Below are 72,089 nucleotides of genomic sequence, written 5' to 3' on the forward strand. Positions count from 1 at the left end.
TATCAATCTAATTGCAAAAAACACTCTCAATGGTCTAGCTTTAAATGAGTCTGGAAAATTATATTGTTTATAATTCTTTGTCAAAACATGGAGGATTTCCAAAGACAGAATGCTGCATATAGAAATAATTAATTTCAAATCTTTAAACAAGCAGATTCAACTACATGTAAAGCATTTTGTGTTTGTAAATCATGGCTCTGCAAGTTTTATTTACTGTTAAGTAAATATGTGTTACATGGCCATGTGCTTGACACTTCTTAACTTAACCAGAGCACCAATTGCAAATTAGGCCCAGAAAAACACACCGTGCAAGCTCCGACCAAAAGGGATGGTAATTTTGTGGTGTCTCGACTCATTGGTCGGCGAAATTTGACCCTCCCCCACTTTTTCAAACTAAATAAATTACATTTTTATTGTTAAAATACAAGGCCCATCTGTGTTGCCTGTCAATACGCTAAAAAAAACTTTTTTATTTTATCAATGTTCACTTCCTCATAGCAGTATGGGTAAATCATTGCGAAACACCAGTAAAGAAAGTCAGGAAGTAGAGTCTTCATAGCAAAAACGGAACTTATTTTCTTTGTGTAGTTGACACACATTTGGTTGTTAGATCAGACTTTAAGTAAAACTTTCAGATAGTTTTCAATTTCAATATATAAAATGAGTTAATGAATTGTATGTGTATTAAGATTTAATTTACTGGATCATTATTATTTAAAGAAAAAAAAAATCAGCATTACGTTTATTTCATTTTAGTTTTTTCTTTTGATAATTTTTGTAGAAAACTTTTTTGAGGTACATTTTGAGTTTTTTTTTTTTTTTTTTTTACAAATCTACCTGACAATATTCTTTTTTTCCAGTCAGCTCTTAAATTGAAGCAGGTGGTGAATTTAATTATGAGACTAAATGTTGAGGAAACACAATGCGTAATTGCAAAGCTCGGTGGCAATAGAACTTTATTTTGAAAGACTGCCTCCTTTCTGGTTTTGTGGTTAGGCAGCTAAAAGGAAGAGGTGGGGTTTCACGTTAACTCAATTCAGCTGTCACTGCTGTGTGGACTAAAGGAGTCTAAAACTTGGGGGGTATTTTTTTCAATTGTTGTCAATTTTGGTTTAATCTATTCTTTTTTGCTTTTGGATAAACAACGGAATGACAAATGGGTAAGATCTGCATTGCTCTTATGTTAATTTGGGACTCCTGATGAGTTATGCAAAAAGATAAATGACAAATTCACATGAGATGATTACAAAGGTTTTAAGATTTGATCATTTACAAAATGTTTATTTTTTTATTTGTCAAGAAATACTTTGGGAAAACCAGAATAGCAGTTGTTCACAGGACTTTGCAGTGATTTAATATTCCACACAACATTTAATGTATTAATAAAAGTATGTGGAATTTTGAATAATCCATATTTGAAACTTTCAGAATTTTAAAGATTGTCAACATTAGCATGAAACATTTCCGACTAAATGTATAGGCCTAAAGGAAGCAGCAAAACCTTTGTTTTAGTGTCAAATTGGTTTGATATTTCAAGTACCTATTGTGTTGACATTATCCAATCTCTGTAGTTTAAGAAGACATAAAAGAAAGTTTTAGTCTTCCATGAAAGTTAGAAAATGACAATACAAGTGAAGAATATTTTTGCTCAGCTTAGTGAAGCAATGGACCAACAAATAGTGTCCTTTCACATTTGAAATGGGGAAGAGACATTCATAGTCTCCCACAGGACTCTGCATCACTGGTACAAGTATAAAAACAGAAGTTAGTACTGGTTAGAAACACAATCTACCTTTTATTTCACATCAAGTTTCTTCCAGTTAATCAGAGTTAATGTAAGGAAAATAAGCATTATTTATTTTCTTAAATGACATGAATGCATATTGACATGTACGTCAAGACTTATGGTAGTTTGGGTTAAGGAAGGGTGAGTAAGTGGAAATGTTTTAAGTGAGATCATTACTAGTAAACATACTTCTGAGAAAATATCCTCCTATGACAATTTAAAAAAAAAAAGTTCCCAGTGGTGTTTTAATTATGATTATGATGTTGTTAACCACAATCCCACAACCTAAATGTCTTTTAAAAGAAGCCATGTCTCATGTTCATCTGAAGCCACTGTTTCAAAAATCCAAGGGGACCTGGGAGGTATTCCAGGAAGCATGTTTAAACTACCCTGACTTTAACCCTGAACTCCGGCTGAAATCCGCCTGAACTTGCTTGCTCTGGGTATGTCAGTTCCAAAAGACCGGATATGAGCTGGCGTAATTACGCTCGACTTGGTAACCCTGGGTTAATGCACGAGCACAGCTAGTACACAAAGAGATTCTCAATGGATCGGCGATTTCCGGAGTCACCATGGAAACGCGTGGGGAAAAAAGAGAGTGCTATACTCCAGTGAGACGGAGTTGGAGATTTTAATGACGGCGTATGAAATTTATACGCCCATCAAAAAAGTAATACGGCTGGATCAGCAAAAGAAACAGTTTCTGCTTGTAGAAAAGGAACGGACAAAGTAAACGTTAGAGTTTCTGATCTTATTTTCATTGTGACACACACATATATATAACATATCCAACTTTAATTAATTCATTTGGTAACAAGTAATTGAGTTACATTTATTCAACCTAATTTCTTACATCTATCTAACTCAATATTTTATTTACAACTCAAGTTTACATATTTATCTAACTAAAATTAATATTACTCCAATTTAATTAAAGTTTTTCCATCTTAACTTATTGTAATTCTTGAACTCTCATATGTCTAAATTTGAGCCTGCAGATATACTCATTTTTACAATAATAAAATGAATTAAACAAAACGGATTGGTATCATGAAACCACATACCATATCTCTGAGTTTATCATCATGTCACTGAACAGTAGGGGTGCTATGTAAACTCTTCATCCTCTCCCTCCATCTCACTCATGGTGCAGAAAGAATTAAACATAGTAGGACAAATAACTAAGCAAAACAAAGTAAACAGCTAAATAACTGAACACATTTGGTCAAAAACCCGCACTTGAACTTCTTTAAAAATGAAAGTAAAATAAATGTTTGATAACTACGTGTTAGTTTTAAGCTGACTTAACTAAAAAGAATTGATTTAACTGAACTAAAGCAAATAATTAAGTTAGATCAAAGTAAAAAGGTTTATCTTTCCAACATCCAAACGCGGTCTTATCACCCTCTCACGGTGGAAAAAGTATTATCTGAGCTTCTTCATCCACTAAAACATCTTCAAATGGACACTGCATGCTGCTTCACCTCTCTGTAAACAAAGTAACCTTCAACTAAACCTGCTCCAGACCAGGTTATGTTCAGAGCATGAGTTTACAGGGGCCAGGGCCAGCTGTGAGCGTCAAAAATTTTACACCGTAAATGTCTCTGTCAAAGCGTGCTTTGCTCTGATTGTAACTCCTTTTGCGATCAACCAGATCAGCAGATAAAAGCTGCTGTGTGTGCTGGTAGACAGCACACACAGCACAAAACTGCTTTTCTCCACAACAGACTAAGCTGATTCACGTTGATCTTTAAAAAGTTACATTTGCACACCCTGTGATTCACAAACACACACGATGTGTTTCACACATGCACAATACGTTTTTCTCACAAATACAAACTAAAAAGACAATGCGAATTGCAGAATGTCATTTCCAAACCCCCTCTCATTTGTGAATCTCCCCACATTTATGAGAGAAATCCCTGCGGTTAATTTTGAATATCTGACGCAGCAGGTCAACTAATGTCATCATTGGCTAATGAATCTGTCAATCAAACTCCTCAGCAAAGCAGGCGTGTTTGCTTTCAGCTAATCGAATGGCCCTATGGCATTTCTACACCTTCACACTGGTAACAGAAAAAAGCCCTGCCCATCTTTGATTCTGTACCAGTTGGTTGTTAGCGTGTTAGCTTTAGCATGGCTCATAGGTGTATTGAATTATATCACTAGAGGAGACACACCCGCTTGGGAAGCCTGGCCTGGCGGAGCGCAACGCCATCTTGGTGAGGTCGTCGGCGCCCACATGACAATGCTTTACATAGCCTTTAGTGGTATCTAAACAGTGGCGGCTACTGGTCTGTCAGAGAGGAGAAGCTCATTTTCGGCCTACATCATAAAAATGTCTATTTATTTAAAAGTAAAAAATCAAGCAATTTCGCCAAGCAAAAATCAAAAAAATAGATTGCAGCAGTTTTTATTTCGACTGAACTTGAGAAATGCGATGGGACTGAGCGCGAATAGCTTCAGTGATTCCTTATAGAACAGAATCGCTGTCAGTCAAAAGGAGATGCAGTCTTTTGACAGACCCTCCAATCATCACGCAGAAGCTCGGAGTCCGGGCCAGCCCACTCCCCATTCACCCCCAGAGACGCTGAGCGTCCGTGGGCGGTACATAATCGCAGCGTTTATCCAATGACCATCTAGTTTCGAAGTGCGGAAAAAAACGTTCAAACCAGCCCCTTTGAAGTCAATGGACGCTGGGCTTCAATAGGGAAATGCACTGTGACGCTGCGGGAATGTATGAGAAGGAAATCGAGTCAGCCGACCTGCTATGCATAACTGATTCTGAACGAACTCGTCTTTGAGATGAACGTTTTCTAACGCATTTTTAGTCAATAAAATAGTATACAATAGTACATATTTGACCATTAATTTTGTGACATTATAAGGGAAGCCGAGCTTCCCTTGCAGTCTTAAAGAGATCGCCACTGTATCTAAAGTAGCTTTTATATAAATTATATATATTCATATTTCTATATATTTATACATATTGTAAATATATATGTAAATAATTTATATATATATATACTTCTTTTGTTGTTGTTAAAAAAGAGAAACAGGCAGCCTTAAAAGCTCAAACTTTAATGAAAAATGCATTGTTGCAGGACTTCTAACAAATAAATAAATGATTACAAATAATTAAAAATTATAATTTTTAAACATTTAGAAGTTTTAGCCCTCTTTGAAATGTAATTAATTATTTAGAAAAGCCCAACAATAAGTCAATAGTAAGTCACTAATAATAATAGATGATAACAATATATAAATAAGTCAATAATAAAAATAATAATAATGAATTAATAATAAACAATAATAATAAATCAATAGTAAGTCAATAATAATAATAAATAACAGTATATAAATAAGTCAATAATACTTATAATGCATGCTACATAGTGTGTTCACATGCATGCACTGCAGCAGTGACTTGATCTAACCAAGATGGCGGTGCAAGATTCCCATGACGAATCACGCAATGTCTCCTCTAGCAATACAACTCATTGGGTGTATTGCCTTTGGTCGTCAAAAATTACTGGCGTGCGCAACTTTCCAGTGGACTTGGAAGCTAGGCAACAGTAGTTGAATGCGATGAGTTTCACTCGGGACTGTTTGGTAATATGTTATCCTTAGTAGGTATAATGCTAGTGTCATTTTAACATTCAGACACCAGTTCTGTTCGGTCTGAATCATGAGAAGGTGGAGGAGAAAAATCCTCAACTTCCACAGAAATTTCTGTGGAGACACTGGCATCACTTTTCTCTGTACGACCTCTCCATATTGAAGACTCAGCATGACTACAATACCTCAAGCTAACCTTAATGTCAATCATAGATCCAGACTACACCTCTACCGCTCAGTCCCCCCCCCCTTTTCTTTTTTTCATTTTTCAAATCTGGGATGAGAGTGGAGTCAGCCTCCAACTGTCCTGTTGGGTTTCCCCTTAGGTACCTGAACAGGCAATAATGATTTTAATCATAATGTCGATGATTTAATGTTGTTACTCTTAACTAGTGGACTTAGCATCTCCTGAACTTTATAACTTTTCTACTTTTGTGTGCCGTGCCGTGTACCTTCAGTTTCATCATCAGTGTGAAAGTTTAGAGAAAGTCTGAACACAGGGTCTGCATTTGTGAAACACAATGTGTGCATTTGCAAATTTTTATTGCACGTTTGCATAAAATTACAGTTATGAATCGGAGTGCGTGCATTTGGGACACAGACTGTGGGCATTTCTGAATTATGAGACTGTTCTGGCCTCATAGTTGGTGCTGAGCTGAGTAGCCTCGCCCTTGATCCCCGATTCGCATGGCAGAGGACGCCAGTTTAAATGTTAAGTCAGTAAGAGTGTTTGGCATGACCCAGGTATACGCAGCGCTGCGCAGATTGAAAAAAAATATTGCGAGGTGGGTGCAAGGCGCCTATCCAGGCAAGGACAGTTGGAAATTTGGAACTGCGCTGGCTGTGAGCCACTTAAAGACTACAAAATAATGCATTGTGGGAAACGGTGTCATGTCAGTACTTTTAGTTAAAGCTATGACAAGAGGAAAGTTTTATTTTTGGAAAAACACACTAATAATAACTCATTATAACAGTTTGACGGGTGTTTTTGATCCTTTTATTTGTAATGGCCTTCCACTCTTGTGTTCTTATTTGCCATTCGTCCAAAGTCCCCCCCCTCCCCCCCATATAAAATATTCTAGCTGCACCATTTTTATTCACTTTTGGTTAATAAAAATGGTGAAATAACATCAGATTAAGGCAAGAAAATCTTTATTGCTCTTTAGCTTTATGGAGATGCAGAGACAAAGTGTAAAAAAAAAAAACGTTCTAACAGATCTGAATGTAGGAATACATGATTTTTATAATTAACATAATCTGCAAATACTTTAGATAACTGATCTGCATTTGCCATGTTGATTTCTAAAATAGTTATTTTTTACATAATACTTTAAGTAGATTATCTTTGTCATGTGCTTTATTAATACCTAAGGATTCTTAATTCTGTCTGATAAAAGTTAGGAACAGGATAATGAAAAATTATGTGAAAAAACTGTTACAAGGGTGGGATTATATAAATTTGCTTCCTACCACTCCTTTTCAAGCAATATTTCTTTTTATCTCAAGTTTGATACGTCATTGTATGAATGTATAACTGATGATTGTAATGTCTTTTGTGTACTATTCTTATTTGATTGCTTGAAATGAACAATTTCAAATCAAAATCACATTTTGATTTCTGCATTTTACCCATAACCTGAAAAAGTCATAAGCTGCTTTCGCAGTGGTTATCTGGAACTATTTAGCCGTATTAAACCCCAATGCAACCCTTTAAACTGTGTCCCAAGAAAGGGGCAAAACACTGTCCCATTTTTAAAGTTAATGGAAAAACTCCACGGTGGATTCAAACCCATTCAAACAATAGTCTCATGGCTGTTAATTCCATCTGTACAGTTTCCTCAGATTTTACAGCAGATGAGAGGATGGAGATCGAGAGCATCAAAATGTATAAGAAGGACCTTCTGGATGACATCCAGGTAATGTCTGTACATTTCAGTTAGACTCCACAATAGGCTTTAGTTACATTTAATAATGAAAATAATAATACACCTAATTTTTGTTTCACTTTGTCCAGAAGCTAAAGTCAGAGATAGATAGTGTCATGGCACAAATCCTCAGCTTTGAGTCTGCAGAAGAAAAGTGAGTTTCTCCTTGAAGACATCGCCGCTGTCTGAACAATTACATTTCATTGTCCTTTGTTACCGATTATAAAAATCCCTAACACAAACAGATCTCCACACAAGAAAAAGATACAATCAATCAAAGTTTCTTTTTTTTAAGTTTTACAATTTCAGTTAATTTTTCTACAATTGTGATTTGCAGCAAAGATATGGAGAGGACGAAACAATTCTCAAATGGAAAGAAAAAATTCAACATGGATCCTAAGAAGGTGAGTGGAGAGACATAAAGCTCCATAGAATAAATGTGTTTCAAAATAAGGAAAAAAAAAGGTATTTTTCATTCTTAAAGGTTTTACAGTGCTTAAAGACCCACTCTAATGAAAATCCTGTTCTTAGTGTTTTTAACCGTCTCTTGTGACTTTTTTTCTCATTATGGAGGACATATAAAAAGAAAATCAAGCTCAAAATTGCATTTCTGAGTATTATTCTATTCGTGTGAAACAAGAGCAGATAAAAAAATACAGTTTAAAAAAGAGCGTATTTGTTACATAGAGAACACACTGAACGGGCCACAAGCTTCCTGCTTCATTCTGATGAATCCACTTGCAGACGACTAGCTCCATGCACTTCTTTGTTTTCCTAGCATCTGGCTCAAAACTGCCCAGTTGGATTGCTACAATTTTGCTTGCTATTTTTGTTCCCCTGGTAATGTTAGGTTGAGGGTATGAGTGGCTGCAAGCTAGAGAGAGAGACTGCGTAAACAGAGAGCAACAATTGGGGGAAGAGGGGCAAACCAACAATCCTGCCCACAACTATGAGGTGAATTTCTAATGAGCTGCTGCCGCTGTGCAGAAACTGTCTAATAAAAACAACACAATTTTTGACCAAAAATGGCATAATCATAATTAAAAGACCACTTTTACAGTTGATTAAAAGAGGATCAGAGCTCTGAATAGCGTATTCGTGTCACTCCAATGTGTCACTTCCGTTCAAAGTGGGGAGGCTGTCAGTCTGTGAACTGACTCTTAAGAAGGGACAGTGAAGTTTCAGTGGTTTGTCTTGTTGGTTCTAATATCTTGAAAGAGGAAATGTATGCAGATGAGGTGACAGAAAATGGATAAGCTGGTGAACCTGTGGGAAACTTACAAGAATATATATAGACTATTAAACATTTTGGGTGGCTTAATTTATAGGTACTTCTTTTGTAGCTGAAAGAGGAAGAGAAATTAGTTTCAAGGAATTGGGATTTTGAGAGGTTGCAAGCTGCATGCTATTACCAGTTGGATATGAGGTCATTGTGAAAGCAACAGCTTGCAGCCAGAGGAAAGCATTCTTTTAACAGAGTCACCAGTCCCTGTTCAGATGCATATGCAGTAACCTGAAATAAACATTGTGTGAACCTTTTGTGCAGGGCATCAGTTACTTAGTGGAGAACAAGCTGCTGGATGGAAGTCCTCAATCCATTGCTGAGTTTCTCTACAAAGGCGAGGGACTTAACAAGACTGCCATTGGAGAATTCCTTGGAGAAAGGTGAGACATAATAGACAGTTTACCTGCAGATATGAAAGTGCGGGGACAGAGGTCAGAGGAGTGAAAGGTCTGAAAGACTCACTTTGATAAAAACAGTGTTTTTGGTGTTTTTAACATGCTTGTATGGCGTTTTTTTGATGATGGAAGATAGAGAAAGTTAGTTAAAATTGCATTTCTTAATATTTTTTTTTTCAAATTTCTGTGAATCAGAAGCAGTTGAATAATGCCATTTGAAAAAGAGCTCATTTCTTCCATAGAAATTGTGCTCCATACTCTGAGCTCTCATCAACTGGGAGGGGAAGGGGGATGGGGTTGTTCTAATGAACTCCTGCCGCTCTGCAGGAACTATGTCCTAGAAAGGCAAAGGTTTTTGATTTTGCCAAAAAAAACCATAATCATACAGTAATTAAAAGACCACTGGAACCCTTTTATAATGGATCAAAAGAAGACAAGTATATGAAAAAGTAGACAGTCAAGAAACAAAACATGTGATTAAATTATTGTTATCCACATACTAAATGGCTACACATGAGGAAGACCGGCTCTCAGAGCTGCTTTTTTCTTGGGAGGGTGAAACTTTGTCCTTTTTTTTTTCTCCCATCACACAGGGAGGAACTCCATCTCCAGACCCTGAAGATGTTTGTGGAATTGCACAAGTTCTCGGATCTAAACCTGGTCCAGGCGCTCAGGTCATCACCCTTTACTCTTCAGTTGATGAAAAATACCTATCATTTTTTTAGAAATAAAAGACAAGGAAAATGAGTTTTTAGATGTGTGTGGATATTATAAAAACCTAAAATTGACCTTTTTGTTTATGAGGAACTGACAAAGAGCAATTGTATACCTGGCATGTGACACATGTTCAAGAAAGAGTTAAACACATTTTTGGCTTAGTGCAAAATGTAAAAGTCGTGTAAGTCTTGCAAATTTTGCTGCAGACTTTTTCTTTCGCAGCTTTTTTCTGATATATGAAAGACTTGGTATCAAATTATTGATTTCTCCTTCATCAATTTTCAAATGGTTAGCACTGCCGTGAATTCAAATGGACGCCATCAAAACAGCACCACCAAATCCAAGTCCCCCGTTTAATGGCGTCCATTTTAATTCACAGACAAACCGCAATTATACATTTTTCTTCGAGATCATGTTTGCAATGGTTAGCACTTCCATGTTTTGAAAAAGACGCTACCCACATGTCACTATCAAATCAAGTCCCTGATGCCCCCACTCACAAAACCAATTTCCTAAAATAAAAAAAGTAAAATTATTTTAAGAAAGCACCTCACAACTTTTTTTTGGTTTCATTTAAACACATTTAACAAATTTAATGACAATTGAACAGACATTTTATGTCTTTGCAAAAAAAGAGGGAAAAAAAGGATTTGATTTAATATTAAAAGCAATATATCAGCTTCTGAACCATCAGTTGTTGTTGCTGGGATGTTAATTTTGCTTTATATTATTTTTTTTCCTTTTGGATGTCTCATGTATTTATTCTTTTAGTATATTATAGAGTGCAAGGGGGAAAAAAGTTTCAGACGATGTTTCTTTTACATTTCTAAATAGCATTTTACATTTTAAAAATGCAATGTGAAAGCGTGGCCCATGCTTTGATTTACAGGCTGTGGCAAATACTCAAGATCCTTAGGCCTGATTCCAATTCACTTTGGAACCAATAAACTGTTTATGGAATTTATTTTGAAAACTGTTTATTATTATAATAATAATAATAATACATTTTATTTATAAGGCGCATTTCTGGGCACTCAAGGTCGCCGCACAGCATGTATACAGTATAAACTTCACTTCACTATTCTATTAAAAAGATTTTGAACACTTTAAAATAATACACCAAAAATGTTATTTAATGGTGTGCATTTCTTGTCATTGACACATTATTGGAGAAATTGAGACAAAGCAAGTCTGGGATCAGGAATTATTTTTTACCAACTTGCATGTGACATTCTATTTGACTGAAGCAGTGAGTTTCATAAATGTCATGGTTTTATAGATATGATGACAGAAAAATGAAAGCCTCTCCCACTGAGAAATTTAATTTAAAAATCTCTAAGATCTTAGTTACCTTTTTTTGCTCTTGATAAATACAAATACAAAGTTACAGAAGCAATATGCCGGGCTTAGATTTTAATTGACACTGTCACTTCTTCCCTCCTGGTTTCATGATTGAAAATAACTTTCAATAACATTGAAAAAGTTTGTTTTTATGATTTGAACTTTTCTTATGATAGAAACTGCAGTGTAAAAAGACGATCAATTCTTTTGATTCTTAACCAAAAACATCTTTTGCAGTTTCACAAACTGTCACTGTGAGGGAACTACATCATCTTATAACTGCTGGTTATTTCCACAGTTATATTACCAGTCATATCTTAGATTTTTATCAGAAAGTCTATAACACAAACTGACTTTGCCATCAGACACAAAAATTTTTGGAGGAAAAGACCAAAATGCCAAATTTAACGACTTGTAATGGTTGTAGTTTAAATCAATCAAAGCTTATTCATAGAGTTTATAACCATGGTTGTCAAAAGATGCTTCAAAAGGAAAGAAAAAGAGATCAAACTAAGCTTTTATAGTTACAATTCCTTAACCCTAAAGGGTTTATTTTGTAATCCCCATGCTGGGTAAGCAAAGGATGACAATGGCGAAGAAACTATAAATGGAAGTCGTGAGAAAAAAGATTCTAATAGAATCACAGTTAATAAAAGAGACCATTAAATGATACCAGATGGAGTCCAAGAGGACACGAAAAGTGCTGGAACATCTGTCGTAGGAGGTATTAGATTGTTAACTGCAACCATAAGAAAAGATAAATTAAAGCAGATGGACAAAGACAAGATCCTTAGAAAAGTCAGTTATTGCCTTAGTCACAACTGCTCATGCACATTTGTTCCAGAGGCATGCTAGGGCGACAGGTTGTAATGAACATTTAAACAACACATATGGCTAAAGTAGGCCCTAATGCTATGTTCACACCGGCCTCTGCAACGTGCATTCAAGCGCTTTCAAGAACACAGGGCACATGTGCAGTGTGAACGTAGTATACTTACAAATGTATCCTTAGAAATACATCAAGATGTACTTGCCACACAAATGACAACCATATATGTTCCATTTTCATGACGTCCCTTGAGGTGGCCGCAAAAGCCTCAAGGGAACTAATGCAACCACTCCTGCTACAACCTTCAACGGCCCCAGTCAAACCAAAAACCCACAGCACCCATTCAGGTCAACCACCTAAGTCATTAGGGACAGAAAAAATAAATGAATTATGTTACAGACGTAAGTCATAAGGAAGCAGAAGGGGTCAGAAAAAAGACAACTATACATTATGAAAGTACAGAAGAACATGCTAAAGATGTACAAAAGAAAAACTAAATGGGTGAGTTTGTCAAAAACTTGTCAAAACTGTTTTGTCCCATGTCCTCTTTCATATGACAGGCAGTTCCTGTGGAGTTTTCGTTTGCCAGGTGAAGCTCAGAAGATTGACCGAATGATGGAGGCCTTTGCCACACGCTACTGCGAATGCAACACTGACGTCTTTCAGTCAACCGGTTAGCTTTACTAAATCTATTTCCTCGCTTGACTGCAAGAACAAAAATGTCTACATGCCTAAGCAAGACTGGTTATTTTTGAATGATGACATAACTTCAGAGTTGTTTCTCCTTTTTGCTGCTACTTTTATTTTTTGTTTTATTTTTATTATTGCTTGATTGACAAAATGCTGTGATAAGTAAATAATTAATGAAGCTACTTGATCATCACTTGTGTTTATTTTTCTACTATAAAAAATACTCTTTGACCCTAGATACCTGCTACATCTTGTCATTTGCAATCATCATGTTGAACACCAGCCTCCACAACCCCAACGTGAAGGACAAAACACCTCTGGAGCGCTTCATATCCATGAATAGAGGCATCAACAATGGAGACAATCTTCCTGATGATTTGCTTTCAGTAAGAGCCTCCAGGAGGTTACCCTTTTTCAACCAAAGCTACCGGTAGTTTGTACCTAACAGCCTGTCCCAATGGTTCTTTGGTAAAAGCGGGTCCCACCCTGGACAATGGGAGTCTATTTTATTTGGGATGCTCCGTGTTTTTTTAAGGTTGGAAAAGTAATTGGACTGATAGCAGCAGGTTGTACACCTTTATGAGCCTATAAAGGCTCATAAAATGTGGGATTGAAACTAAGAATGGGATCTAAAACCTGCTCAGGAATTAACTTTGTGCAGGACTGTAGCACAATCTAGGGACTCTAAAAGTCATGATGTTTATTCAAATTACAAAAAGGAACCAAAATTAAATGATAACATTACTGATCTGAACGTTTCTGGAGATTGATGTTCTTAAGAACAAGAACCCAAACATTTCTATGGACTTGCACTGCCAAAAGTCTAGTGATCCAATTATTCAGTACAGTGTTTTTCTTGTTTATTGTGGAAGTTACATTCTAAAAATAACCTGTAATAGGTGAAATATGCAAAATAAGATGAGAGATGTTTTAACCCATCAGAATTCAGACCGAATTTTTATTAATATGAAAATTATGTGGGATATACAACAGACCAAGTGGACCACAAAACATTTCTGATGTTTTTCTGTTAGTGATGTCATTGTGGGTTCTTATGGGTCAAGGCTGTAAAACCCCTCACAACTTACTTCGTGCATCTTTCTCAGACAGATGTTAACATTTTCACGTTTTTCTCTCATGTTTAAACTCTCAAAGTTCAAACCTTCCTACAAAAATAAGTCCAGTTTCATAGAATGAAACCAAAAATCAAATAATTTTGTAAAGGAGACATGGCATGGAGGAGATTGATTGCCAGCCAATCAGGACGCAGAACACAATGCGTTGTATAAACAAAACAATACATGCACAATCTTGTGATGACGATATAACTTGCAGTACATGAACAAATAGCAAAACCTTTTTTGTCATTTCATTGCAACAGTTTAATTTAGATAAGAGTCAACATAAATTAAATTATACTCCAAATAACGCTAGTCGACATAGGAGGAGATCATCTAACATAAAATAGCTCCATCCGATTAGTCAACAACGTGAGCGGGTCCATCTGATTGGTCAAATGCATCAATGGATTTATTAAACACTTCAAGCTGCCACGGGATTGTTTTAGGTAACCATTTATTGCAATTTTAGCCGTCTTTTGTGATGTGCGTATTGCACAGCTTGAAATTGCGACAACGATAAATTTGCGATTTATTGTGCAGGCCTACTGTTCTATATCACCTAAAATACAGTATTTATCTTTTCTGATTGTATCAGTCCAGAGTTGATTTGGACATGCACTACTATAATCGTTAGAGTAATAGTAATTGTTTGATGCTCTTTCCCGCAGAAACTTTATGCGAGCATACGTGACGAACCATTCAAAATACCAGAAGACGATGGGAATGATCTAACTCACACCTTTTTCAACCCTGACAGAGAAGGCTGGCTTCTCAAGCTTGGTAAAATTCTTAATTTTTTCTTAACTTTATTTTTATTAGTTTTTGTTACATGAAAACAAACTACAAACCACAATCAAAACAGTGGTCATCCTAGGTGCTTCTTGTATCTATTTGTTGTAAATTGTCCATTTCTTCCACTTTTGGTGTAATTGTGCCTCTTTCAGTCTAAGTCTGTATGTTATTGTTTCCGTTGAATAAATGTTTTTAATTGTTGATGTCCACTGCTCCTTTGATGGGATCAACGTAGTGCCCCAGTACCTGGTTAATGTTTTTTTGTCTGCTAGTGACATAACTTTGAATAAGTATTTGTCACTTTGGTGAATTGAGTTTCCTGAGAAAATGTAAAAATAAAACGGTTCTGGTTCCAAAGGAATTGTATATCCCAGCACTTTGTATGTAATATTACACACCATCTTCCAAAACCCTGTTACATTCAAACAATTCCAGAATACATGAGAATGATCTACATTTACTTCTCCACATTCACGCCAACAGCTCTGATTTGTTTTTAACTGTTTGTTCTTCAGCTTCGGTGTTATGAAAAATCTTATAAGGTTATTCCAGGCGAACTCTTTCCATGTTCGAGATCCAGTGGTGGTATGGTGGTGTCTCCACATGTCTAACCAATCCTGCTCAGTTATCTTTATGTTTAATTATTTTTCCCCGTTATCTTTTACATTTAACGTTGTGTTTTTGTCATTCTCTGTTAAAGATTTATATAGTGAACTAATAATTTAGTATTGCTGTCCTTATGTACCTTTATTATTGTTTGAATGATCCCACTCTCACCTCCAGAAGAGCCACTGTGTATTGCAGTCTTACAGTAGTTTCTTATTTGTAAATAACAAAAAAAATTCAGTTTTTCAAGGTGAAATTGCTTTGCCAAGCTCTCAAAACTCTCCAGCAGTCTGTCCTTCTTTCTAACAAGCACCATGCTGTAATTCCGTTTGTTGTCCAATATTTATAAGTTGGATCATATACTGGTTTAAATTGCCTATCATATGCTACCCATTTTAATATTTTTGCACTATTTACGATTTTGTATTTTTGCAGTAGTTTTAAGCATATAGTTAGTATATGATTTGTTATAGGATCTAGATGCATAGGATCTAGATGAATTTTCTTTGTTTCATATATCTCCAATAATGTTTTGAATTTTTTGTAAGGTTTCACATTCTATATTTTTCCATTTTCCAGTATACTGGGGATTACACCAACAGTACAAGTATCATAGTTGTGAAGAGATGTAGTATTCTCTCAGCTTTGGTAGAGTCATACCTCCTTTATTCTTTGGAAGCTGGAGGTGCCATGTTTTATTTTTGATCTTTTGTTGTCCCATATGAATCTAGTTATTAACGCTCGCCTGCTTTGGGTTTCATTGGGGGGGGGGGGGGGGGGGAGGGGGTCGGTGTGTACGTTGTATCTGGAGATCAAAGTCTGCAGGTATGAGAAGCAACTCGTTCAGATGAGTTTCAACCGAACCCCCTTCAACTTCTTCTGGTGACCCAAAGATTCTGATATTATTTCTCTGAGCCCTCGCTTCAGATTCTGTGATTCAGTCTTGCATACGTTAGATCTGCTTCTTCAATGTTGTTAGCTCACCATTAGTCTCCGTGTTGCATTCCTCCAAGTTTGGGATGCGTGACTGGGCCTCCGCCAGGTCTGCTACATGATTTTCATGCGTATTGTGATGTTCTTTGAATTGTAGGTCCATATCTGAGGGAAGATATTTCCCTTTTAGAATTTGTCCTTTACTCCTCGCAGTTGCATATCCAGGTCGAAGATCTGACAGCTAATTTTTGCTAAACCGTCTAGCATTAGCTTTGTGTCGCTGTAGCTGCGCTGGGTTTCGTAGTCCATGTTAGCTTTGTTAGCTTTACTAGCCGCTTCCTCCATCTAGTGGTCGCTGTTTCCGGTTCGGTCAGTTCCTACTTTTCTTTTTTTGCTCTTCGGCTTTTCCGCTGTGTGTTTCCTCCACTCAAATCCTCTCTTGTATTTGTTTTTTTCCCCAAGATGTATTTGTGGACTTTTTTTGATAAGCCGATTGTGGTAGCTCCAGACTTAACGTGTCTCCTCTATGCCATCCCACCGGAAGTCCTTGGTAAAATTCTTACTATTAAGGTTTGCTCACAAGAAATCACTGCTCTGTAATGAATTTCAAATTAATGTGCTTGCAAAAATAAACAGAAATGAAAGGTTGCTTAAATGTGTGTTTCGTTGAAATAAGCAGAGCAGTTGCTTTTGTTGGGAAATGGTCAGTCTTAGGAAATAAACCAAACCACAATTTACTTCTGTGTGTATTAGGAGGTCGGGTCAAGACATGGAAGAGGCGATGGTTCATTCTGACTGACAACTGCCTGTATTACTTTGAGTTTACCACAGTAAGGCTTTCTATCATACACACTCTGTTACTGTATGAGCTTTAAATGACAGTACTAGTGTTTCTCTAAAGCACTCTATTTTTTTTAAAAAAACTTACAGTTTATCACTTGAGTGAAATTCGAAAGAATTGGAAAAGAGTTTTCTGAACTTTATCCATTCATAAACTATTTATTTTCTTTTTCAATACTGAATGTAAACCTAGAAAGATGTAACACAGACGACATTTTTATCATGTAGAAACAAAAAGAGGCCTAAAGCAGCTTCTCTTTCTTTTTTATTTATCTCGTCACAGGACAAAGAGCCCAGAGGCATCATCCCACTGGAAAATCTTTGTGTGCGAGAAGTGCCATACACTCGCAAACCAGTAAGTCTCAGTCAGCAGATTATTGTGAATGCTTAGTTGCTACTAGGGTTGTGCCGATTGTGATGGGTGACTGACCTCACGATCAGACAGACACCATCACACACACCATCACCAAACACAAATCCACGTGATTGTTTGAACGGTTTCTAAGGACTGAGCTACATGTCTACTTTGAAAAGCTAAAACACTGCCCCAAACAGCCCCTGTTAGACCCAGTTCTCCTGAGTCCTGAGTTCGGAAGCTCGTTCACCTAGAGCTGCGGGACGGATTGCAGTCCTAAATCTCCCACACATACCGCACACGTAACAAAGCCCCCCCCCCTCCTCAAAGACAAAGCTGTAAGTCCGCGCTCCACCGGTCCAAGTAATTGAGTGCAGGAGCAGACAACTTCTTTTCTATTGTTTTTTTTTTTTCTTGTTGAAAGAAAATCACCGCGGATGAGTCATTAGTTGGGAAATAAAATAAATAAAGTAATAAATTAAAATATGGAATAATAATTATATAATAACGCAACATTAACCCCCCCCCCCCCCCCCCCCCCGACGTTATCATCGTCATATCATCGATGGTTTACTGCAAACATCGTCAACTGGTAATTTAAGTGACTTCGCCCAACCCTAGTTGCTACAAAATAAATGCAAAGTTGTCTGTCACCAGATGATGATTTTTTTCTTTGTTCTGTTGTTTGTCTGACAACTTCTAGTATTGTCTGGAGCTCTACAACCCCAACAGTCGAGGGCAGAAGATCAAAGCTTGTAAAACAGAGACGGATGGCAGAGTGGTGGAAGGAAAACATCAGTCATACACCATCTGTGCCTCCAGTGCTGAAGAAAGAGACTCTTGGATTGAGGCTATCAGGTGAGCCAACTTTTTTATTTAAATAGATTTACGTATATTGGACATATTTAATCAGAAAATGTTGTCTTCAACAATAAAACATTTATTTGGCTTTTTTATAAATAGTAGTTTAGGATGTAAAGGCATTATCCGTAATGAGCAAAACTGAGTTGGTTGTGATTTATTTTTTATTTTTTCAGTCAACAATCAGCATCCAAAAATCCATCAAAGTCCTCATCTTCTGTATCTGGAATGATCAGCCGGCCTAAATTTCTGTCAAACACGGCAGGTTCTCTTTCGTCATTGTCAGAGTCTGTCTTGTTGCCGTGCGGCTCCTCATGAATGATGCCGGCTTTTCGGCACCTCGAAAGCAGTGTAAGCAGACGGATTAGCCCAAGCATCTACAACCCATTCACAAATTGTGGCGTAACTCGCGCTGCCTGTGACAACAATAAAAGCAGTGCGCCGTTGTGCAGATCGATACTGTGCTGCTCCCGTTCTTCTCAACATTGTGACTCACCGGGATGTCCAAAGTCAGCGGCGCCTCGTCCATGTTGGTGTTGTGGCTGGGCTGGAGGTGTTTATAGGCAATCATTTTACTGCAGTAGGAGCAGAAGATGAACAGCTTTTCATTGTAATCTGCTGGAAGTCGCTGCAGCACCATATTCCTCGCCAGGATGGAAAGATGTTGAAAGCTTCCTCTATAAGCATTAATGCCCTAAGTCGAATGGTGACTGCAGAGAAGCTTCTCCAAGCTGTTAGCTGATTGTTGATCATTTAATCCATCGCTCGAGTTGCCTTTTTTCTGCGGAAACTCAGCTGCGTCTTCTTGACTTGTCAGAGTTCGTTTTCCAGTTTCCTCCACTTGTGAACCATGGATTCATACATCTGGAATTCTCTCGCAGCTGCTTCCATAATCCTCCATGTTGCTGATAGTTTGCAGTTTGAACAGCGCCTAAGCGATTTTGTAAACAATATTGCTCTGTTGTTTATGCCCACGATTCCCTCCCCCGTTCTCATGCCGTCTTCCTCTACTTCCAAGAACACTCATAGGGCGCTCACTACATTTTGGAGGAAATTTGAGACTTTTAAGTGCGCATTATGGTCGTGAAAATATGGTACGTTTAGTCCTTTCAAGAATGTGGTTGAAATGCTCAGAGTAAATGTAGCATGACCCTTTGTTTGAACAAATTTGACAGATTGTGTAATTGATTCAAGCAAACAGTCTCAACATTTTATTCACAACATTAAGTTGCAGCTTTGTTTTTGTTTTTTTACATTTTAGTAGCTTTGTAGTAACTTTTCTTAGTAGCATGTGCACACACATTTTTATACCTAATGAGTCGTCTTTATTTCAACAGAGCAAGCATCACCAAGGATCCCTTCTATGACTTGGTCTCAGTCAGGAAGAAGAAAGTTATAAAACAGTCTCCACAGGACTGAACAGGGAAGCAATCCACCCCATATGTTTCTATGTTACTGCAGCAATGTGGGACTGTTAGCATCTATACCACTTTGACCTGTTTGGAAAAACTTTGCATTTTGGAGTCGGCGCATTTGACCTAACAGGAACATACTGAATGTGCATGTTGACGCTAAAAACGGAAAGATGGGGGAGGGGGTTTGGTTCTCCTTCAGATTTTCCCTTCTCTGAGAAAAAAACTGTGTCAAAGGTACAAGACTCAGTGACTTGGTATTAGTGAGACAGGAGTTTTTAGGGTATCCACGATTAGTCTATTTCATTTTTCTTTGAGGAATGAAATTTCACATGCATTTTTATGAATGGCTGTACATTTACAACACTTTCTTATTTCTTTAACTGTAAGAAGTTGTTTGAGTGACTAACAATGCTGAAGGACAAATAGGGTCTGTGGTGTCACAGCAGTTCCATAAAGTAAAAAAAAAAAAAAAAGACTGTGTCTTGGCGCGTCACAATCTTCGACGCTCAGAAAAACAACCAACTTTTTGTTGTGCCCTGCTGAAATTTGTGGCAAATGTACATACTGAACTTGCCTGTTTGAAAGTGTTGTAAAGTTTACATAAGTATTTACATTAATGTAAATATACCTGTTTGCAATTCTTGTTTTTCTAATGTAGTCTACTTAGAAAGCCTAGTGCAATAAGTGTGTCCTCTCTCATCTGTTCATTTAAATATGTTACAGGAATGACTACAATGATATATGGGTGTAATAATTAATCAATTTCATTGATGAATCGATTTATACTCCCACAATCCAATCAGATCCATCTAAACAAACCAACATTACAGTTCAACTTGTGGAAACAATTTGAATTTTGCAAAGACATATGACCATACAGTGTGGTATAATGTACTAATAATGTTCTGTTTGTATTATTTTGATGTGGAAAAACAAGTCGAACTTTAGGAAATTAAAATATGACTGCATTTGGCATTATATCTTGTTTACTCATTTGCACACATATTTAATTTATACTTTATTATCTTGCAAATAATACAAGGACTCTGGAAAACTTTACCTGCACTGTTCAGTAGCCAGGCATTAATCTCTGAGTCACACTGGTTGAAATTTTGGCTAAATACATACTGGATCAATCTTAGGTCAGTGAATCGGACTGAATCGGATCGTTCAAAATAAAACAATATTGACTATGATTTGTATTGTCAGCCACAAATGATGTTATGAATCGATTTGTTGTTACAAACCTACTTTGTTACTATGTAATCATTTTACAAAAAATGAATATCTGTTTGTATAAGGAGAAGTAAATGTTTTTTTAAGACTCTGGCATCAACTTTGTGGCAGCTGTGCTTTCAGTCAAATGCACTCAGAGTTCATCTGACCATACTTCACTTCCTCATATTTCCTGTTTCTGTGTATGCTCTTCTCAGACAATTGCTTGCACTTCTTGGGTGAAGTAGCGAAACTTAAACCCAAATTACTCACTCCATGGTAACTTCTATTTGGCCAAACTAACATCTTATTCTAACCTTTGCCAAATTAGGTTTAAGCAGAAGTTTACATGACTCTTTTTCCCCCTTGTGTTGCACATCTTGCATATAAATGACAGGCTGAAAGTGGAAGTATGTTACATGATCTGATGGTAGATTCAAATGATTTTTAACTAAACTGAGCTGCCTCTTGTTGTGACATTAGTAACAATTCATGAGCGTTTAAAGAAAATGCTCATTGACGCTTTTGCATATCTGAAAAAACGGATGTGTATTTTTTGTCACAGCTGCTCTCCCTGCTTCATCTCTGACTTCCTGTTTCAGCATTGCACCACAACCTGCCCCACCCTCACCCTCAGTTCCAGTCATACCAGTGCTTCCTCTATTAGAACTGCACTAGACCAAACATAAAGTAGCACATAGTGGCCACTGGGTGCAGTGCTATAACCCTTGTGCTATCTTAGATGACCCCTCCCTTACAATGACGTGTTCTCCCTACCATGACAAAGGTGGATAAAGGTAAAGAGGATTTCATGTAATCCATGGACACCAGTGAAGATCACAAATCATTGAAGAAAAAAGGTTTAGCACACTGTCTTGTGGGGTCTACATGACCCGACTCCCAATGTTAAAGTGCCTAGGATAGCACAAGGGCTAGAGATGATGTACCTCAGAAAAACACCTACAGCATCTATTTTGTTTTTCTGTCAGTAACAGCACATCAAAGTCCAAGCAAGCTTTTACTTTTTGAGATCAACATCCAAACATAAAAAAATCTAGAATAAAATAAAAATAAAAAAATGTGAAAAACCGTAATCAAATAAAAGTTAGCAGCTTGATGACAAATATGATTCATTTGAAAATAAAATTAAGAAAGACAAATGAGTAATCAAGAAATGTAAAATTCAGAGTTCAACACTTTTAATTATCATAATGCAACTTTTTATTTTATAATCACAAGGAGACTGTATTAAAATGCTTTTACATTTTAAACTTTACACTTTAAATGATATAAAACAATCAGTCTACATCATCATAGATTTAGAAAAAATAATCACCTTAAAGTTACTAATCTTACTAAACGGATTGTTAGGATTCCTAAGAAAATGCTATTCAGACATTTTTTTTAGAATGTACTACATATATGTATGTGATGTAACTTCTGTTACATCACATTCAATAATAGTTATTGCCCCTTTAAAAAATAAAAATGTAAAATATTGCCATGAATCTTAAAAGTTAGCTTGGTTCCAAAAATGCTAGTATAACATTCCTATTTAGCATAATTAAGATGAATTTAAAAAAATATATATTAGAATTGGCCATTAACTGCCTCCTGTTGTCATCTTAAAATTCAAACATTATTAGGGGATCTGTGTCTCTTCTATTACAATATAAAAGGAAAACAAACAACCTTTTATTTGTGTGGATAATCTTGTAAATTTTTTTAGCAAGATGTTGATTTAAGATTCCACAACAATGCTAACCACTTAAACTTTTTTTTAACAAAGTCATTTTAGTCATCATTTGGCATATCAATGTGTCCAAGTGTTTAAACTTGATCCAACCTCACCAATTGCTCCATTTTAACCTGTTCTGGTTGTTTGAAAACAATCTCACCTACTGAGAGAACAAATAGTGTTTAGGGCATGTATTAACTTTTGTTAGTATTTTTGGACAATCAAATGTTATAAATTTTGTTCAAAGGAACCTTGTTTCTTCCATTACAGTGCTGGGAAATAGACAAGCAGTTGCAAAGTTCAAAGAAAAACATTGGGTTTAAGGCTAAACATACTTCAATAAATACATAAACTTACTTTGCAGTTCACCTCTCAGAGGAATCAAAATATTGGGACCTTTCCTTCATAAGTTAGTAGGAGCAATAAACCTAATTAAATCAGATTTTAATTATAATTTGGCACAAAATGTTAACAAATCTCACCGCGTAGTCTTTAAATGTATCCAATCTTAAAGTACATTGGCAAACAAAAGTCACACGTTTTAGGATATACAAGTCAAGATCAAGATACTTTGCAAGGTGCTTTTCCTTGAGACCGACTTTTACCACCTGCGAACAAAAAGAAAATACATGGGTCAGTTTAACTAAAACATCAGTTAGTTGAAATATACTCGTTTCCCATAAAGCAATGTTGAATATTATGAACATGTCAGTGTTTGCTACTGATAGCAATGGAAAAGAAGAAGTCTTACACCGGGCTTGGTGGAATTGTTCCAATGCGACAGAGGATGAAGAATGAATTCAGTGATTTGAAGTTTATTTGATTTGTTAGCATGTTCTTTTTGCTACGATTATCTGAATAATTGTTCATATTTTCCACCTAATATGCTAGATTCATTCTAAATAAGCATTAATGTGATAGTGAAGAATGCATATATTCAGTTATCATTATTTGCCTTTAAAGATAAAAAGTCCGTTCTTGTTTTCACATTTTATTAAATAGATTTCTCCTAAAAGTGCAACTTATTATTTTTCATTCTCATTAGGCATTTTTTGGCTGCTGCGACTTCTAGTCCTAAAAAATGGTAAATTTATTTACAATTAAATAAAAAAGGGTGAGAGAAGAAAAATAAATGTTCCAATTATTCTGATAAACCACGTTTTCCTGACAAACGTTTGCGTCTAATCAAGTCAAAATACAGTTCCTTGTCATCGCGAAAGATTGTATAACAAAACAACTCTCTTTTTCTTTATACTGTTACGTGACAGTAAATGTTTGAATTTCTGTATATGTGATACTTACTGGTACTGCCATTGTCATGTGATGTGTTGACGGTTTGTAGAGACATTGTTTTTTTCTCCAGCTTGGAAACCTTCCTACTCACTTTAGATCTAGACACATTCGACTCCAAACGGTCTTCGGTCTCATCTGTTTGACTAAATCCAGTGGATGGAGGAGTTCTCATCGAATTCTTGATTTTTTTCTTCCATGTCATTTTCTTGTTTTTTTCTGGAGCATTTCCTTTAACACTGGTTACATTTTCACTCAGTTCAGCAGCAGATACTGGGCTTGTTGTTTTCACATGAACACTGCTGGTCACTCTCGGCCTGCTCTCATCCACGTCTTCAGAAATCACCGGATGAAGTGAATTTATTTTAGGTCCTAGTTCTTGAAGAGACATTGTTGGTCGCAGAGGGCTCTCTAAAAGGAGTGAGTATTTTGGGTTATAGTATTTGTGTGCGGGAACTTGGATGTTGACGTTTCTGGAATCCCCTAAGCTGACCTGGAATCGGGATGTGGTCGCTGGTAGCGGTGGCCGTTTGGGCTCCAATTTGGAGCGCACAGTGGCAGTCCTAGTGTTGTTGGGTTGACTGATGTGAAATTCTTTGTAGAGGTCCAATTTCTCAGAGATAGCATACAGCTCACGGAAGTCTCTGTCAAAGAAGTCGACAACTTGTCCTGTCATCACAGTGATCATGTTTCGATCCATACGAGATGTACACCAGGAGAAACTGAAGAAAAAGGGAATATACTGTGAGTTTAATAAATACATTCTGATAAACAGTTAGGAACTGCACAAGATTGTCAAATGGAAATGCATTAAAAACAAAGCTTGACCACTGGAAAAACAGGTCAAAGTGCTTTCACCACCCAGTGGCAGGTATAAGAAATACAACAATGGTTTGGAAGTGTTTGCTTTTCCTCCTAAAAGCGTAGAAGCAGTGCACTTTGTGGATCATGTCAAAACAACTAGTTAGCTAGCTTTAACTTATTAACTACTGTATTTTCTGCACTAGACGGCACACCTAAAAGCCTTATTTTTTTTATAAAAACAACAGTCCGCCATATAATCTGGAGCGCTTTATATCTGGATTCATTCTGGTAGTGTTTACTGATGTTTAAGCGATTCTGATAGGTACACGGGGCTCCGTCAAAATATCAGCCTGTTTTTTGCACGAGTTGCAAAGATGGACCTTAGTGTGTCCTTTTGATTCAGGGTTAATCAGAGAAAATGTGTGTTATGCAAGCTTAGAAAAATCACAGCAATACACAACTTTGCATTCACTTTAGCCTTATTTTCTGTTCCTGGATGGCTAACTTGTTGACTAACTAGCTGACTAAGCTACCTCAGTTCACTGCACACTAAGCTGCACACTGCAGCACTGATATGGAGAAGCTTATTATGGCGTTTCATCTCTGCCATAAAGTGAAAGGGCGTAAAGACAACTGAGCGGGCGTATTCAGGAACTGAGTAAGCGAACCTTACAACTGCACAGGCGCAATTGGAACCGAGCGACCCCGTTTTTTAAAACTGCATGCTTGAGCTGTGATCTTGCATGGTCAGTTCTCCTTTGCGCGCTTGCTTGGATTTGCGCTCAGTGTTAAGGGGGCGTTTTCGTCACTTGGGGGGCGGTATTCAGGGGTGTGAATGTCACTTATGGGCAGTAATCTTTCTGATTGATCTGATTGGCGGAAATTTGGATGTCAAATCCAGCGAGGCAGTGAGGCGGAACTTTCTTTTAGAGGCTTTAAGAGAAAAGAAATGTTCGCCTTATGGTTGTGAAAGTACTGTATATTAGAGGTAAGATTTTAAGCCCGAGCCCGAGTCAGAACCCGACTGGCCGGGGATCTCTCTCGCTGACTTTTTTAATAAATATATTGTAATGGCTGCAAAGAAGCTCCTTAGGCGGGCGGTTGTCAAACAGCTCTTTATTAATCCTGTACGTCAGAACGGTTACCGCACGAACCGAAAGGCACAGCCAGCTTCTTACTCAGAGGGAGAAAGTTCACCGAACGCACACACGCACACACACACACAGGTAGACCCCGTCCCCTCCCACCAGTCACCAGCCCCCCGTTGATTGACATACGCTGTGGTCCAGCAACTGGCAGAAAAAGGGGGCGCCGGCCACCCGCAGCTCTGCGGACGTGATGTGATTTTCCCTCCGCAAGTCCGCATGTATTTTGTCTAGGTATCCCCGATATGGAGCAGCAAGAAGTCAAGGATAAACTTAAGACAGGGGAACTGAAAATGCAAAGACGCACCGCACGGCTGCAGTATTTCTCTGCGTAATGAAGCGAGTGCGCATCAAGATCCCTCTTTCACTCTCTTTGTCTGGCCTCTTATTCTGTGTTCCAGCGTTATTTCATTGTGCAAATGCATTTATTATGTAGGGAGGAACCTATGCGCAGCGCTTCCGGCGGAACTCTATGCCACAACAGCGAGCTTGACTACGTCCGCGGCTGCAGCGACCACTCTCTGTTAGAAAATAAATCATAAATATATGTAGATTATTTTACCTTTTGGAAATCTGGCGTTTTTTTTCTGCCAAAAATACTATGGGATAAATTGAAATTTCGGGTTTGCTTCGGGCCTGCAAATCAAGTTAATTGGTCGGGTTCGGACCGGGTTCGGCTTTAATGCCCGCGGGCCTGTGTCGGGTCGGGCTGAATTTTTTAGGCCCGATCTTACCTCTACTGTATATAAAAAATATGATAAAAGGCAGAGAGCCGCATGCAGCTCAAGAGCTGCCCCCCCTGCTCTAAGAAATGAAAGTCCCACCCCGCTGCCTCGCCGCATTTGACCAGCAAATTGCGGTCAATCAGATCAACCAGAAAGGTTTCTGCCCCCAAGTGAAAAAAACACACCCCTTAATACCGAGCACAAATCCAAGCAAGCGCACAAAGGAGAACTGACCGTGCAAGATCACCGTTCAGTTAGTATTGCAGGCGTGCAGTTGTAAAATGCGGGGTCACTCGGTTAGAATTGCGCCTGCATGGTTGTAAGGTTTGCTCCCTCAGTTCCTGAATACGTCTGCTCAGTTGTCTTTACGCACTTTGACTTTATGGCAGAGATGAAAACACCATACCTTATCAACCGTATAAAATGGTAGAACACCCTATTTGTGCATTGTGTGCTATGTCAATGATGAGTGTGTAAACTACTTCTTGTCACTGCCTGCACCAGTGAGTTTCTCATACATGTCATACATGAGATGTTTCACAATGACACAAAAAAAAACAATGCAGCAAAAAATATTTGACATTCACAGATCCGCAAGTCGAAAAAAGATGAAAGAGTAGGGGTGTCACGATTTTGACTTTAAATCGAAATTGATCGAAATTAAGTCACAGTCACAAACTTCGAATTAAAAAATGGAATAGTCGATGCTGCCATGCCCCCATGTTGCGTCTGGTTACTTGCAAAGCGGAAAAAAAAAACATGTGTTGAAGTGCTGCGAGTCAACCTCCTCTAACAGCCACTCAAAAGATAATTCAAAAGATGGCAACTGCAGATGCAGGAGACCCATCGACAGAACTCGAATCCCCTCCTCTTTCATGGAAATCGCTGGTGTGGAAGTATTTTGGATTTCCAGTGTTATGTTGACAACGTTCCCGTTGTCGACGAAAAAACAACAGTTTGCAAGCTGTGCTATGTGCGTGTACCATATTCTCTCACGGGCAGCACAACTAACATGGCAGGGCATCTCCGCAGGCACCACAAAAACATAGATTTATCTGTTAAACCAACAACTACACAAACTACTCTTCCGTCTTTGTTTGGAATTAAACTTCCTAGCAACTCAACTCGTGTAAATGCAATTACGCGTGCGTCGGAGTATTCATAGCCGTGGACATGCGACCTTATTCGGTGGTGGAAAACTCCGGTTTTAGGCATTTAATTAGCGTGCTAGAGCCACGCTACGAAGTAGAAGGCATCTCACAGCTACGGTGATTCCCTCCATGTACAATAACGTCAAAGAGAAAGTTATTGAAGGTCTGAGCAGTGCACATTTAGTTGCCTTGACTACAGATTGTTGGACATCCAGAGCAACACTGAGCTTCATGACTGTCACAGCACATTACATTAATATTAATAATGACTGGGAAATTCAAAATCCAGTCCTTCAAACTCGCCCTATAGATGAAGCACACACAAGTGAACATTTAGCAGAAGGGCTGAGGGAAGTGGTAGTGGAATGGAAGTTGGACAGACAAAATTCAACCATCCCTGTGACAACTGTTGAACATTGTCAATGCCTCAAATACAGCAGGATTGTCACCACAAATCGGATTTTTAGCCCACACTGTGAATCTGGCCTCCCAGAAGGGGTTGGTAGTAAACCAGATTTCTCGTCTTTTGGGCGGAGTCAGGAGGGTGGTCACTTTTTTCCACAGAAGTACCACTGCAGCAGCCATCTTAAAGTCAAAACAAGACATGCTTCAGCTTCCTCCTCACAAGCTGGTTCAAGATGTCATTACAAGATGGAACTCCAGCTATGACATGATCACACGCTATTTAGAGCAACTAGCTGCTGTCTATTCTGCACTTGCAGAAAAAGACATTAAAAAAATGCCAAAGACCTTATCACCCTCTCTGATCAAGACGTGACTGTTCTGGAAGATGTATCTCAGGTACTGAAGCCCCTGAAAACAGTCACAACCTTGATGAGTTCCAAACAGCAGCCTACTGTGTCTATGATCATGCCCCTACAACACACCATCCTGACATCTATGAAACACAGTGACACAGATTCAACAGTTGTAAAGGATGTTAAATCTGCTATAGAGGCAAACTTTGAAGAGAGGTATTCAGACCCAGATCTGACCCAAATATTTAAAAAAATCACAGTTGTCATCTGCCCATAGAAATGTAAATAGTTAATATTTTAGCAATATTTTAGTCATATGTTAGCAGTTCTCTTTCCATTTTCCTCTTGAAGAAGAACTTAAAACTGCAAAATTGTTACAGTTGTCTTGTGTTGTTCTATTATAAAAAAAGTTAATGTTTTTGACAACTCAAAGAGCAGCTCTAAACAACATATCCATCTTTAGGAAGAACATGAAAAAATACAGTCATCATTCTCAGGGGATAAAAAGTAGTTATCAGTGTGGTATATGTTCATCTGTTCGGAAATAGTTTAAGACACTTAATTGTTCAGAGACTATGGACTTGTCTGTTTTATTGTTTTTGTTTGTTTTGTTGTGAACTTGAATTTTGACACCCCTATGAAAGAGGTCTGTAATGTTCATCATACATACACTTCAATTGTGACGAATGTAAAAAAACAGAATCTAGGAAATTACATTGTGGGATTTTTTTAATGGCCCCCACTATATATATGGTAAGCATGAGGAACTTATTGTTTAAAAGTTTAGTTATGTTTGTCCTTCCTGACTTTAACCATGCCAGAACCAGCCATGGAGAACACTTTAGGGTGGGAATAAGGATGCTTTCAAACTGAAAAAGTCAGCTGGTCCGTACCAAGTTCGATAATTTGGTAGGATCGAGTCCTGAACCTTGTTTTTGGTTGTATTCAGACTACCATGAGTGGACATTTCTGCTTCAAACCAGACCTTGTAAACATAACCTCATGATTAAAGATCTCTTCAGTCATTGACCAGGAATTACAAGGTCAGGCAAAGCAGCTAGAAGCAGAAATTATGGAAGTCTAAAGCTTTGCAGTTATTGTAGGGATAGCTCACTGATTCAAACTTTATATTTGTTGACCAATTTTGAATGCCTGTATCAAAGTCAGGTACATCACTTTTTCCTTGCTGCTTTGGCACGGCTGAGGCATGGTGCAAGGCGGGTATTGGCAAGAAGACGGCTATGAAGTGAAGCTGGTAAGTGTTTATGACATATAGATTGTCAGGAAAACAGTGTGAGAAGCAATGTGTGTCATGTTAAACGTTGTTTTAATGAGCCTGCATTCATCCGACCACATTTCATTGAGCTCATCGGTTGCTTCATTCCTACTCTGTTTACATCTCGAGACGACCAGCTACGGTAGCTGCTTTGGTCCAGTTGTTCTGCTCTGAGCAAAGAGCCTTTTCAGACTCAAGAAAGCTAGTCAGATTGGACATGAACCAAGATCACCTTGAAAGATGGTTCCAAGAGCAGTTCCTGGTCCTGGACCAGGGTCTGCTTTGGCATATTCTGACTGAATATAGTTCAAGATTATCGGGGTAAACAAACTGGTTCACTTTAAGCAAATCAAATGTGTCCAGTCGGAATACACCCTAAGATATGCTGCTAATTCAACTTCTTCCACCCTTTACAAAAATGCCAGATTCAAAAGACGAAGATGACAAGGGTGCAGACAGCTTTAATGTATGTATTTATGCATGTTTTTTCTGAATGTGATTGTGTGACAGTGGTCATCTGAGCAGCTAAAATTGGATTTTCATTTAGGAATAAGATGTTTTTTAGTCACTCAAACACTTACCTGTAAGAGCCAAACATTACTTTGTCCACATCCACCAGCATGTATTTATTACAAAGAGACCCAGGGAATTTGCCAAAAGACAAATTGAAGCCAAATCCTTGAAGTATTCTGGTCCGAATGTTCTGCAACCGCAAAAGCTCCAAGTCAGGTGATAACAAATGAAGAATCCCGTAAGCAAAACAGTGCCAAAGTGAAACAGAAATTTATATTTAACTTATGCTCTGACTTTTTGAACAATTTTGGAAAATTTGGTTCACTACCCATTTTGGTCTTTGGTCAAAAAGATCTTAACTCATGTTAAAATGTACAAACTATTTATCTTCTAATCCAGTAATCACCCAGATTATTTCTAAACGGTGAAAAATGTTAGTGAACATTCAACCACTAAATTAAAAAATTCAAGCATCTTCTTATCCTAAAGAAAGAAAAAAGATAATTATATTTTTAAGGATGAATCGTATTATGGAGAACTAAAGCTAACCACTACAGAAATTTGACTGGGGTGCACTCATGCCAATGTGATAGAAGCTGGAACAAACCCTATCGTCCCCCTTTTTCAAAAAACGATCTCAAATCTGGTTTCACAACACAAAATACAATGTAACCGGTATTATTAAAGCTTCTTTTTTTCTTTTCATTTGGTGATTAATGCAAAAATTATAGAGTGAAGTAGGTTATTGGCATAGACTGAGTATAGACAACTTGGACAGATTGATCCCTCCACCCTTACGTTCCAAACAGAAAGTACCTGCTGGCTCCAAGAAGCCAAAATCCTATAGACTTTCACTGTGAAATAAACTGCTATTACTCAGTCATTCTTTTTGTCAGAATAAACATTTTTGGGCCAATCATCTTGCTAATCCAAATTTTTTCCATGATATTCTTTCTTTATTGCTAGTTATTCAAGTTAAAAACTGACCAATCAGATAGTAAAAGTAAACATTTGATTGACAGATTCTACCAAGTGGAAGGGGTGTGGACTTCGAACTAGCTTACTCGTGATTGCCGACATTAGTTTCCCTAGAAATGTTGACTCAGATCAACTCGGACCAATCATTGTTGACTTGCGGCAGTTGGCGGTGCCCGTATTGCAGAAAAATAGTGACTGAATTAGCTTACTTTCGCTGGAGCTGGAGGTAAGGCAGTTTCTATGGGTGACATCACAGCTGCTTTGTCCATCTCTATATCTAGTCAATGGTATAACCAGTCCATCAGAGTATTACTGATGGTCCAAGGTATAACCTGCTTTTGCACTGAAGTAGCTGGAATAATTAGAAATGTGTGGTAAGTGTATCATGATGTTTCTGTAAGCCTCTACGGGCCCACAGAGAGGTCTACGACCTTGATATTTCATGAGGGCCACTTGTGTCAAATCTTAGTCCCAGATGTGTCCCTCTGCTAAAGCCAGTACATGTGCAGGCCCGTCTAAAGTTTGCTAGTGAGCCTTTAGATGATCCAGAAGTGGATTGGGAGAATGTCCTATGGTCTTATGGCCTTATGGCCTATGGCCTAAGATGAAACCAAAATAGAACTTTCTGGTAAGAACTCTACTCAATGTGTTAGGAGGAAAAAGAATGCCGAGTTGCATCCGAATAACACCATACCTACTGTAAAGCATGGGGGTAGAAACATCATGCTTTGGGGTTGTTTTACAGTAAAGGGACCAGGATGACTAATCAGTGTAAATGAAACAATGAATTGCATTGTCAAATTTTGAGTGAATTGGCAGGTGACTAAATACTTTTTTGCCCCATTGCAGGTGTAAATGAGTCAAACTAATGCTAAATATGCATTTACTGACATTAGTGATCTACTTTTTTTAGAAGTGCTACATTGATTAAACACATATGACAAATATAACTTTAAAATTTCACCATTATTTATCTCCTTCACTTTTTGAATTTAATATAGGGTGGGACTAAACATAAATAAGTTACCAACATAATGCCATACTGTGAAGAATAGTTAGAAACTGCCTTTAACTTTTATTACACTAACTTTTACTTTTTATCACATTAATGGCTTAAACTTGATTCACTAAGTATTATCATCTCAAAATTATATTACAGAGCACAACCAAAAATATTGTCTCGTAACATTTCTCTAGCAGCCTCCCCGTTCATCTTTGTGTGTCACGGTGTATGCGGTCTGGCAATTGTCTGTGATAACCTCAGAGAGATCTGACACTTTTAGGTTCTCTGACCTTCGAACATCTAGCCTGCAACAGTCTGTGGGTGTGTTTTTCACACCATGATCCATCGGATGAGGTTCTGAATATGCAAATGCAAGGTATATAGACCAAGCCTTTTTCTGAGTTCTGTTGTTCGGACTCTGATGCAAAAACCCTGTTCATCTGTCTGTAACCCTGCGTACAAATTTGTGCTCTTTGTGCGGAGTAAATCTACAAAAGCTAAGTAGCTGTCTCTGAGTCATTATTCATTTATTTCTGTGTGCAAGAAACTGGTACGAACCTAAAATATTTAATACAGTCCTTTCTAGAGAATCCAGTTTCTTCACACATACACATTTAATTTAGCTGAATGATTCAATTTCCTGATGCTGAATTCATGATTATTTTATAATTCTCGACTTGAAATGAACCATTCAAAATAAGCTCAAATGGTTTTTTTTCTGATAGTCCTCTTCATTTTGTGGTTGTGAAAGCTAGTCTGAACTTACTATGCCTCAGAGCAAAGGTCTAAATTCACTCACAAAATAACTCAGGTGCAGTTCACTTGAGTTTGAATCCAGAGTCTGCTGTGCCGCAGGTCTAAGAGCAGAAGCAAACCTAAGTGAGTACATGGCATGACAAGAAATGCTAATCATAAGCAAGTTGATAGATAGTCTCATTGTCAACACAGTAATGAGTAATATTATGGTCTGACAACAAACAGAAGGAACCAATTTGATTTTTTAGCTGTTACAGTCAAAGTTCCCTTTGGACAGTACTGCCTCCAAGTGAACAGCTGTTGGAACTGCATGTTTTTTTTTCCAGGCACTTTGGTTTGTTTCTGGGACTGCAGTGTGTGAAAAATCAAAACTAAAATCAATAAACCATCTTTCAGAATACTATTTAGACTTAATTAGAGTGGAGTCAGTGGGTGCTGGAAATTATTCCACCTACTTCAGGGCAAAAGGAGGTTGTACCTTGGACCATCAGTTATACTCTGATGGACTGGTTATACCATTCACTGGCTATAGGGATTGACAAAGTGGCTGTGATATCACCCATAGAAAATGCCTTAGCTCTGGCTCCAGCAAAATGAAGAAAATGTAGTCACAATGTTTCTAAAAATACGGGAACCGCCAACTGGCGCAAGTCAATAGTGATTGGTCCGAGTTGATCTGAGGCAACATTTCTAGGGAAACTACTGTCGGCAATCATGAATGCGCTTGTTCGAAATCCACACCCCTACCACTGATGGTACATGTGCAGGCCCGTCTAAAGGAGAATCTGTCAAGATGAGAGGTAGTAAGCACCACATGCTTTTACTGTGGCATCTGATTGGTCAATTTATAACTACAATGACTTGCAATAGAAAAAGTCATGAACAAAGAACCAGGATTAGCAAAAAGATGTTAAGAAAAAGGCATCGGAGCAAGAATAGGTATTCTGATAAATATAATGAATTCTAAATAGAATTCTATGTTATTTTGGCTTCTAGGAGTAAGCAGGTACCTATTTGGAACGCTAGGCTGGAGGGGTCACTCAGTTCAGTTGCTATGGGCAGTCAATGGGTTATCGAGAATGTCAATCATTACAATGAATACACATTTACCCTATGGGCAATTCAGAGTCACCAATCAGTCATTTACTTTTGTTTTTGCAATGTTGGAGGAAGCCGGAGTCCCTGAAGAAAACCCACACATGCACAGGGAGAACATACAAACTCGCAGATGGGATTTAAACCAGGGGCTTCTCACTAAGAAGTGACAGTGCAAACCACCGTGCAGCCATCCTCAATAAATTAATCACGGTCAAATTTATCTAGACTCTTCACCCATTCATGAGTCTGTGCGACCCAGTTTGAATCCACCTAAACACATGCCATACCTGTTCTGTTGTCAGTCTCAGTAATTTCGTGCAAGATTGTTGTTTTGTATTTTTTTCCTACAAAGAAAAGAGCTGCTCTTACTAAAAGATGCTGTGCGCCGATCTGAAGTCTAGAGCACATATCTAGAAAGTGCGGCACGCCTTGTCGATCCAACAAGATGTAAACAGGTACAGAGCGGCGGCAAGCTGCATCCATTAGGTCTTGTAGGATCTGGACATCTGTGAGCAGATCCATTACTATTGCAATCACCTGCAAGAAACCCAACAAAGTCAAGTCAAGTATACTTACTAAAATGGATGCATTAAACAGAAATAAATAACATTTGATGCTCATTTTGTGCGCACATAGGGCTTACAAAGGGCTAGTAAAGCCATTGCTACAATTCTTTATATTTTATTACAGCAAAATACAGGCTCGGCCTCATCTTGAGATGAGCCGCTCCGGGTTTTGGCCTATGACATTGAAGCACTTACAAGAAGAGCCTTCCCTCATGTGCCTGCTGCAGTCCAAAGCGATCTGGCGAGGGACTAGTTTATTCATGCGCTGTCCGCCTGTGAAGGCGGCAGGCCAGTCTGCAAAGTAGCACAGGACATTGACCCCACCAAATGGAAGAGCATAGCAAGACCAGGATTTTGTTTTTTTCCTCTTTAATACACATCCTTTGGCTTCGGTGACTTATAGTCGCTGTAGCAACTTCTAGTGCGGAAAATACTGTAGTAGGAGTGTCAGCACATTATTCAACTTAAACATGGTAATCAACATTAAGTTAACCACTTTATATCCAAGAACTCCACCTCTTATACAAGAATGGTCTAAATGACAATAAAAAAAATCAACAAGGAAAACAAAAAGTAAAGCAAACCTTATGAGGGGCCGTATAAGACATTATTTATTCTGAACCATTCACATTCATACATTCTTGCTCTCACAGTCATATATACTCTCTTTCGCATACATATATTCTCTTACGCATCCATATATTCTCTCTCTCACATTCATACATTCTTGCTCTCACAGTCATATATACTCTCTTTCGCATACATATATTCTCTTACGCATCCATATATTCTCTCTCTCACATTCATACATTCTTGCTCTCACAGTCATATATACTCTCTTTCGCATACATATATTCTCACTTGCACATCCATATATTCTCTCTCTCGCATGCATATATATTACTTTACACATACATACATTCTCACTCTCATTGTCACTCTTAAAAAAGAATGTATGTATGTGAAAGACAAGTATATATGAACGTGTGAGGAAGAGTTTATATGTGTGTGTGAGAGAGGAGTATGCATGAAACGGAAGTGACTTTGGATGAAAAGGAAGGCACTTTGAATGAAAAGGAAGGCACTTTGCATGAAACGGAAGGCAGATGATTTCTCGTGCTCTGATTGGACGAGAGGCCGCCACCTCCCATTTTGAACAGACGCTAACACGAACCAATAAGAAGGCCATCGGAACCTTAAGAAGTATTTTATCTTCACCTCAAGTGGTCACAAATCTGTCTGCATCTCTAGAGACACAAAGGAATGTCTCAAATACCAATAATGGTAATAGAAGTGCCACCGAAACAGAGAATCCGTATCCACCTTCTTCCTAGCCCCCATGAGCCTTTGCGTGAATTATGGGCGACACTTCCTGTAGACGCTGGAACACGCATTTACATTAAAACAAATTCCTCTTGTTTTCGATCCATAACTACATATAAATGTGGGAAAACCAGCTGTCATTTCTTAAAAAAGGCAACGGTGAGGTGGAGATGAAATATTTGTTAAGGTTCCGATGGCTTCAGGACCCCCGTGGCTACTTCTTGCCGGTTCGTTTTTTTAAAAAAAATAAACTTTATTAACAATATCTTGCACATACAAAATACCAAACACAAAACTCCACTGTGTGCAAAATACAATCTTCACGTTCGCCATGAGAATGAACAAAAAAAACATAATGATAACCATGTAAAACAGGTTATGCAAAAAGAAAACAAAAATAATAAGGCAAAGGAATCTGTTAAAGTTTCAGGAGAGACCATGTTTCAACTGTTCTGACAGCTTTTTTGTTAGTGGAAGATTTAATACTGTTCACATACAAAACCATTTCTTTCTGAAAAACATAAAACACGTTTTTTTTGTTGGCATATTTACACTTGTGTATAAAGTATTTAGCCATAATTATAAGTAAATTAACTACATATATTTTTTCTGCATTAAGTCTTTCTTGTGTAAAATATCCAAAAATAATATGCTCGTAAAATAATCTATAATCTTCACATAGATGAGTTCTTATAAAATGTATCACATCTTTCCAAAATAGTTGAGTGAAAGAGCAAAACCAAAAAAGATGAGGCACAGTTTCTGGTGAGGAATGACAGAATGAACAGTTTATGTCCAGATCTTTTTTAAACTTAGTAAAGAAATGTTTCACTGGATAAAATTTGTGAAGAATTTTGAAAGAAATTTCTCTGATTTTATTGGTGATGAAATACTTTTGTGGCAGGGTCGAAACCTTTTCCCACTGAATTCTACATCCAAAGCTGTTCCAGTATGAGATAACATACGGTTTTGTGGCAATCTCATTTTGAAACAGAGAACGGATACTTTGATTATTCCTGCTAGCTGAAAAACATACCTTTCCACACCACAAGTCTGTTAATTTGGGATTTCTTGCTGGTTCATGTTAGCGTCTGCACTGTAATCCCTAGCGAGTTGACTGAACTTAAAAATTATTGTGTAACAGATTACGCAACAGTTAAGTTATATTATTAAAACTTTTAAGTTAACATTTATTAAAATTCATATTGTCAGTTGGCTTACATTTGTATTATTTCATATAAAAAATATTAAGATTCCTCAACTTATAAAAGAGAGATTATTTACTTAAAGTTTTTAATATTTTCCAACTAAAAAACGCTTTAAGTAACTATATTTTTATATTACTCAACTCATAAAATATGTAAAATTCACTCAAATGCTTTATAAATTCTTTAACTCATTAAATGTGTAGCATTGAAAATATTTAAAATTCTTCAGCTTAAAATGTATTCTAAACGGAGATAGAGATGATACTGCCCCACTACATTTTAAAGGCTAACATTGATAAAAACCAACAAACGTGAAGGCCACACAATAGTGATTGCATAATACACTTTTTTTAATTGCTCTTTAAAAAAAAGCACAAATATCAAGAGGATGAAGAAACAATAAGTGCAATAAAACTGCATTATAAGAGTGCCACACAACATATTGACAAAAAGAGTTGGTTTTGTATTGTACGGCAGAAAAAGCATATGATCACAACAAAACACATTAGTTACATAACACTTAAACCAACAAATAGTCCATTCTGGAAGACTCACTCAACGAAACATTCTTCAGCGTCAATAAAGGTCCTTTCAGTGGTTTGCTGTCCTCAAGGCTCAAGACAGCATTCTGAATAAATATGAAGGCAAGTTCAAGTTTTTTGGGGTGCTGTAGGTCCAGAGCATAGATGTCCCGAAGAGTTAGAAGAGATTAGTCAGCCAGATGTGTGGGACCACTGACGGCAGCATCAGGAGCATCACCACGACAACTGAGAAGATACCCACAGCAGTGTCTGTGAGGTCTGGTATTCTGGAAAATACAAAACAAAAAACACAGATGAGTTCAGACCCTCAAAGATATTCATCACACTAATGTCCAAAACTGACATTCCTGCCATCTGTCAATGGGAATCTTTTCATGCTAACATTCTGTTAGCTTTTAATCAACTGGCTATGATGTTTTAAGGACCAACTCCAATTAAAATTGTGTTTTTAAAAAGTTCTTTAGCATTTTTCTGAAGGAGGACATTTATAAAATAATTTAAGACTAAAGCTTCATTTTTCTTTATTCAAATAATGATGGATCAGGAGCAGAAAAAGGTAAACGAAAATGTTCCCACTCCTTCCAATCAGGAGTCCCTGATGTTCGTCTCATCTTCCATCTCATTTTTAAAACCATTTAAAAATATCACTCAGTTTACAAACTACAAACAATTGCCCATTTATTATGTCACTCAATAAAATCTCAATCAATATTAAAGGATTAGTGAAAACCATTGACAGGGAGTCGTTTGCACTTACTGTACAGGTCTTGAAGAAGTTGGAGGCATCTTCATGCAGATAAACAGGAAGTGCAAGGAGGACAAGTGCCCGTCTCATGTTCACGTCACGCTGGTCCTAAAAGAATAAAAAGAAATATCCATTACCTTTGAAGCAAATGCAGAGCAAACACTTCCATTATTTATTTAAGGAACTTTAAGAAATAATAAAATGATACCTTTTCTAGATGTCTATTTCTAGTGAGAGTACAATACAGTGTTTATGTCATGATCCACTTCAGGTCAAAGACCCAAAGTCATTTTTAAGGCAAGTTACACCTTGGCTTCTTACAGCTGTTATCCGTTTTTGAATTATGCACATTAGAAATTCACCTGGAGGTCATAAATCCTAACCAAGCTGGCCAGTTCCTGTCTGTTTTGGTGGACTTAGTCTCAGAAAAGGGCAGCTTTAAGTTACACAAACATGTAAAAACTGCACAATTTCCTCTGACTGCATCTACTCTACATAAATCCATTTCAGATCTTGACAGATGAGTTTTCATGGTTTCAAATGATGGAATGGTGCTAATACAACATCATTTTATTATTGTAATATACTGTCATAAAGACATGACAATATTCCAAAGTGTCTCCACATACATGGCAGTGGAAACACTTTGGAATATTTGCTATGTAGTACTGCAGTATTATATGTAGTACTGCATAGTGCCAAAGTAACAGAACACAACTTGCACCTCCATTCCATTGTGCCACCTTCAGCCTGCAATCTAAATATGTTTAGTTCAAATGTAAATAATTTCAGCTCTATTTAGACCTTTGGCTAGTTAAAATGTGCATAAATGTTTCCATGCTGCCGTATAAATCTAATAATGGTAATAGTTCAGGATGAATATATTAAATAAGTATAAAACTCACCCACTGACACCTCTTTTCTGGTGAAATGGTGACTTTCTGGTGAACTTTCTGAAGTTCAGTTTCTGAAGTTCAGTATCTGAAAAAGTCCAAAAGAGATTTTTCAATGTTAAAAAATGTTTCAATTATATTCTGATCAAAAAACATTTATTGCACTACACAACCTATTGCATTTTTTGTTTTTTTAAAATAGCTCTAGACAAATAACTGATCAGGAGACAAGTTACCTGGCTGGCCTTGGCGTCTACCTGAGGTGAAACACTGAACACTCTGTAGTTCGGTACCTGAACACAACACGAGCACGTTGATTAATTTATTTTTACAAAAACCTTTTTTATAACGGAGATCAGTGATTTATAAAAGCTTAAAGCTGCATTCAAAACCCAATGCTTCCATGTAGCAACCAGGCTTAAAACTGTTGGCGGTAGCTCCTCCCACACAACCGTTAGAGGCTTTGAGTGACATTTTTGGACAAATGTCCAGCAGCAAACTTTAGCCACAGACAGAGGCCTCCAACGCGAATTTCACACGCGGATCATGTTTAGTGTGATTGCAGCATAACAGATCATTTCTACCTCTGAAAAAAAAAAAAAACCTCATCACTGTCGTAACTTACGGGCAGAAATGCATTTTGGGTTTGGCTCGCCATACGTCTGCTAATATGACAAACTAATCATGTATGCATTGCCACATTAAGCTCTAAAACAATCGTAACACACATATGTTTAAACAACAGTAAACCACATTTACGGTAGTATAAAGAGCATTCTTAAAGCATTCATTCAAAATAAACCATGAACGATACTTACCAAATTAAATCAGGGCTGAAGACAAGACGGCACCATCAGCGATGAGGCGGATGAAAAAAAAAACCCGAGGTTGGGGCGTCTTGAAGCGGGACGAAATCGCAACGCTTTGCAGAAAAATAAAATGCTCGACTTTCAATTTCAAACGTCGCTTACTCGCATTCGGCAAATCCAACATGGCCACCTGAGCTAACGTAGAGAAAACGAAAGACCCTCCCACCAGTACGTGATGACGTCATGACGCTACTTCAGGGATCTTAAAATTTTTGAGTGCTAGATACAAATAAGCTTTAAAATATTTAGCACTGTTAAGTTAAATTTGAAAAAATCTTGATAGAGCTTAATACTTTATAGTTGAATCAACTACAAAATGACATTTAAGTTGTGTAACCTTAATAGTTATGAGTCAGTACAAGTGATAGGGTTTAGAGGGTGTTCAAAATGGGAGGTGGCGGCCTCTCGTCCAATCAGAGCACGAGAAATCATCTGCCTTCCGTTTCATGCAAAGTGCCTTCCTTTTCATTCAAAGTGCCTTCCTTTTCATCCAAAGTCACTTCCGTTTCATGCATACTCCTCTCTCACACACACATATAAACTCTTCCTCACACGTTCATATATACTTGTCTTTCACATACATACATTCTTTTTTAAGAGTGACAATGAGAGTGAGAATGTATGTATGTGTAAAGTAATATATATGCATGCGAGAGAGAGAATATATGAATGTGCAAGTGAGAATATATGTATGCGAAAGAGAGTATATATGACTGTGAGAGAAAGAATGTATGAATGTGAGAGAGAGAATATATGGATGTGTAAGAGAATATATGTATGCGAAAGAGAGTATATATGACTGTGAGAGCAAGAATGTATGAATGTGAATGGTTCAGAATAAATAATGTCTTATACGGCCCCTCATAAAACCTTTCTGAGCACTTTTACTACATGAAGGTTCTTTAAAATGATAGCAGTCTTTCTTTTCAAAAGCAGGAAGTCACTTAGTCCTATCCTTCTCCTGACCTCCAATCAGATACACAAGATTATGCCAATAAAGCTAACAAACTAAAGAATTCCTAGATTTTACAGCAGGTCAAAAAGATCTATACATATAATTATGGCATTTTAGAGAAAACAGAGGGTTCAGAAGCAAATTACATATAGAAGTGTTTAAAAAAATGGAAGTTACCTTTCAAATAGTGGATGGTATAACCTAGTTAAAACTATTTCAAGGCAAAGCCTAGTTTAGAAACTGTGGATTGCTTTACCTCTCCAAAGTTTAAATCAGGAATACATTAAAAAAATACAAACAGGCTTCATAACATTTGCAGCAACCACTGCTCTGTTAAACAATTAAAGACTTTTTGTTCCCCACATAAAAAAATGAATTTGTTTTGATGGAAGAAATGAAACACTAAGCTTTAAACTAATGTGATGTGCTATCTGTAATGAATGGCTTTATCTCCCTACACTAGCAGTCAAATGTTTTGATGCCCCATGGTCTTGAAGTGTATCTATTTTGTAACTGGTAGTATCCTTGTATGGAGACAACTAAAGTTAATTAATTTGGAATGTAGGTTATACTAAATGTTGCACAAAAAGAATGTGAAATAATGGAGCACTTAAAAACATCATTGCATAAGTCACTCTGCTTCCTGCAAATCTGTCTTTACAAGGAACATGAATAGGAAGAAACACAGCATTTAGACCAGGCATGGGCCTATTGCAGCCCAGAATTAATTCTGTCAATTTGGAAGCAAGTGGAATCAAAATGGCGCCATTGTGTGTGGCCTGCCGTCTGTCCCTTGTTGTTTGTATGCTTTTGTTGTTTTTGATAAGTATTACACATAAAGCAACCTGGCTACTGGTGTATGACTGACAGTCGCTTCTGGATTTCCAATCTTTAATGAATCTTTACCACCTTTCTGGAAAGAATTTCAGTATTCCTCTGCCGCCCTCCCGGGGCCCCTTCCCCGTGGAAAAGATGCCACCGTCGCCGCAGTAAAAGAAGCGGCAAAATCATGTACTTAAAGACTTGTTTATGTTGTTTTACTGGACACATCAAGGCAAAGCTCACTGAGCTCAACAGTTTTTGCCCCTTACACCACTCGCTGGAGCCTGCGATCAACTGGCTGACACCTGTCACCGGCTTCGAGGAGCTGTCAAACGCCTGCAGGCCCTGCTCGCCCCACCCGCGCCACTGAGGGATAAACGCAATCAATGACCTCTGTGTGGGGTCACCATGGACACACTCAAGTTTGCGCTACTGAACGCGCGGTCCATTTCAAACAATTTTATTTTAATTGTATTTCTCATCGGATCTTGGACTTCCTGTGCCTCATGGAGACATGGCAGCGGGAGACGGATCACATCTACCTGAACAAAATGTGCCCCCCGGACTGCTCCATGCTGAGCACCCCCCACTCATCTGGACGGGGTGGGGGTGAACTGACTCTCATCCATCAGGACCTTTTCCCCAGCACCAAACTGAACTTTGACTCTTTTGAACTTTGATCTATAAGGTTGGATCTAACCCTTTGTTTTACTGGATTATAATTTATCAACCTCCTGGCGCTTGGACAAGTTTGCTGAGTTTTTATCTAGTATTATCACATTTGATAAAGTGCTTTTAGTGGGTGATTTTAATATTCATCTTGATGATTCTTCTTGTGTTTTTGCATCAGAAATATTATTTTTAACTGAGTCATTTAATTTTATCCAGCATGTTACAGGTCCTACCCATGTCACATTGGACCTGGTCTTTTCTCTATGCCTAGATATTGTTTAGCATTGTGTAAAAAACAGTCATGTAAGTAACCACAGCTGGATCTAATTTATTATGTCATTCACTCTTTCACCCTCTCGGTCTCCTCTTATATCTCAGCGTTGTGTTCTAGATCAGACTGTTTCTGATGGTTTTATTGACCTGTTTGACTTTCATTCTTTTAAGAGTTTTTATGATGTCGATTCTTTTATGCAGTCTTTTAACAGTCATTGTGTGACCATTTTGAATGAGGTTGCTCCTGTCAGAGTGAAAATTGCCTCTCCTAAAATGTCTTTTCCATGGATATATGAAGAAATCCGCTTCTCCAGAAGGCTTTGTTACAAAGTGGAGGGTTTATGGAAGTCAACAAATTTGGAAGTACACAGGTTGCATCTTAAAGATCTGATCTGTTCTCTAAATTAAATGATAAGAGAGGTCAGATTAGCTTTCTTTTGCAAACTTATTTCTACAAATAGGAAAAATCCTAAGATTGTTTTCAACAAGCCTGACTGTAGTTAATTTCTTCACCGTTTCTTAGCTAAGGTTTTGGATGTTGGAGCAAACATCCCCCTTTAGCCAGTGTTCGGCCCTCTCAGACCCTTCACAGGCTAACTGTCAAATTTTTCTCCTGTGACAGTGGAGGACGTTCATTCTCTGCTGAAAAGGATCAAACCCTAGACATAATTTCCACCCGTCTTTCTAAAAGTGTTCCAGAGTATAGGTTCTACTGTTGTTGACCTCATTAATCTTTCCTTGAACTCAGGATCAGTCCCCAACTTCTTAAAGCATGCTTTAATAAATCATGTTCTTAAAAAGCCTTAAAGACCTGTCAGATCCAAAAAACTTTAGACCAGGGGTGGGCAATTATTTTAACTCGCGGGCCACATTGAGTTCTAAAATTAGATAGAAAGGCCGGACCCCAAGCAGATGAGTGGACTGAGAATGATATAACATGGAATATAGACAAAAACACTTGGATTGAAAATATATTCTAAAACAGAACATTCTAGAGTTTTTAGTTTAAAACTTTTGTTCCCATTTTAGATCAGTTTTTCACTGTGAAGCCCTTTGGTACCTTCAAGGAGTTGTAAAGTGCTGTATGAATAAAGTTCCATTCATTCATGATCTTTTTAATAAAATAAATAACATTATTAATGAAATAAAGCAATGACCAATTGCCAAACTCTCTGATTTTCAAAGACAAAAATTCAGGTAAAATATACTGATACATTTTTAAAAAAAACACAAAAAAAAACAAATAATCGATCCTCTCCTGTCATAATCCTAATAAAGACAGGGCTGCAGCTCCACACGTCTTACAATTTGCGTAGCTGCGCTGTGTCCTGCGTGTCTGTTTCTCATCCAGTAATAATGAAAAAAAGCTAATTTCTATGTCTTCTGCAGCAGCTACGCATGTTTCTGCATTACCTTTTCACCAGTACAGAGTTCCTCGTTTATTGCAGGAGTTACGTTCTAAAAATAACCGTGATCAGTGAAATCCACGGAGTCTGATTAAAAAATACTTACTGCCTAAATACATTTTTCTCACACAAATATTTTCACCCTTTTCTCTCTTGTTTAAATTCTCAAACCTTCCTAGAAATTAGATCCAGGATCTTAGATTGAAAACAAAGATCTGATCGATCACAGATTTCTGTAGATCTGAAGAGCTCCGCGTTTCTGTACAGGTGACACGGCACGGACTGAGGAGATTGATTGACAAGGTCTCCAGCCAATCAGGACAAAGAACAGGGTGCGCTGTTCAAAAAAGGCAGCATGATCGCCCTGAAAGAATGAGCTAAACTAGGAAAGATGAACTGCGACGTAGAAAGGGTAGACTGTCTTCTGTTCTATTTGACAGAGATTTTGAGAGGGTTTCAGGTTGGAGAACAGACTGCAGAAGGGGGGAATAATCTCGAAGCTTCCTTTTATTTCTAAAATCTTGGAGAAAGTGGTCACTGTTTAACTACATTTGTACCTAGAACAACACAATATATCAGATTATTTTCAGTCTGGCTGTAAGAAGAACCATTCCACTGACACAGCTCTCCAAAGAGTTTCTGAAAATGTGCTTATCGCAGCTGACTCGGGCCAGTAAACTGTCCTCGTACTTCTAGACTTGAAATCTGCTTTTGACTGTAGATCACAAAATTTTAAATGAAGGTCTTCACAATGACTACGGTCTCTCTGGGTCAGTTTTAAATTGATTTATTTCGTATCTTAGTGGAAAAACTTTTAATGTGGCTGTCGGCTCCTCAAGCTCTGCAATTGGAAAAATAAGTGGTGGCGTTCCCCGGGGTTCTGTACCTGGCCATATTTTATTCATTTTATGTATGATTCCTCTTAAGAAAGAAAAAATTTCATATCAATACTATACGGACGATATCCGGCTGTACTGTTCTTTCCCAGAAAATAATTAGTGTGAACTACAAAATTTGTCGAGTTGCTTGATGAGCATTAACACATGAAAAAGCAATAATCATTTACTCTTAAATACACAGAAAACTGAGACATTGATTTTTGCCCCAGAACATGAAATCCCTTCCATCAGGCAACAACTCTGGTTTCTGAGCTCTTCTGTCCAGTCATGCCTCAAAAATCTTGGGGTGTTGTTTGACAAGTCTGTGTCCTTGGAAGGTCACTCAAACGGATACTAAAAATCAGTTTTTATCATCTGAGGAACGTGGCAAAATCAAAAAGTATTTTGTCTCGATCTGACCTGGAAACAATTATGCAACCTTTTATTTCTTCTCATTTCGATTACTGCAACTCTCTTTTTACCTGTTTTAACAAACATTCCCTTAACCGTCTTCAGCTTTTCCAAAACTCTGCATCAAAGCTTTAACAGGAACCAGTAAACGGACACACATCACTCCTCTGTTGTCTGCTTTACATTGGTTAGCTGTCAAATTTTGAATTGATTTCAAAGTTCTACCTTTAGTTTTTAGAGCCTTGCATGGTCAATCTCTGAAATACATATCTGACCTTTTTACCCCATACTCTTCAGCCCGATCATTGAGGTCTTCCAACCAAAATCTTTTAAGAGTTCCAAAAACCCGCTTTAAGACTAGAGGAGATCTCTCATTTCAAGCCGTTGCTCCTCCTCTTTGGAACTCCTTCCCATTGTTGTTGCATCAGATTTACTCCATTGAGTGTTTTAAATCTCGGGTAAATACATTTTTTATTTAGGAGAGCTTTTAGTTGATTCCTTGCTTTACTACATTTTACTGTGTTTTGTTTTATTATTATTATTGTATTTTATTACCTCTCTGTGTCTTGATTTGATTTTATGCTCCTTTTGTAAAGCACTTCAAGGTTCTTTCTGGGAAAAGTGCTATATAAAAAAAGATATTCTATTCCATCTACCCACAGGCTCTTGTCATACAATCGATAACATGCCCCCCAGTACTTTCTTAAGAGTGGGTATGATTTATTTATCGTGATTGGCTTTTTTCTGTCATAAGCCGTTGACTCCTCCGCGACACACTCAAGCTCATTTCTAAAATGTCAACAGTAGACAAAATGAATAAAATTGTTTCTGTGATCAAAACCACTTCTGAATAAGTTACCTATTTGTGTTATTTTCCTGTTCACACAATTTACATCTAGAAGTTTAAAGTGAGGTTTTGATAGTTATTTTTTATCGTTGCAAAAAAAAAATTGTATAATTTTTAATTTGGATTGGTGGTATTTTAAGGGTTCAAAGAATGCAGAAAATGGATGGCCCTCACATATTTTCACCTCAGCAAATCTGGCCCTCTTTGCCAAATGTTTGGACACCTCTGATTTAGACCATAGTTAAATAACACTCATTGAAAGATGAGTAACGGTAGGACAAAAAAAGAGTGAAAGAGAAAGAGGACAAAAAGGGACATAAATCACTGAGGCAAAAATTAAAGGGAAAAGTGTTTTTGGTGTTTTTAACATGTTATTGTGGCATTTTTCTGTTGATGGAGGACACATAAAAGCAAATTAGGCTTAAAATTGCATTTCTGAGTATTTTTATTCAAAGCGTTGTAAAACAGACAAAAAAAATTAAGTTTGAAAAAGAGCTTATTTGTGATGATGTAAATACACAGGACAGGCCACAAGCTTCCTGCTTCCCTGTGTGAGGGGATGTAAGCTAGCGGGAGAGTGTGTAAACAGAGAGCTCTTAGTAACCGGGAGGGGAAGGTGGGATAAGTTTCCTTCACAACAATGGTCCCGCCCACAACTCAAAGGGGAATTTCTAATTAACTCCTGTCGCTCTGCAGAATTTATGTCCTAGAAAACCACTTTTTTTTAATTTTAGCCAAAGAAAAATTGCATAATCATAACTATATGACAATTAGGAATGCTTTGAAAATAGATCAAAAGATGATCGGAGTGGGACTTTAAAACTTTTGAAGTCAGGTAGGTCTTTGACAGAAAAATAAAAGGATTTTTAAAAAAAATATCAGCACATTGTTTAAGAGACGGTGTTGTAAGGGTTGACACCAACCAAAGACACAAAGGATGTATGTGTAAAGCATTACAGGTGCAAAAAAATGGTGGAGCCAGATACCAGCTCAGACTAGGAATATGAAGATGTTCATGGATATTCGTCTGCAAGTGAATGCATCAGAATGGAGCGGCGCAGGGAGCTGCTGTGGTGTAGCTTTTGTAGGCTCTATTTCACACCTACAAGATTTTTCCAATGGCAGTGTTTCATGTGCTCCTTGTTCACAAAGATTTCAATAAATAAATTCTCGACAATGCAGCTCTTATCTCAATTTTATTATTATTTTCCCCCCATCATCAGAAAAATGCCACAAGAATATGTTAAAAACACCATATGCACCATTTTTGTTTTAAAACGCCAAGCAGCAAAAAAAAGGTACCTAGGATTTATCCCACTGTGTTCACAAAAAGGTGGATGCATTTATAGAAAGTCAGGTGGTGTAAAAAAAAAAAAAACCCAGGTGAGTCATGATTGTTGCCCTGTATAAAAAATCCCCCAGAATGACTACTTTCATATTACAGGCTTTAAACTACTGGTCTCTGTAGGTTTTTATTTTTTCTGTTTTTTTGAATAAAAATTGTCACCAACGTTTTACATTCTCTCAAATGTATCTTTATGTAGCATTTTTGGAACATTGTGGGTGTAAAATACGTTATCAAGCGAACCTTTTTTCTGATCCAAGCTCTCACCTTTGAAGCCTCTTGGATGAGCTGCCTCGCCACTTCCTTGAGGTGAGGTCCATTGTCCTTAGGTGGATGGGTGTGAACGGCCACCCGGGTGACCCCTTTGAACAACCCCCCGCTGGGCCAGCCGATTTCCAGCGACGGCACCTCCGTGTCCGACGTCTCCGGCCAGTAGGTGGAATTGACTCCAGAATCTGCGTGGGAGTCTGTCGGACTTGTACTGCTGGCACTCTCCGTGTCATACTGCCGGAAGGAGCTCAACAATAGTTTTATTTCTCTGGCTGACAGAAAGTCTATCATCTTGTCCTCTTTTAACCGCGTTTTGAAGGCGCCATCGCCGTTCTTTAGCAGCTCTTCGATGGCCACGCGCTGCTCCTCACTGTAGTAAAACTCCGGTCTAGATTCTGGGATCCTGGTTCCGATGTGCCCATCTTCCAGAACCATTAGCTGTGATTCAGCCATTGTTTGGTTTGACGCTTATCTTTTTATGCTTTTTCTGGACCTCTAAAACTGCCTCTGTAGAGTTTCTATTCAGTGATCACTCGTATGACGGCATATCTAAAGTGAAATGTCACCTGGCCGGGAGCGGCAGAGGTGGGGCCCGGTGTTGAAATCGTGATGCCTTCAAGACCGTTGGAATAACGATAACTAAAATGAAAATGAGGTTTTAAATCCAGCCTGCATCGAGCTATTTTTACTTTGCAGTTTTTGTTGTGTGACACTAACTGAAAAAAAAAGAAATGGAAAGAGATGGATTTATAAGTTACATTTAAAACATCTATTAATGTGCTACTAATATTTAATGACCAAGTTTATGTATTACTATGTATGTGTACAGTGTCTGTATATTTTAAGACACTAAAATGCTAAACACCACTTAATTTTTTTCTATTATAAACAAGTAAGGTATTAGTCGAAATGTAGAGCATTAGGGGCGGAGTCAAAGCGAAATGATTTATTTTGATGGGAGCGTGAGAGATATCATTCACGTCTAGGGGGCTGTCACGTGACCTTTGAGAGTTTCTTTTTGGTCTTTAACCTCCATCTATATTTATCTCTGTTAAACATGACTTTAAGCTAAAATGTAAACAATTCTTGACGAGAATAGAAATATTTGCTCACTAATAATCTTAGTAAGATTAAGTATTGTATTTTATGTTTCAGTAATGCCCTTTTTGACCCTTTAGTGTACCTCTCATTTTGGCATAATGCAGTCATTACAAGAGCATGATAAACATGAGTTAAATATATATGGCAACATATTTTACTTATGTATGTATAAATCATCTGTTTTATAGTACACAAAATGAGACATAAATAAAATAAAATACTGTTACGTTAAAAAAAAAAGATTGTTAGAGTTATGAAAATGTGGCGACCCCTGATGCGAAAGAGGAAGAAGTTAGAGTTATGAAAATAAAATGAAAAAATGCTACTATTCTATTTATGTTCACCACAAGATGGCAACAAAACACACTATTCTTCCATTTGCATCCTGTTAACATGCACTGACATTCTACCATAGAAAAAATATAGAAAAGACTGAATTCCTTTTCTTAAATTGTTTGTGTCTCTGTGATTTGTTTGAGCTGCACAGTCAGCACTGTCACACAACTCATTCAGCCCCCCCCCCACCCCTTGCACACACACACATATCCACCCACACACACAAAAGTTGTACTTTACTTAGAAATTCATCAAAAAATACCAAAATAATTTGTCTACCTGGATACAGTACATGATATTAACAACCATGACGAATTAAAAGGAATATTTGGTCAACTGTCTCTATCTTGTCAATATGTAAGGGTTAATGGCCGACGAAGTGTGCATTATTACTTTTTAACGACGCGAAGCGGAGGACGGTTCAGGCGTTAAAAAGTTATAACGCACACATCGAAGGCCACGCTTATACCATGGTCACTCACAAAAAAAAAATTTTCAATCAGTTTTAGTATTTTATTCTTGTTTTTTGTTCAGTTTGGATCACTTTTTCACAGAAACCGTACTATTTTTTATGTGGTGCTGCACGTTGTCATGACTACAAATGCGGAGCCGGCACTGTAGCGGAAGAAAGTAGGATCATATGGTGATCGTCATGATAAAATAATCAAAGCGTCATTGTGCACCTCTTACCGCTCGTTATTATCCAGATAATGAAGCAAAGCATGTTAAAGAAACAAATACACAAGATGCTTCCAAGATTTTATTATAAGAGATTTCTACCAATAAATCTGAATATTAGCTGTCAACAACCAAAAAAATGGTTTTATTAATTAATAAGTACGTTATTTTACATTGAGCCTGTTAACTTTGAACCGAGCAAAAAAGTCGGCTTTAGGAAGACAGAATTGTTTATTTAAAATTAAATTCAACATTGCCATTAATCGTAAAATTTGAAAGAGATACTGGCATGTCCACCATATTGCTGTTCGAAGGACAGATGTTTAATTTTTGTGGACCCTGACCACTGCTGGTGGCGACGTTGCGGGACGACAGAATGTTGCTCCATTCTCGTCTTTCCTGAAGTGACAGAGCTCATTGAGCCTGCAGGCTGCTTTCACAGCGGTGCCCTGTCACAGACATGATCTGGCGTGATTCCAGACCGGCGTCTGAGAGTCGACCCACAGCCGTGCTCCGCAGGCTGTGGTTTGTGTAAATCGGCGACAGACCCACCTTAAAGAAACAATCGTAAACACAAAGGCTATTAACAAAATCAGAAGAGAGGTTTGACAAAATAGGGCTATGTAGTTGTACAGACCTCTTCACTCATTTTTTTTAGCATTGCTCCCAGGTAGTTGACACCCATCGATTTCCTGGAGTACCAAACCTCCGATGCTGCGGTGATGGAGCGCTTCGGATGCAGATAAAAAGATTTTGCATCTGGGGGACATTTAGAGATGTATTTCTTGAAACTTTTTATTGGGCACAGAGGATCCCCGGGTCTTGCAAAGATTGAAGACTTCCGCTTCCGGTCCGCATGGAGTAAGCAGCGCGAAGGACCAGCTCCGAGCTTGATTAAAATTTATTATACTTCCCAGAGTTACACTCTTCTAGTAAGCTGACTGCTACGTGACTGGAACTTAAAATTGGATACAAGGAAAGGAAAGAAATATACGCAGACGACAATCGAGGCGGGCGCGCAGCTTTCAACTGAGGAGAAAAGCAACACAGCTGACGCTGGCCGCGCCCCCCCGAAGGAGGACGGGACAATTTCACTCGCAATGCTGCGTGCTGGGCTGAAAAATCACTTTGAAATATATAGAGAAGATATGAAAAGTGACATTAAAGCCCAAATAGAAATCCACTGCAAGGAAATACGCGATGATATTGCTTCCTGGTGATGTCAGACTGAAAGCAACATGGAAACTATCCGAGCTGAATTCGCAGGCCGGGTAGATAAACTAACAGCAGCACAGAAAGAAGCTGCAAAAACACAAGATGACATGGAAAAATCTCTAAATGACATGTCTGACAGAGTGGTGGCCCTTGAAAAATCATATCAAGTGCTGGTAGATGATAATAAGAGGCTGGCGGACAAATGCTCTGACTTGGAGAACAGAAGCCGCAGGCAGAACATTAGAATTGTCGGGATCGCAGAAGGCATTGAAGCAAAAGATGCAAATAAGTTTGTGGCAAGATTTCTCGGGGAAGTGCTTGGAGAAGAGAATTTTAACCGGGCTATTCTGATTGATAAAGCTCACAGAAGCCTCGCACCAAAACCACGCATAGGAGAAAAACCTCGAGCCATAATTGCCCGGCTCCACTACCTCTCTGACAAAGAGAAAATTATGTCTCTGTCCCGGGCAAAGGGTAAATTAAGCTTTGAAGGATCCCCAGTTCACATCTTTCCAGACGTAAGCCCGGAGGTTGGACGACAATGAGCAGCGTTCAACCAGGTGAAGGCAAAGCTTCGCAGCTCGGGAATCCCATACAGTATGCAGTTTCCAGCCAGGCTTGTGGTAACAGTGGACGGCATGCGACACGTCTTCAAAGATCCACCATCTGCGGAAAGATTCATCAGGTCCAACTCCCTGTGCCCACAAGAGGAGAGCTGAAAGTCTGCCAGAGTCAAGCCAGTCAAAAACTTTATGAGCTGGGAAGTAAATATTATGCTTATTAAAAAGTTATGTAGTTCACAGGAGCTTAGTGGTAAGTCATATGTTCTCTTACTTCTCTGAGTTTATATACTCAGATTTTTCTCTTTGTAGTCGCACTCTTGGGTTAGGTTCTGGCAGAATTGTTTGTTTAAAGAGTTCAGAGAAGGAACAGTTTGTTTTCTTGTTTTGTTTATATTTTCACCTGCAATTAATCAGAATATTGTTATTTATAGAGGTTGTCTGTAAAATACTGAAAATGTGTTCTTTTTGTCCTTACAATCTAAATGTCGGCAGATAACAGAACGGGTTCTACTGTAGAAAGGGGTGTGAAATGGGTGTCATGGAATTGCAAAGGATTAAATGGAGCAGTAAAACGGGGAAAGGTTTTGACACATCTCAGAAAATTAGGAACTGACATTGGGTTCTTACAAAAAAACCCATTTAAGAGAAAGAGAAAATAAATATTTAAGTGCAAAATGGATAGGACAAACTTTTCATTCCAACTTTACAACTAAGAGCAGAGGAGTAGCAATAATTATCAGAAAATCTATCCCTTTTGTTCCCTCTACTGTAATATCAGACTCTCATGGGCGGTATGTTATGATCACAGGAAAATTACATAAGGATAATGTTACTTTAGCTAATATCTATGCTCCCAATATTGATGATGAGAATTTTATTAACACTTTTTTTTCATTACTTCCAAATATAAATTCTCATAAATTGATTATTGGAGGAGACTTTAATCTAGTTATGGATCCGATGATGGATAAATCATCTCAAAAATTATCCACCATCTCAAAATCAACAAAAGCTATAAAAACATTCATGGAAAAATATAAATTGTTTGATCCATTTCGCACGTTGTCACCAAACTTTAAAAAATATTTTTTCTTCTCTCCCGTGCATCACTCCTATTCTATAATAGATTTTTTTTTGGTGGACTATGCGTATTTATCAAAAATCAGCAGTTGTGACTACGAGGCGATCATAATATCTGATCACAGCCCAGTAACTCTTCAAATTGCAATAGATCAGAACCCAATAAACAAGAAATGGAGATTTAATAATACACTTTTGGGAGACCGCAAAATTGTAGAAGATATTGAAAAAGAAATGAAGATATTTTTTGATATAAACGACAAGCCGGAAATCAAAAGATCTGTACTATGGGAAACACTAAAAGTGTACATTCGAGGGCAAATTATTTCAATAAGTAGTCACGTAAACAAACAACAAAAGGAAAAAGAATTAAAACTAACCGAAGATTTAATCACAATTGACAGACAATATGCCATATCTCCTACACCTGATATCTACAATAAAAGGTTGTCTGTACAGAGTAAACTTAATTTTCTCTATACAACTGAGACCGTAAAACTATTAACACAACTGAAACATAAATATTATGAACATGGCGAAAAGATTGGAAAATTATTAGCCCAACAAATTAAAGAAAATACAGCTTCAAGACTAATTACTGAAATACAAATAAATTCAGGGCAAACCACCACAGATTAGAAAAGTAATTAACGATGTGTTTAAACGTTTTTACTCCAAACGTTACTCCTCAGAATCTAAAAAAGACCAAATCTTAATAGACAATTTCTTTGAAAATATTCATATGCCCACAATCAGCTTAAAAAGTAAAAAGTTGTTAGACGAACAAATTACAAAAGAAGAAATAAAATTCGCAATTCATAGCATGCAAAGATCTAAATGCCCAGGTCCTGATGGGTATAGCGCAGAGTTTTATAAAATGTTTACGGATCAGCTTGCCCCACTGCTACTGCAGGTCTATAATGAAGCCTTATCAACAGGACATTTACCATCAACCTTATACGATGCTAATATCTCATTAATCCATAAAGTTGGCAAAGATCCGACCGAACCGGGATCTTACAGACCAATTAGCCTTTTAAATGTAGATAATAAAATACTTGCTAAAATACTAGCTAGACGTTTAGAAAGCATTCTTCCAACTGTTGTGTCCCCAGACCAAACGGGATTTATTAAGGATAGACAAATGTTTTTTAACATCAGGAGGTTGTTTAATATTATTTACACCCGTAACCCTAAAAATGAAGGGTTGGAGATGCTACTCTCATTGGATGCAGAAAAGGCGTTTGACAGGGTTGAATGGGACTTTCTCTTTTCAACCCTGTCTAGGTTTGGCTTTGGCTCTAATTATATCTCTATGATAAAGTTACTTTATGCCGATCCCAAGGCGTCAGTACAAACAAACAACATTTGTTCAAGTCCTTTTTCTCTCCAACGTTCAACAAGACAGGGCTGCCCTTTATCTCCCCTTTTATTTTCTTTGGTCATTGAACCCCTCGCCATATCCTTGCGTTCCTCTAGCATCTATAAGGGGATTATGAGAGGAAATACAGAGCATAGAGTGTCTTTATACGCAGATGATCTGCTTTTGTACATTTCAGACCCTCTTACGTCAATACCTTCAATTATGACTATCCTTTCTAAATTTAGTGACATATCAGGATACAAGATTAATATTTCAAAGAGCATATTGTTTCCCATAAATTTCAGCAATACAAACTTGAATATACTGGCACCTTTTCCTTTTGTTGTTTCGAACAATTTCAGATACCTAGGCATTAATATAACAAAAGATATATCTGGACTTTTTAAACAAAATTTTCTGAATCTTTACCAACAAACAGACAAACAATTTAAGCGTCTAGGTAATCTACCCATCTCATTAGCTGGTCGTGTAAATATAGTTAGAATGAATGTATTGCCAAAATATTTATTCCTTTTCCAATGCATCCCTATTATAATTCATAAAAAGTTTTTAAAAAAAATTGATTCTCTTATCTCATCATTTATTTGGAATAAAAAAACACCCAGAATTAAAAAGGTTTTTTTGCAAAGACCAAAATTCTTGGGAGGATTAGGACTACCCAGCTTTAGTCTGTATTATTGGTCCTGTAATATTCGATGTATGTCATTCTGGGACGGAAAAACCAGACCTGACTGGGAACGGTTGGAAAATCAAGCTTTCTTCCCAAACACAGTAAAGTCACTCCTATACTGTACATCAGATCTTTCTAAATTTAAATGCCAGAACCCAGTTGTATCGCAGTCCCTAAAAATTTGGTCCCATATAAGAAAACATTTTAAATGGAATTTTTGTTCAGTACAAATGCCATTGACCAACAATCAAACTTATAAATTACTATCACATGATACATTTAAACAATGGGGCTCTAAAGGGATCCTCTTAGTAGCAGATTTGTTCATAAATAAGACTTTCTCTACATTTGACCAATTAAAACAAAAATATAATCTTGATAACAAAGACTTTTTCAAATATTTACAGATTCGCGACCTCATTAGGGCAATCTTTCCCACCTTTCCCAGTCAACCAGAAGAAAATGTTATGGATAAGATCTTACTCAATGACCCGTTGAAAAAGGGCTCAATTTCTATAATATATCATAACCTTTTTGACATTGAATGTATTGCTACATTGGATCATCTGAAAGAAGCCTGGAGTTTGGACTTGAAAACAACAATTATGGAAGAACAGTGGATAAAAGCACAGCAACGAGTTCACTCCTCATCCATATGCTGCAGACATGGTTTAATCCAGTTCAAAATACTTCATAGACTTCACTTGTCCAGGAAAAAACTATCAAGAATGTTCTCAGGAGTGGACCCTTCATGTGAACGTTGTGGACACGCTTCTGCCTCACTGTCCCACACATTCTGGGACTGCAACAAAATCATTCCTTACTGGACCAAAATATTTGAAATCTTGTCTCTAATACTTAATGTTAAGTTAGCATTGGACCCTATAACAGTATTATTTGGAGTGCCAACTACTGGAATTTGCTTAAACAGTAAACAAAAAAATGTCTTGAACTATGTTACCCTATTGGCTAGACGTCTAATCCTACTTAATTGGAAAAGCAAATTTCCTCCAACATATCTTAATTTGATAAGAAACATAATGCAATACTTACATTTAGAAAAGATTAAATTTTCATTGAAACAGCAAGAAAACCTTTTTTTTTAAACATGGCAACCATTTATTGACTATTTCAACAGTATATAGACAAGTCAACCCCCCATTTAAACACATAATAGTAAAATAGCAGGGTTTTTTTTTTTTTTTTTTTTTTTTTTTGTTCATTTTTGTTGTTGTTGTTGTTTTGATATTGTACTGTCTGTATTGTTTGCTGAAGAAAGGAATTAAAAAAAAAAAAAAAGTATGATTAAATCTTCCATTAGCGGTGAAACAAAAAAAAAAAAAAAGAAGAGAGGTTTGACAAAATAGGGCTATGTAGTTGTACAGACCTCTTCACTCATTTTTTTTAGCATTGCTCCCAGGTAGTTGACACCCATCGATTTCCTGGAGTACCACACCTCCGATGCTGCGGTGATGGAGCGCTTCGGATGCAGATAAAAAGATTTTGCATCTGGGGGACATTTAGAGATGTATTTCTTGAAACTTTTTATTGGGCACAGAGGATCCCCGGGTCTTGCAAACATAAAACCTCTTAAGTTTTGCTTGTGTGGGTCGTTTGGAGTTTTGTGATTTTTAGTTTCCGGATTATGGATGCTTAAAGATGCCATGGTCAGCTCACGGCACCCCTCAATCCCACGTCGAGCCAAACACAGCTGGATGTCAAACAACACCTTTCTGACGAGGCCAAGGGGCGACACTCCCAACAAGGGAAACAGCGCAGATGAGCATCTGGTTTTCTCAAGGTCCGACTCAGGAATATGAGGATGGTGGTAGTTGGTGTCTTTCCCACTCTTTCTGTAGCGCTTCATTATTGACTTAAAAACCGCATTGCTGCTCTTGAACACAGTGTCGCTTATGATGTTGACGTCTCTTACGTGGCGATTCAAGCTCCTCAGACTGGCAACACTGTACTCTCCTCCTTCCTTAGTGGACTGAACAGAAACATAAAAAAGCCGCAGACTCTCATTGAGAGTGGTGGCAGTGTAATTTTCAAAGTTGATGTCCATGTTTTTTTGAGCCAGGAAGTCTCGAATTATATTAACTGCCCATTTCGTGATTTTCTTTGTGTTTACCTCGTCCTCGTCCTCTTCCAAAAAGTTCAATTCTTCCGGTGTCACTTCCTTGTGTCTCCTCTCCCTCTTTTGATGTTCTTGTCTCTCTTTCTCTTTGGCTGCATCCCAGTCATCAAAATTATGAAATTCACCGAACAAGTTAAAAGAAACAACAAAATCGCTCATGTCTTTTTGCTGTCTTGTTGTAAACTGTGAAATAATCTTTTAACGTATGTTTTAAGTTTTATTCTAGCGGAGTGATATGTGACCGGGACTTCTTTTTTCACCGTGCGGTTATCAGGTTTTAACGCACACCCAGCAGCCAATCAGAATCGAATATTCACCCGGACCATGGTATAAATACCATGATAAAAGCTTGGACCTTTTCCCAATCTATAAGCCTTGCTCCCTTTCCAAATGATCTCTAAAGCGCCAGAGATATCCAAATTATTTTTTTTTCAATGATGTTAGCCAACTGTCCAAGCTTCCCTGTTAAAGTCCCTAAATTCAAAGTTCCCACTCAAAGGCCTTCCACCGCTTCTTCTTCTTATTATTCAACTAGCAGTTTTTCCAATTTCTTTCAGCACACTATAGGGTGACAGCACTGGCAGTGGACCCAATAAAGTTTTGTTTGTGATTTGCAGAACCAATTTAGCTTTGGTTTTATATCAGATGTTTTTGTAAATATTTTTTAACAAAACATTTGGCATTTTCCTGGGCTTTGGACCAGCACACGAAGGCACTGGATTCTGCCCTGTTATGGTTGCAATCCTTCTGACTCTTGTGCCAACATGCAATTTTATCCAGTCAGTAAAAATGCCTACTGTTGTCATGGTGCTTACATTAATCTTTCAAGATATTTACCCGCACCCACAAGTAAAATGCACACACACAAACACAATTTTTTTCTCAATACCAGGCACATGTAAGCACAAATGGTTTTCTTGAACTGATTTCATTGGATTTATCAAAGGCAACCATGAAAACTAAACATATAAAACATAAAGACATGTCTTGACAATAAAAACACAATACCCATTCACTTTAATCCTCATCTTTCAATTCCTTTTTCCCAAAAAGCCCTCAGCAACGCGTGTTCCAGCGACCACTTACAATGAAGTCTATGTAAACGTATTTATGTGTTTGTTTCTGCCTTCTATGTTCAGCTATGCACATGTTTAAGTAAGATTTCTGGCTCTGCCTGCCAAATGCATTGCCACTGAACACACGTTGAAAGTTAAAGTTGGGAGATTTCCGGTTCTGGGTTACGGGCAGGGCGCGTGGCGTGCCTCTCTGCGAATACAACTATCTTCGAATTACTTAAAAGGTTGATTTTCCCCAAAAAAGAGAGCTGACCATGCCCCCGAAGAAACCCCAGGAATACGAAGACCTCAAAAAGACTCTTGACATTATTCAAGAAACGCTGAAAAGTTTTATGGAACAAGTGTCGGCTAAGCTAACGCCACTTTGGGAAATGATGGAAGAGTTCCGAAGATTTCGGGCTCAAAACGAGCAGCGAGAAAACCGGGTCGAGATTCTGGAGAAAAGACTGGACGATGTGGAACAGCAAGTAAGGATAGATAATGCCATTCTCACTGGAGTACCATTCAAGCCTCGAGCGAAGCTGAATGCAGCAGGAGCAAGCACTGCTAATGCTAGCGCTAGCATAGCTAGCAGTGCTAATACGGAGATCGGTGCAGAGTCTCTTGAGCAGCAAATACATTCATTTCTCACATCTAAAGGGATTTCCCTGGATCTCAATACCATCGAGACCTGCCACCTGCTCCCCAGGAGAAAGGAGACGGATAAACCAGCGATCCTCATCAGGTTTGTGAATCACAAACAATAGCTAGCTTTGATGAATCAAAGGAAGAATCTGAAGGGATCTGCTGCTTATCTGAACAACCATCTGACCAGAAGGAATGCTGAAATCTCAAAACATGCACGGCTTCTCAGGAAGCGTAAGCAGATTGAGAACACTTGGGTTAAAGGCTGCAGGATTTACGTCAAACCGCTCAGTCCAGAGGACCGATCCAAGGTTCTGGTTGTGAACACCATGAAGGACTTTGAGAAGTGTTTGATCACGGTCGTCTGAAACAACATGGAGTAATAAACCAAGAGCCAAATAATTTCAAGAAATATGACACGTGGATTCCTCACTTTCTCTGCTGTTATTCAGGTTACGTTAGACATACAGAGAGTTCTGACCTGCAGACAACTTGACCTCAACTTTCACCGTCGCTGATATCAGCTGAAGAAGGATATGGACCTGAATCTAATGTCTACAGTCATAACATCGAAGAGAACTATTAACTCTGTTTAAACCCAGAAGTACGGCTGTTATCAGTAAAAGAAGAAATACCAACCTTGGACAATCGACAGTTATGGACCCTTTTTACTTTCCCCCTACAGCATTACTTTATTATAAAAAAAAAATAATAATAAAAATACAAAAAAAATATTTAAAAAAGTAAAACAAATGATTAATCACTTATTGAAAATTGTTAAATTGATTGACTTTTAATGATATTACTTCACTTTCTCCCAAAATTGATAAATTGATTCAAAAATCTTTCCTAATGTAGCATAATTTTGCACGTTTTTAACTTTTGATACTTGATGAAATTTTGCTATGAAAATTCCTGAAACAGTGTTGTGTCTACTTTACTGATATAGTATTATGTTTTATTCATATGAATGGCTTTTATAAGTAACATAATCTGCATATATTTCAGATGACTGATCTGCATTTGCCATGTTGATTTCTAAAATAGTTATTTTTGACGTAATACTTAAGTAATTCATCTTTATCGATATCTTATGATTTTTAATTCTGTCTGATAAAAACTGGGAACCGGATATTGATAAATCATGTAATAAAATGGTTACAGTATAACGGGGTGGGATTATATAAGTTCGCTTCCTTCCACTCCCTATCAAGCAATATTTATTAATATGTATAATTATCCTAAGTTTGATTAGTTACTGTATGAATGTATAACTGATGATTATATTGCTGTTGTGTATTATTTGTACTTAATTGCTTGAAATAAACCATTTCAAATGAAAAAAATCAAATAAACCAGTTGCACTTTGATCAATTAGGGACTCTGCTTAAGTAGTGATGTCTGGATGGTGACCCTTTTAATTTACAAACGTGCCAACTTTTAGAAAATTGATAATGTGGAAGAAATTAGTAATTGCAGTTTTTGCCTGGCTAGAACTATAAGACACCAAGTATTTCATATATCCGTGTAAGGATGTGAAAGAAAAAGCCTGGAGAAAGATTTGCGAATTTTGCACTGATTCCACATTTTTGAAGCAATCCTCCTGTAGGTGACGGATATGCACTAGTATTAGGTAGTGACAGTCCAGTGTGAACTCCATGTGCTAAACATGCGTTAATGCGCATTACTTCCCCAATGTGAACATAGCATGAGATAAGTGACAAAGTATGTTTTGTAGGACCTCTCATACATAACAGTTAAAGGCTGCTGTTGTTAAAAAACTAACGCATTTTTTATTTTTTCCTTTACATCCAAAAAATATCATTTGCTTTTTAGGATAAAATGATACTGTAAAACATCATATTTGTTATTTAAATCATCCTTTACACAAGATTAAAAATATATCTGGAGAGTTAGTATTTCCAAATTGGATCTGTGTCAGTCATCATACCAGAAACTCACCTTTTAAATATATTGAACAGGAACCACTTGAAAGGACCTGAACATGACACCTACAGGTGTTGTCAGAGTCTAACTCTTGACCTGGGCAGTGTTCTCCAGTGTGAGAGGATGACCGCTGGACCTTCTAGAAACTTAAAAATAATACCACCATCCTTTTAAGAACACAGACAGAAGACAAGAAATCCAGTAAGAAGACATAATTAACCAAGGTTTTCTCCTAAAATGTCTTCAAATGCTCCCTCAAATGTCAAACCAAACTCTCTTACAAACCAATTCTGCTGCCAAAATGATTCATTCTCATCAAGCTCTTCCGCCATCTCATCTTCCTCCTACCATAATGTGATTAATGCTGTTTATCTGGTGGACTTTTTTTTTTTTTTTGGTGTGTGTGTGTGTATTTATGGTGTGTATGAGTTTCAGCTCCTGTAGAGGTTTAGCCCCTTCTTGGCTGCTGAAAGCTGAGGTCCTTTAATGTGTCCAGCAAGATATTGGAGATCTTCTACCAGTCTGTGGTGGCCAGCACATTGTTCTTCTCTGTGGTCTGCTGGGGAAGCAGCATTGCAGTCAATGACGCCAACAGACGGAACAAGCTGATTAGGAAGGCAGGTTCTGTCTTTGGCTGCAAACGGGAAACATTTGAAGCAGTGATGGAGAGGAGGTCACTGAAAAAAACTCTTATCCATCATGGACAACCCAGAGCATCCTCTCCTCCTTGTTCTGTACAAACAGCGGAGCTCCTTCTCTAGGAGGCTCAGACAGCTCCGCTCCAAAACCGCCCAATACAGGAAATCATTCTCACCCAACACAAATCAACTCTACAAAAACTCACAGTGTAACAGATGACTTTTGCACATTTTACTGTTTGTAAATAGTCTTTAAACTATACCGCCTTATTTGTTTACATTTCTGCTACATTTTTGTTTTTTTATATTATTCTATTTCCTCTTATGTTTACTGCTATGGTAACGCACAAATTTCCCACATGTGGGATCAATAAGGTACTTCTGATTCTGCTGACTCCAACTCCTGCATAGCTGATTGAGGCTTCAGCTCTACCAATCACCAGGCTGGGAGGAAGGTATAGCTAGCCTTTTAGCATCAAATTGTTGTCCTTGATATCAGGCAAGCACTAGTAATGTCTAACTAGTAAACTTAACAAGTAAGAGTACAGTTGATTAGTGACATAAAAAAATGTCACAAAAGACTGGAAATTCTGTTCTGTGTCTGAAGGAAGCAAACCTGTCTTGTACTTGACAGACTTTATTGAATCCCAAGAGGAAATCAACACAGCGAACAAGCACAATGGTACTGTATTAAATGGTTGTAAATTGTAGTTCTCCATTTTTTCTTTTTTTGTACGTTCTGTCTGTCTTCTTTTATGGATCACATCTAAGTCTGAAATAAAGTGAATTATTAATTATTAAAGAAGAATGAACTTCTTTTGTTTTTAAAGTCGTAGAAAGTGTTAAAGATACACATCTAATTTCTTGATATGTGCCATGAGAATTTACTGTTTAGTTTTATTTTCACATAGGTCAATTTTTAGGTAAATGGGTTTTGAATGGATTGTCTAGAAACATTAGCCGCGGTTACATGGGCAGAATATATCTTGATCGGATCAATGGTCGGGTTAAAGTTCACCCGTGCACATGGGCACAGAAAACCTTTTTCCGATTAGAACAAACGTTCCCATGGCTCACACTTTCGGTCAGAATGAATAATTTGGGCATGCGCAGTAGTGCAAAATCACCCGGATGAGGAAATAGGTCCCGTTGTAAACAAACTGCTGCCACAGACAGACAGCATGTGCAGCAGCTCCGTAATACGAGACGATCTTCCAAACGTGCTTTTATTAATGTTATGAATATTATGAAGCGCCTGTTTGCTCAATGTTATATTTAATCCGTGTGGTCAGTGCTTTTTTGTGGAAGAATTAAGCTGGAAGAAGGGTTAGGGCAGGCTAACATCATTAGCCTTGATGGACACAAAATCCAGGACCGTGCGATGCAGCAATCTGCATCTTGGCTGCACGTAAATGTGTGGGAATAACATCAGCCTTTATTTTGTCGGGACACAACTGGAAACACAAATCCACGTGATTGTTTGAACAGTTTTTAAGGACTGAGCGACATTTATTTCTGCTCTGAAGTACCCAGGCGCAGAGAGGAGAGGAGGCAGGAGGTTGCAGGGGAACAGGGCTTTAATAATAACAAATGACTACAAACCAAAATCCACTGCTTAGCAGGCTAGAAACTCGAAACTTGAAAATACACAACGCTCGAAACCAGGGAACAGCACAATATGGACCAGCACAGGAGGAAGGGAAAGACAAGACTTAAATACATACAAGGGAACAAGACACAGGTGGAAACACTCAGGACTGATGGGGAAAGGTAAAACTTGAGACAACAACAAAACAGGAAATGCTACAAAATAAAACAGGAAGTAACTCAAACAGGCCCGAACATAAAACAACTAGAACATAAAGGCAAAGAACCTAAAACCGTGACAATATGTACATAAAACAGAGTGGCGCATTACCGCCACCACCTGGTCTGGAGCCAAACTACTTCTATTTAAGGCGGATTATGACAACACCTATTTTCTGAAGTAAAAACTTAATAAATATGAACATTTTACCAAGACTATTTATGAATCTGCTGTGTTCTGATGATGAAAAACATGACTAATTTATAAATAATAAAAATTACAAACAGATTGGTGTAGATTTAATGTACTTGTTCAGAAATAAACCGCCAAGTTACCAGTACTATTTTCGTGCAGCTGAACAATTTACGGGCTCGTGCCAGGAGGCAATTTTTTTCCGTAGTTTTCTCTTCCACCTTACTAAAAAATGGCTTTGAATATGAATCTGTCTGTTTTTCTGTTGGCAATAATTCAACTGTTTTTCTTGAGATCAAACTAAAAACGAGCAGTCTCTCTCTCTAAAGCAAAACAAAATACTTAAAAACCATATGAGCAAACACCAACATATGAGCAAACACCATGACAGTAAGTACTATACTGATGCTGATCAAGAGGGGTTAGTGAAGCACTGCACTCTCAGCAACTTCTGCAGTTACAGGGAAATGTACTGGAGCACCTCAGACCTTCACTCAGCAACTTGAGGAACTGAAAATTTACACACACACTCATACACATTAGCATCTATCAAAAACATGCTTGACAGGCAACTGATGTCAAGTATTTTTTACAAAGAGATGCACACTGATCAAGCTTTAATATTTTTGCCTGTTTTTCTTCCTTTCTGGTGCTCTAAGACCGCACAGACAATCCTCACATTCTCACACAAACAATGTGGAGCTTGATCGATGTAGGTGAACAACCATTAAGAAGGTTTGAAGGCATTTTACATCTAATACGCCGTGTTTGGTGTTATTTGGCCAGCTGTGTGTGATTCAGAGGTTTCACATGAAATTACAAACAATAAGCGCTTGTGTGCAATTTCTTTCTCCACATGGGTTGAATTGTTATTGACAGCATGTCAGTTTGCTTAGTCCAGGTCAACACTAATGCCCTTGCTTGCCAGACACCAGATGGTGTGTCGACAGGAGCTGATCTACCCACAGGGCTTCCATCACACTGTTATACGTCATCAATGCCCAGCACACTACGTAATGTCATTAAAATTGAAACAAGCCTAACTCTGAAAACAGAACTTATAATCACACAAGCAGACAGAACAACAATTGCCCATTCAGTGAGGATACGCATTGATTTAAAAAAAAATAGTCTTTCACCAAAATATTCTAAAATAGTTTGTACAAATTCAAAATATGCTTAATCTCAAAATAGAACAATATAATCAATTTATGGATGGATTTAAAATATGCATACCAGGCATCTTGTAATATATTTTAGCGCCTTTCAAAAATACTAAATACTAATGGTGGATAAGTGCCAACAGAGCAGTAAAGGGGGAATTAGGAATTGACGTTTAGTTTTTTTTTTCGATAGTTTGCATAGTTTGTTGTACTTTTTTAAAATATGTACAATCAGTCATGCCTGGTATTTAAAACAAAACTTCAAGATCCCAGCAAATGTTTTTTAAACCAAAATTTTTATTTTCATTTTTTTTAAATTGTGTTTGATTTAAACAACAGTGTGCATAACAGCCCTATGCAGTTTGTTGCATAGGGCTGCACTAGGGTGTAGTGGTTTGCACGATCACCTCACAGCAAGAAGGGTCTGGTTCAAGTCCCATGTGTGTTCATGCGTAGGTTTACCTCAGGAAGTCAAATCTTGCTCCTGCAATCCAAAAACAAGCTTCATAGGTTGATTGATCATTCTGAAATTGTGCCTTAGGTATGAGTGTGTCTTTCATGCTACATTCACATCGCCCTTGACAACACATGTTAAAGTGACCATTTTCTATGAAAAGACTAAGTAAACACACATAAAAAATGTTTTGGGCATCTGCATTCAAAACGCTTCCATTAATCTGTCACTATGCAAGTTTCTACGACAGTTCTTAGGCTCTACATACAAAACTTGCAGCCATTGAACAAGCTTTGAAAGTTTGTTGAGAGATTTTCTATTTATTTACTCAAGTTAGAATTTATTTTATGTATCTTTAATTAAGCAGCATTTGATCCCTGCCACCAGGAACTGCAAGTTTTTTTGTTTTTTTTTAAACACGAAGAGGACAACGAGTAGCATAGACATGTAGATCTCGTGGCCAGTTCTAATAAACCTGTTCAAGTTGATTAAGCTTTAGTGCCTCCGTAAACTTCTTTACCTTAAATTCAGCCCAGTGATACTGCAATAATCCAACAGGTCATGGACCCAGGAGGAACTCGAAGAGGTTTGATGTTTTATTGCCGATAGAAAGTTGAGACGGAGAGCGTGCTAACGGCAAACTAGCATCATGGATCAACAAGGGACAAGTAGGTTACCTCGACTCATGTTTGACGGAGATGAAAGTCAGTATGAGCTTTGGGAAACTAAAGTGCTTGGAAATTTGCATTTGTTAGTGTTGAAAGAGACTGTTTCGAAAGAACCGAGGGGTGAGGTCACGATAGCGCCAAAGCCAGGAATAATGCTGACACATATGCCGAGATGATTCAACTGTTGGATGACAAAAGCCTGTCATTAGTTATGAGGGATGCATCCGATAATGGAAGAGCTGCACTGAAAATTTTGAGAGGCTACTAAGCAGGAAGAGGAAAGCCCTGCATTATTAGCATTGTTACACCACGCTGACATCGCTTCAGAAATGGAGCGAAAAGATGATTACGTCATCGAGGCCGCCATTATGACACTACGCAACGTGGTTGAGATATTAGCAAATGGCCTGCTGATTGCTATGGTTTCTAAAAAGACTACCTGAAAGTTTTAAACCAATTGCAACACGTGACTCATAATAGGAACGATATGACACTTCCTGAATTCAAAACCGAGTTGCGCAGTTATGAAGACAGAAAAGTTAACTGTGGCAGAGTCAAATGGAAGTGATGAAGACAATGGCAAGAACCGGGCAAAAGCACATCAAGTCAAGCGCACATAATAGAGACCACAGTGATGCAGATATATTTGTCACGGTCCCTCTGTCAGCTCACCTCCCCCCCTCACAGCTCTGCTCTGCTGATTGGAACCAGTTGTCCTTTATCACCTCATCTTCTGCCAGACCTTCTTAAGGGAGCGGCTCACCAGGATTCAACGCCAGTTTGTTAAACTCACTCCGGTTCATCATCCACTGGTCACGCTGGTTCCTCGTCCAGAGCTTATCTCGTCTCGCCTCTAGCTGGTCCCGCCGTCCTTGGCGTCACGCCTCGCCTCGCTTTGCCTCACCGTCCCCGAGGTCGCGCTTCACCACAAGCAGGTCCGGTCGTCCTCGACCCCCACGCCCCGCACCTCAGGAGCCAAGAGCCACAGCGCTACTAGAAACTCTTTTTTGAAACTGCTGGAGTAATAAACTCTTACAAACTATCTGGGGTCTGAAGTTCCTTCTGGGTTCCAGCATCTGGGTCTGCCATGTCTACGTCAGCCCTGACAATATTAAATGTTTTAAGTGCGTAACAAAGGTCCACCGAGCAAAAGCATGCAGGAGGAAAACATGGTGCAACCATTGTAAGAGCAGCACACACAATGATAGCACCTGTAGACACAAAGACAAACAGTATGAAGCAAGGAAAGTCGCAGATGAGAGCGGCAACAGAGCTGGGGCTACAGCTGCAGATTACGCCTTCCGGGTTACTAAGGCAGACGTCAAAGGCCAGCAGCAACCAGCATGTCACATAAAGGAGAAGGGTCTGATGGTCGACACTGGAGCTTCCTCACACATCATTAAGTAAGTTGCCAAGTTCAAGAGCTTCAAACCAGAAATGCATGTTGTGGAGCTTTCAGATGGAACTATGTACAAGGGAGTAGCTCAACAAAGAAGGAATGCAGAAGTGTTCCTGGTAGACAGTACAGGTCAGTAGCACAAGACAACCCTGAGAGGAGCATTGTTTATTCCATCATATCTCCAAGACATTTTCTCATTGAAGTCAGCTACAGCATCAGGAGCTACAGTCACTTTTAAACAAGGCCAGGATGTGTTAAACCCACAAAGACAGTTCGAACTTTAACATTCATGTGCAAGGTAAGTAATATTATTTGCAAACTGAAGTTGAGGAAAGTGATAAATGTAACACCTGTCACGATATGCAGACATAGCACAAGATATCAGGTCACTGCAACTAACCAACCATCTACCACATTTTGTAACCAAGGTTACAAAATGTGGTAGATGGGATCACTATTAAGGGCAGAACAGATAAGCCTGACCATGACTGTGAGGTATGTATTTAGGGGAAATTAACACAAACACAAATCAGAATCCTAATAGGGGAGCAACAGCCCCCTGCATATGGTACACACAGACTTAGTAGGACCAATAACAAATGAGTCTATTGATGGGTACAAATATATGCAGTAATTCACTGATGACTACTCCAGCACGGTATTTGTATATATTTTTTTTTATTTTTAAACTTGTCCTGTCCAACAGCTAGGCAGACAGATGAGAGCTGAGGGCCTCTTGTGTTGGACATATTTTACTTTAACAATAGGGGTTATTAATCTTCAGACAAACCAAAGGTATGTCTGAATAAACCCCTTTTGTAATTGAGGCCAAACTTTATTAATTTCAACCATGTTTGAAAATCTTTGGTGTTGGACCGGACGGAAAAGGAAAGAGGGGAAGAAGAGAGAGGGACGTTAGAGAGAGGGGGGGGTAGGAGGGTGATAATAGGAGGGGAAGGGGGGTAAGACCATGAAGCAGCATAAAGCAACAAGTTTACTGCTTGTTAATCATTATGGTAAGGTTCAAATGTAGCACAAAAAGGGCGGGGCCTATCCACACACACACTCAAATGTTATAAACACACCTGCTAGCTGCAAAAATGTCCACCTGTCGACATGTACACAAAACAGATAGTGTTCACACGCATACTTATGCCTTTAAAACCAACTAGTGTGAAATATTTCAGTCATTCAATCATGCAAACTGTTAGTGCAAAGGTGAGCTAACACCTGTGCTCAGGTGAGTGTTTATGTTCTTCTAAAATGGATGGTGGAACGTGACAAGAAGGAGGGAGAGTGCCCAGCCATCCCCACACCAAGACCCCCACCGCAGCAGCAGCGGCAGCCGGAATCCCCACAACGCCACACGGGAACCGGCAGGGAACAACCGCCGCCCGGGCGACCAAGCCCGCCACCCAGGCCAGGGCCAGCAGGACCGCCGCAAGGCCCCCAGAGCCAGAGAGCAGGGAGGCACGGAGGGAAAGAGAGCGCCGCCCCAGCCCAACCAGGAGAGCAGCCCCCCCGCCGCGCCGGGAGCGCCCAATGCAGGGCCCCACCGGAGAAGGACGCCCACAGCCCCAGACGGGCACCCCACCACCACCCAGGAGTTCTGGGCATCCCCCCGCCCCAACCCCAGGTACGAGCCAGGACCCCCCAAGGGAGACCCGCTCCGCACTCCAGGCAGCCATCCGCCCGGCCCACGGTTGGTCCAGGGAGGAGCAAGGCAGGGGCCCGCCAGGAGGGGGAACCCAGGGGGAAAAAAGAGGGCCCACAAGGGGTGTTGTAAATATGGCCCGACCAGGCTCAGCCACAGTTGGAAATTTGGCGGGGCCCAGCGCTCAGGAGCAGGGACCAGAACCCACCCCCCAGGGACACGAACACCCCTGGCTCAGATGTAATGTGAACCCCCCCACCGCGCGGAGAGAGCACCGCCGGGCCCAGGAAGCCGACACCCCGGGGACACGGCCGCCGTTGCAAAGGGGCCCGTACCCCCCACCAGGGAAGAGGTAGGGGACAGATGGTCCTAGGTCCCACCTTCCTTGCAAAATGTGTGTGCGTGTATGTGTGTTTGAGAGGGTGTGTGTGCATGTGTGTGTGTGTGTGTTTATGTTGGGATGTATATATTGAGGGGGGAGGGGTGTGTGTACTAAGGGCGGTGCAGTTAAAATTGGCGGGTAGGGCACTAAGGGGACATCTCCTGATTACTCACAGTGACGTCCCCTCATCCTCCCCACCAAGGGGCCCTAAATGTCTAAGGTGCGGTTAAAATTGGCGGGTAGGGTGCTAGGAGAACATCTGCTGCTTGCTGGCAGTGATGTCCAAGCACCCCCCCTACCAAGGGCCCTACATGTCTAAGGTGCAAATAAAACCGAAAGAGGGGGAGCCCACTCCATACGGCAACCATAGGAGGGGGGCCACTGCCTAGTAACCCCCCCCCCCAAGGCCCATCGCAGGCTAAGCCCCCCACCCCCTCACCCTAATATGAGGTTGTATGAGGAAGGGGGTAAGTTGGGGGCAGCTGGTAGACTGTCCCCCGGTGGTCAAACAGCTGTCCCCCCCCCCCCCCCCAGCAAGGGGGCCAGGCCCACCCAGCCCAGGGGCCCCACCCCCGGAGGCGCCGACACCCCAGGCCCAGCACCACCCACCCCACACAGAGAGAGAGGAGCCAGAAAGCGTCGCCCCCCCCGGAGCAAGCCCAGGCCCCCACCCCCAAACGCCGGCCCTAGAAGAGCTCTGGTCAGGCCTCGACGGGACCGAGGCAGCCAACCGGCCGGGGAAACCGCCGATGGCCTCAGCGGAGACCCCGACCCGTCAACCCCCCCTGCCCCGTACCAATAGTGCCCCCCCCCTCCCCCAGAATGCCCCCCCACAGGACAGGACCGACAAGACCCCCACCCCCACCCCACCCCAGACCCCGCAGCCGAAGCGGATGACACCCAGAGCGACCGGGGGCCCCAAGAGGGTTGTCCCGTCCCGCCCCAGAGCCAGGGAAGGGCCGATCCCAGCCCCAGGTGTAGATGGACAGCCCATCCGGCGCCGCTGGGCCCCCCCCGAGCAGGGCCCCCCGCCAACCCCCCCAGCACAGGCAAAGGGACCACCCCCCCAAGCCAAGCCAGACCACCACCCCACCCCCCCCACCACGCACCCCCACACCCAAGCCCATATTTTTTGAAAGCCAAAAGTGATGCACTGCACGCAACAGAGACATTTTTAGCCAATATTGCCTCTTTTGGGAAAGTAAAATGCATCCGATCTGATAACGGCACAAAGTTTACATACAGAGACTTTCAAACTTTGTTGAGGAAAAATGGTATTAAGTATGAGACATCAGCACCATATTCATCTCATCAGAACGTCACTGCCGAGAGAGGCTGGCATACATTTTTTGAGATGGGCAGGTGTATGTTAATCGAAACTCAGTTCCTAAAAATGTCTATGGAACTATGCTGTTCAAACAGCAGCCGTAGTGCAAAACAGACGATTTAATGAGTGAACAGGAAAGACTCCTTTCCAAATGCTAAAAGGGAGAAAGCCAGACATGTTAAAAAATAAAAAAATTGGATCTGTATGTTATGCATACAAACAGGACAAGGGAAAAGCTTGATTCAGTCTTACCAAGGATTCTTTGTTGGTTATTACCAACAAACACTGGGGGACAGCTGTTTGACCACCGGGGGACAGTCTACCAGCTGTCCCCAACTCACCCCCTTCCTCATATAACCTCATACTAGGCTGAGGGGGTGGGGGGGGTTTAGCCTGCAATGCACCTTGGGGGGGGGCTACTTGGCAGTGGCCCCCAATCCTATAGTTGCCGTATGGAGTGGGCGCCCCTTCTTTCAGTTTTATTTGCACCTTAGACATGTAGGGTCCTTGGTAGGGGGGGTGCTTGGACATCACTGCCAGCAAGCAGCAGATGTCCTCCTAGCACCCTACCCGCCAATTTTAACCGCACCTTAGACATTTAGGGCCCCTTGGTGGACCAACCGTGGGCCGGGTGGGTGGCTGCCTGGAGTGCGGAGCGGGTCTCCCTTGGGGGGGTCCTGGCTCGTACCTGGGGTTGGGGCGGGGGGATGCCCCGAACTCCTGGGAGGTGATGGGGTGCTCGTCTGGGGCTGTGGGCGTCCTTCCCCGGTGGGGCCCTGCGTTGGGCTCTCCCGGCACGGCAGGGGGGGCTGCTTTCCTGGTTGGGCTGGGGCGGCGCTCTCTTTCCCTCCGTGACTCCCTGCTCTCTGGCTCTGGGGGCCTCGCAGCAGTCCTGCTGGCCCTGGCCTGGGTGGCGGTCTTGGTCGCCCGGGGGGTGGTTGTTCCCTGCCTGTTCCCGTGTGGCGTTGTGGGGATTCCGGCTGCCGCTGCTGCTGCGGCAAGGGTCTTGGGGGTGGGGATGGCTGGGCACTCTCCCTGCTTCTTTTCACGTTCCACCATCCATTTTAGAAGAACATAAACACTCACCTGAGCACAGGTGTTAGCTCACCTTTGCACTAACAGTTTGCATGGTTTAATGACTGAAATATTTCACACTAGTTGGTTTTAAGGCATAAGTATGCGTGTGAACACTATCTGTTTTGTGTACATGTCGACATGTGGACATTTTTGCAGCTAACAGGTGTGTTGATAACATTTGAGTGTGTGTGTGGACAGGCCCCCCCTTTTTGTACTACATTTGAACCTTACCGTAACGATAAACAACCAGTAAACTTGTTGCTTTATGCTGCTTCATGGTCTTATCCCCCCTCCCCTCCTATTATCACCCTCCTACCCCCCTATCTCTCTAACATCCCTCCCTTTTCTTCCCTTCTTTCCTTTTCCGTCCGGTCCAACACCCAAGATTTTCAAACATGGTTGAAATTAATAAAGTTTGGCCTCAATTACAAAAGGGGTTTATTCAGACATACCTCTGGTTTGCATGAAGATTAATAACCCCTATTGTTAAAGTAAAATATGTCCAACACAAGAGGCCCTCAGCTCTCATCTGT

The 72,089-nt window shown here is 39.0% G+C and overlaps 2 protein-coding genes across 4 annotated transcripts; one reads left to right on the plus strand and one right to left on the minus strand.

The window, feature by feature from the left end:
- The first annotated feature begins 847 nt into the window (after window positions 1-847).
- On the plus strand, window positions 848-20,833 carry LOC101163792 (cytohesin-4). Its single transcript, XM_023959005.1, has 13 exons — window positions 848-1,160; window positions 7,238-7,320; window positions 7,419-7,483; window positions 7,667-7,733; window positions 8,876-8,994; window positions 9,603-9,683; window positions 12,457-12,569; window positions 12,824-12,972; window positions 14,376-14,487; window positions 16,792-16,868; window positions 17,162-17,233; window positions 17,937-18,091; window positions 19,432-20,833. The coding sequence occupies exons 1-13, from the start codon at window positions 1,157-1,159 to the stop codon at window positions 19,511-19,513; spliced, it is 1,179 nt and encodes a 392-aa protein (XP_023814773.1). The 5' UTR covers window positions 848-1,156; the 3' UTR covers window positions 19,514-20,833.
- Window positions 20,834-21,837: 1,004 nt separating this feature from the next.
- fam83f (family with sequence similarity 83 member F) lies at window positions 21,838-48,639 on the minus strand. Of its 3 annotated transcripts, XM_023959010.1 has the most exons (6): window positions 47,982-48,070; window positions 34,721-34,819; window positions 34,329-34,496; window positions 30,193-30,314; window positions 23,765-24,474; window positions 21,838-23,070 (listed from the first exon to the last, which is right to left on the minus strand). In XM_023959010.1, exons 3-6 carry the CDS (start codon window positions 34,479-34,481, stop codon window positions 23,024-23,026), a joined length of 1,032 nt encoding a protein of 343 aa, XP_023814778.1. In that variant the 5' UTR covers window positions 34,482-34,496; window positions 34,721-34,819; window positions 47,982-48,070; the 3' UTR covers window positions 21,838-23,023. The 3 variants fall into 3 exon arrangements, with proteins under 3 accessions (XP_023814778.1, XP_011476796.2, XP_020560610.1); XM_011478494.3 differs by lacking the exon at window positions 34,721-34,819 and having other exon boundaries at window positions 47,982-48,634; XM_020704951.2 differs by lacking the exons at window positions 21,838-23,070; window positions 34,721-34,819 and having other exon boundaries at window positions 24,013-24,163; window positions 24,246-24,474; window positions 47,982-48,639.
- Window positions 48,640-72,089: the final 23,450 nt, after the last annotated feature.

The sequence above is a fragment of the Oryzias latipes genome, chromosome 1, assembly GCF_002234675.1.
Source record: "Oryzias latipes chromosome 1, ASM223467v1".
In the NCBI taxonomy this organism is placed as follows: Eukaryota; Metazoa; Chordata; class Actinopteri; order Beloniformes; family Adrianichthyidae; genus Oryzias; species Oryzias latipes.

Excerpts from the sequence above, each read along its gene's own strand:
- LOC101163792 (XM_023959005.1), top strand. Across the intron at positions 12,570-12,823 it reads TGACGTCTTTCAGTCAACCG|ATACCTGCTACATCTTGTCA; the intron begins GTTAGCTTTACT and ends CTTTGACCCTAG. Across the intron at positions 14,488-16,791 it reads AGGCTGGCTTCTCAAGCTTG|GAGGTCGGGTCAAGACATGG; the intron begins GTAAAATTCTTA and ends TGTGTGTATTAG.
- fam83f (XM_011478494.3), bottom strand. The coding sequence starts at position 48,437 with ATGGCTGAATCACAGCTAATGGTTCTGGAAGATGGGCACATCGGAACC. Across the intron at positions 30,315-34,328 it reads TCGGCGCACAGCATCTTTTA|AACATTCGGACCAGAATACT; the intron begins GTAAGAGCAGCT and ends TTGCGGTTGCAG. Across the intron at positions 23,071-23,764 it reads ACATGACAATGGCAGTACCA|GTGGTAAAAGTCGGTCTCAA; the intron begins GTAAGTATCACA and ends TTTTGTTCGCAG.